This window comes from Salminus brasiliensis, chromosome 7 (genome assembly GCF_030463535.1).
Source record: "Salminus brasiliensis chromosome 7, fSalBra1.hap2, whole genome shotgun sequence".
NCBI classification, from domain to species: domain Eukaryota; kingdom Metazoa; phylum Chordata; class Actinopteri; order Characiformes; family Bryconidae; genus Salminus; species Salminus brasiliensis.
Genome location: NC_132884.1, coordinates 37113141 through 37185229, shown reverse-complemented (window position 1 = coordinate 37185229; position 72089 = coordinate 37113141). Strand labels below are relative to the sequence as shown.

Sequence of the window (72089 nt, the reverse complement as noted above, 5' to 3'; positions counted from 1 at the left end):
TACAAAGAAGATCTTCTTGGGGATGTGGATAAATGCAACAACGTGATTTTACCCAGCACAGAGCGAGCTGCATCTGTAGTTCTGCCAGGCGCCGGCCAATGCACATCCTCTTGCCGAGCCCGAAAGGTACGTAGGCAAAGGGGTTGATGGAGTTTTTGTCCTCTATCCAACGCTCTGGCCTGAACTGCTTCCCATTTTCGAAGTATTCTTCGTTAGTACTCATTGCCTGGATGTTAATCATCAACACTTTCTGTAAATCAGGCAAAAAGAGGAGAAAAGAAATTGACAGTTATTACTAAAGTTTTTCTGCAACATTAGTGTGATCATTAATTAATGATGTGTCTTAAATAATCACTTAATAATAAATAAATAAATAAAAAAACAAGATAATAAGTCCGTAAATGAGAATTCATTAAAAAAAATTAGATATGTGTTTTCTGCTCCCTAATGGATTATCCATGCACTGCATGCCCCAGAAAAATACATATATTATTTTATATTATATATATAGAGTATGAGGGGTTAAACAATTTTGTGTTTTACATTTTTTTTACACAACAAATCTAGATGTATCAAATATGATTCAAATGAAAAAATTATATTTAATTTCAAATTTTAAATAATTGGTCAGAAGGTCAAATAAATAAAGAATTATATATAATATAATAAAGGCTATGTACTGGTACTAGCAAAGCTCTGTCTATAGGGGGTAGTGTTAAAGGAACCTTAAGAGTAAGGCACTCACTCCTTTAGGCAAGGAGTAATCTCCGAGCACGGTGTCTTTGTCCAAAGTCCGGCTGGTGAAGGGCACAGAGGGCGAGAGTCTGTATATATGAAAGAAAACATACACATTAAGCTCCTTGCCGCAGTACTGGGAATTTCTTCTTTTAAGAGCGAGTGCATAAGCCGAGAAGCATGAGCCACATTATGGTATGGTGAGCCTGAATGCACATTAGTCAAGGCATGATAATCCCACAAAAACAGCATAAACATTTCCAGGATCGTGCTCCTGTATTATCCTTGCTTAACGTCCCAGAATATTTCCTCCTGTCTTGTGATGTGACTGGTAAAGCATTACCGGTGCATGATGAGTTCATGCTGGGGCCTTTCTTATGATCACAACTTTTACTCTGGCTTGATCGGGTCATCTGCTTGAGACTCCTGAAGCTAACCTAATTCATCCTAGACCAGAATTGCAGATTGATTTTAATCTATGGGAAATTAAACAGCATTGCTGTGCTGCACTCTTAGAAAAGGTGCCCCAGAGAAGTTCGTTGAACAATGCCATAGAAGAGTCACTTTTGGTTCAAAAATTAGCTATGCCTGAAAAGGTCATTTCTGGGACCCGGCCCAGCAGTCTAACACGCTACCACTACAGCCTGAGGGACGCTAGTTTAAATCCCGAGCCATGCCTCTTGGCCATCAGCATTCGGGGCCTGAGAGAGCACAATTTTCCATGCTCTCTCTGGATGGGTAGATGGCGCTCTTACCCTCACCCCTCATCTTTTTTTTAAAGGATAAAGGATAAAGGTGCACGTATTCGTCACTGTACAGTGTGGACTGTACAGCGAAATGTGTCCTCCGCATTTAACCCATCTGGTAGTGAACACACTCACACACACACACACGTGTTAGGGGCAGTGAGTACACACACACACCCAGAGCGGTGGGCAGCCAACTCCAGCGCCCGGGGAGCAGAGAGGGTAAAGGGCCTTGCTCAAGGGCCCAACAGTGGCAGCTTGCCGAGCCCGGGAATCGAACCCACAACCCTGTTATCGATATCCCGGCGCTCTAACCGCTGAGCCACCACTGCCCCACCACGTTGTTGAGAGGCCCAGGCCATTGTTACGTGATTTGGTGATTTGCACTATGACTATTTGCACACCTGTACAGATGTCCTTTTCTTTTCTGTAAATATATTTTTCAGCTCTTTATTACCTTTATTACCTTTAGTACTTTCTACTTTTTTTAATTTATCCCCTACCCTATTTATTGTTTAGTGTCATTTTCCTTTAGTTTAAGACTGTGTTCTGTGTTTCTTTGTTACTTGTCATGCGTGTTGCTCTCACCAAGACAAATTCCTTGTATGGGTAACATACTTGGTGAAATAAAGAGATTCTGATTCTGATTCTGATTCTGGTGGAGCTGGGGACCCAACGCTTTTTCTCTGAGCATGTTGGCTGTCTGGAAATTAGAAAAGAGGTGGTATCTGGCTTCTCATGTATCAGAGGAGACATGTGTTAAGGCCTCACTCTCATAGTGTCGAGCAGATGAACAACTGGTTTAATTGGGAGCAACTGGCAAATTGGTAGAAAAGGGAAAAATAGAAAAATCTATTTCTTTAAGGAACCTTTTAAATGTTTAAATAACCTTCACACATTGTAAGAGTGCTCCACCAACTTAAGGGTTCTTCTTAGGACCTTTATATTATATGTAGGGTCCTCAAACCTAACAAATATTCTTCACACTCACACATTGCAAAAGGTTTCTCTATAGAACCATCTACTATCCATTCGAAGGGCATGTGTGCAGACGTTATCCATGGCATTAAGATAACTGCTTAATTAGAGTTTAGCAATGCTGTCAGTGTTTGTTTGAGTCCACATTGAGTCCAACTCCAGAGAGTTAAAGCGTCCTCAAATGAACTCCAAAAGAGTAACCTAACCTCTACATTGACTTTCCTGTGGATTGACTAAGAGCAAGAGTCTTCATCTTTATCTAAACTCCACTGTTGAGCCCCTTCCTGGCAATGACGATAATAATGATGATGCTGAACCTCAGTCTTACCTCATGGACTCCTTCAGACAAGCTTTGAGATAGGGCATGTTCTTGATGTGCTCAGCACTTGGTGTCTCTCCAGCGGGCACCACCTCAGTGATCTCCTTCAGCAGCTTGTCCTGAGCTTGGGGGTTCCGTGAGAGGTTGAAAATGGCCCACAGTGTGCTGTTGGCGGTCTGAATAGGGAAAGGAAGAGGATTTGCTTTGTCATTCTGGACCACTGGTCACCAAAGGTTTGTGATTCAATGGCTGTCACATTTCATAAATGGCCAGACAGGCAGGCGACATTGTTCTTGGGTTGTTGTGTACTGTATGTGATGAACCTCATGCTACTGACTTAACTGCTTGAATGAGCTAATCTTTAAAGCAGTGGGCTCGAGTTGGGTCACATAAGGTCTTTAGTTCATTGTTGTGGAGCTGCAAAACAAGCTAAAGGGTGGGCCCTCAGTCATGGCTGGCTGGGGTTCTTGTTTTCCAGTGTGTGCTCATACTCACTGTCTCCACCCCCCCGATCTGGAGCTCGGCTATTGCGGCGTAAAGGTCCTTTATGGTGAGGGCATTGTTATGGTAGATGTTGTTGAGGAATGTATCAGACTGTCCGCTTGAGTGGCTCTTCAGATTTTTGTCGATGTAGATTTTGACTGAGGAGAAACAAAGGAGAAAAGACTGCTGTTTTACAGACTTGTTTGTAGAACCTGAAAATCCTACTTGTGCTTCAACTTGACCTCTCTACGAATCTCACAATGCTCAGGTTTGTGCACATTACCTATCGTTTAATGGGCTTGGCTTACATAGCAGACCAGCATGTGCTACTGCTGCTGTTTGCTGTTGCAATAGCGTTATCTGAATGCATGACAGGTGCTTGCCAGCCAGCCAGCCAGCCAGCCAGCCAGCCAGCCAGCCAGCCAGACAGTTAGCCAGCCAGCAGCCAGAGAACAACTATGGGTACACAGCCTTGTATCAACATTCCTCCACTGCCCCCCCCCCTCCCTTTACTCTGTGTTCCCACTACTCCAAATATTTGGCTGCATTCTCTGTGCACTTAGGTCACCCAGTTTACTACAACTCACTCTCTCTCTCCCCTCCCACTGAGTGAGGAGCAGAGAGAGCGTGCACTAAGGAGGGGGAAAGTGGGTGGCTTGGTGGGACGTTTGGGTTGGTGGAGGGCAGGGCAGTAAGTTCACCCGTGATTTGTGGGTCACACGTCATGCGAGAAAGGCACTTTGCCGTACCTAAGCTAAAAATGCGGTCCCATGCCACCGTGTGTTCCTGCCACAACCTTGTCTTCAGCCTCTCGTGCATTCCCACCGGTGACACCATCATGTTGCCAAACGTTCTCATTATCTGTGGGGCACAATAAAAGAAAAGTACGGCTTAGTCATCAGGTTGCCTTACCCTGATCCTGGGGTTCCCCCTCGCTCCACACATTTCTGATAATTGATTTAGGAAGTTGCCACAGGCAGTGAGTGTTAATGAGTGGACCCGCGAGAACAGTCTGGATCTGTTCCTGTTTATATCGTTATTCTGAAATCATTAACTGAACGTTAAACTTCATGATGAATGATCATGTTGGGATTGTTCTGTTTGACAGCAGAACCAGACTCATTTTACAAAATAAAATTATTTTCACTGGCAAGGCAAAAACTCATATCTCCAAAATATCCACTTTGCAGGAGAATGAAAAAACTCTCCTGGAAGTTAATGTAAAAATGGCTGTATGTCATTTTGGAGCATTTCTATTGTTCCATTCATCATGATATGTTGACAAAATTGTGAAGACAAGCTGCCAGATTTACACACACACACACACACACACACACACATATATATATATATATATATATATATATATATATATATATATATATATATATATATATTCTGTCTTTGTATATTCAGTATATTTTGTGTGTATTTTGTATTTATTTAATATATTATATTTTTTTATATAACTTTATTTTTTATATTTTTAGTATGTATACAGTTTGTCCTCCTGTAGAGCATCAACCTGAGCCTCACCACAAGCATTTCAATGCATAAATGTCCTGATGTCATGTTGTGCAGATGACAAATAAACTTGAAACTTAACATGATAACATAGTTTATTTATTTAATATGTAATTTATTTAACTGTAATTATTGGAAGAGTTATCCCCCCCCCCCACACACACACACATTCTTCTTGGCAATGATGTATATGCCAATAATTATAGATACAAGTGAATAAATCATCAAATCAAATCAAATCACATACACTATTTTCATTTTACATGCTATACTGATAAAAGCCCATCTATTGGTGGTATACCACCGCTGATATGCTATTTAGTAGAGTATATATGTAGTTTTGGCCACAGCCAAGGATTTATGAATGACCCTGAAGGGGCAGGACTAATGTGTTGTGGGCGTCGATTATGCAAATTTACTATTACCGTGATCTCACTCTTTTACGCAAGTGTGGGAGGAGCCCCAGACCCCCAGAACAACCCAACCCAACCAAACCCAGCAGCACTCAAAAGAACATTCAGAAGGGTCCGCTGTAGACTGCCTCCAAGCAGCTCGAGAGTGCCCCCTGTGGCAGCCTGGGCAGGCTAACGAGCGTTGCCGAGGCTCCACAAGTGTCTGAGAAGCTGTGGCAAATGACGAGACTAGAGAAGGGCGTGCTTACCGTTTTGATCGCGCTGATGAATTCCATGGAGTCCTTATCCACGGTTTCTTCCAGAAGGCCAAACCGTTCGTCGTAGAGCACTAGGCCGATGGCTGGGGGAGAGGAAAACAGCTCACATGTAGGATACACAGTATTTGGAATGAGGTCCATGCACGATGTCTTTTAACCAAATCGGACATCATGTCTTATATAAAAATATAAAAATAAAGGTTCTCAAATGGTTTTTTGCTTGGTCTCGTAAAAGTCTAGTCATTATTTAATGCGCATAGGACCTTTAACCTTATGCTGATGTTCTTCAGACAAAAATCCAACCAAGAACAATTTAAGAACCTATATTTTTGGGGTTTTGAGTTTTTGAGATGTTAGGTTTGATAGAGCTTATTAACAGATAACCAAATAAAACAAAAGACTAGTAAAATTAGGAGGCTTACTTTCAAACGACCACCTGTTCAACTCAAAGTACAAGTCGTTGATCCTCCCGTTGACATTTATAGCCCCAACTCTGTCAACGAAGTCTGCTAAAACCTTCACAGGAGGAAAACACACAGTTTTAGAGTCACGTTTGAACAGATCGTCGCTTTTACGCAAAAAAACGCCAAACTCCAATTTTAGCGATTTTCACTTTTTTACAAAAAAATGATCTGGCTGTTGTTCTTTATATCATATACAAATTTCACGGTGAATGGAGCAATAAAAATGCTCCAAAATGACTTGGAATGCAATCGTTTTACATTGACTTCCATTGAAACGGTTTTTTCCGTCTCCTGTAAAGTTGCCATTTGCCGTTTTTTACGCAACCACAAACACGCGCTGTCTCGGTCTGCTGTAGCTCGCTCGGATACTACGCTTTTACACACAGGCTACGAACCTCGTTAATCTTCCCTTCGAATTTCACCACCTCGCTCGGCTTCATGAGCTTCTTCTGAAACGCGCTCCTCATCCTCTGCCAGTCCTTCCCCTCCCTGCAGAGCAGAGCAGTTCACACACACAGACACAAATCAGCCCGCAGACCCCAAACAGAGCCCAAGCAGAGCGCAACGTGCTGGATGAGGGCATGCTTACAGGACGAGGAGTCCGTACGCCTCGTCCCGCAGGTCTCTGTAGGCTTTCCACGGTTTGATCTCCAGCCTCTGGGGGTAGCTGCCCTCCGTCCTGTAGAGTGCCTCCAGTAAGCAGGGAGAGCCGATGTTGAGGGCCTCGAAGTTGCCCACCTTCATCCGGAAGATCTTACCGAACTTCTTGTGGTAGTCGATCTGCACACACACACACACACACACACACACACACACACACACACGCAGGCGTTTATTAGGCGCCCAACCAGTTTACAAAGACATTTTACGCAGCGAGATCTCCAGTTCCAAGTTAAGCGCTACGGCTCACTGCATCATTTAGAGAACGTGTAAAGCCCTGATCTCAACATTAACTGTTGATGCTAATTACTGCTGCTACTACTACTAACACTACTACTATATACTTTTACTGCTACTACTACTATTACTAACACTACTACTATAGATACTTTTACTGCTGCTACTACTACTATTACTAACACTACTACTATAGATACTTTTACTGCTGCTACTACTACTATTACTAACACTACTACTATAGATACTTTTACTACTACTACTATTACTAACACTACTACTATAGATCCTTTTACTGCTACTACTACTATTACTAACACTACTACTATAGATACTTTTACTGCTACTACTACTATTACTAACACTACTACTATAGATACTTTTACTACTACTACTATTACTAACACTACTACTATAGATCCTTTTACTGCTACTACTACTATTACTAACACTACTACTATAGATACTTTTACTGCTGCTACTACTATTACTAACACTACTACTATAGATACTTTTACTACTACTACTATTACTAACACTACTACTATAGATACTTTTACTGCTGCTACTACTATTACTAACACTACTACTATAGATACTTTTACTGCTGCTACTACTATTACTAACACTACTACTATAGATACTTTTACTACTACTACTACTACTATTACTAACACTACTACTATAGATACTTTTACTGCTGCTACTACTACTATTACTAACACTACTACTATAGATACTTTTACTGCTGCTACTACTACTATTACTAACACTACTACTATAGATACCTTTACTGCTGCTACTACTACTATTACTAACACTACTACTATAGATACTTTTACTGCTGCTACTACTACTATTACTAACACTACTACTATAGATACTTTTACTGCTGCTACTACTACTATTACTAACACTACTACTATAGATACTTTTACTGCTACTACTACTATTACTAACACTACTACTATAGATACTTTTACTGCTGCTACTACTACTACTAACACTACTACTATAGATACTTTTACTGCTACTACTACTACTATTACTAACACTACTACTATAGATACTTTTACTGCTGCTACTACTACTATTACTAACACTGCTACTATAGATACTTTTACTGCTACTACTACTACTATTACTAACACTACTACTATAGATACTTTTACTGCTACTACTACTACTATTACTAACACTACTACTATAGATACTTTTACTGCTGCTACTACTACTATTACTAACACTACTACTATAGATACTTTTACTGCTACTACTACTACTATTACTAACACTACTACTATAGATACTTTTACTGCTACTACTACTATTACTAACACTACTACTATAGATACTTTTACTGCTGCTACTACTACTACTAACACTACTACTATAGATACTTTTACTGCTGCTACTACTACTATTACTAACACTACTACTATAGATACTTTTACTGCTGCTACTACTACTATTACTAACACTACTACTATAGATACCTTTACTGCTACTACTACTACTATTACTAACACTACTACTATAGATACTTTTACTGCTACTACTACTACTATTACTAACACTACTACTATAGATACTTTTACTGCTGCTACTACTACTATTACTAACACTACTACTATAGATACTTTTACTGCTACTACTACTACTATTACTAACACTACTACTATAGATACTTTTACTGCTACTACTACTACTATTACTAACACTACTACTATAGATACTTTTACTGCTGCTACTACTACTATTACTAACACTACTACTATAGATACTTTTACTGATACTACTACTACTATTACTAACACTACTACTATAGATACTTTTACTGATACTACTACTACTATTACTAACACTACTACTATAGATACTTTTACTGATACTACTACTACTATTACTAACACTACTACTATAGATACTTTTACTGCTGCTACTACTACTATTACTAACACTACTACTATAGATACTTTTACTGCTACTACTACTACTATTACTAACACTACTACTATAGATACTTTTACTGCTGCTACTACTACTATTACTAACACTACTACTATAGATACTTTTACTGCTACTACTACTACTATTACTAACACTACTACTATAGATACTTTTACTGCTGCTACTACTATTACTAACACTACTACTATAGATACTTTTACTGCTGCTATTACTTCTACTACTAACACTACTACTATAGATAATTTTACTGCTACTACTACTACTATTACTAACACTACTACTATAGATACTTTTACTGCTACTACTACTATTACTAACACTACTACTATAGATACTTTTACTGCTACTACTACTATTACTAACACTACTACTATAGATACTTTTACTGCTACTACTACTACTATTACTAACACTACTACTATAGATACTTTTACTGCTACTACTACTACTATTACTAACACTACTACTATAGATACTTTTACTGCTACTACTACTACTATTACTAACACTACTACTATAGATACTTTTACTGCTACTACTACTACTATTACTAACACTACTACTATAGATACTTTTACTGATACTACTACTACTATTACTAACACTACTACTATAGATACTTTTACTGATACTACTACTACTATTACTAACACTACTACTATAGATACTTTTACTGCTGCTACTACTACTATTACTAACACTACTACTATAGATACTTTTACTGCTACTACTACTACTATTACTAACACTACTACTATAGATACTTTTACTGCTGCTACTACTACTATTACTAACACTACTACTATAGATACTTTTACTGCTGCTACTACTACTATTACTAACACTACTACTATAGATACTTTTACTGCTACTACTACTACTATTACTAACACTACTACTATAGATACTTTTACTGCTGCTACTACTACTATTACTAACACTACTACTATAGATACTTTTACTGCTACTACTACTACTATTACTAACACTACTACTATAGATACTTTTACTGCTGCTACTACTATTACTAACACTACTACTATAGATACTTTTACTGCTGCTACTACTTCTACTACTAACACTACTACTATAGATACTTTTACTGCTACTACTACTACTATTACTAACACTACTACTATAGATACTTTTACTGCTGCTACTACTACTATTACTAACACTACTACTATAGATACTTTTACTGCTACTACTACTACTATTACTAACACTACTACTATAGATACTTTTACTGCTGCTACTACTATTACTAACACTACTACTATAGATACTTTTACTGCTACTACTACTACTATTACTAACACTACTACTATAGATACTTTTACTGCTACTACTACTATTACTAACACTACTACTATAGATACTTTTACTGCTACTACTACTATTACTAACACTACTACTATAGATACTTTTACTGCTACTACTACTATTACTAACACTACTACTATAGATACTTTTACTGCTACTACTACTACTATTACTAACACTACTACTATAGATACTTTTACTGCTACTACTACTACTATTACTAACACTACTACTATAGATACTTTTACTGCTACTACTACTACTATTACTAACTACTACTATAGATACTTTTACTGCTGCTACTACTACTACTAACACAGCTACTAGATCTACTACTATACTATTATTATTACTAATTATTCTAATACTACTATTAATACTATTACTGCTACTACGTCTACTACAAATACCACTAGTAATGATACTATTCAACTACTGCTACTAATTCTACTACTACTAACTACTATTACTACTAATACTATTCTACTTATTTATCTAATATTACTAATTCTACTACTACTACTACTAATAATAATAATAAGAATATTAAGAAAGATAACAAGCACAGCTATAATAGTCTACAATAAAAATGCACACGGTTCTGATTATTAGTGGTAAATTAAGCCCATTAGTACTAATAATTAGGACAAAGATGACGTACCACCGACTTGTGCTGCAGCTTCAAGCCCCCTCTGCGCACGGCTTCGAATAAGCTGCCCAGCAGTGGCCAGTTGGTGGGTCCCGGGATAGAGTGGTGGTTGAAGGGGCAGCGTGGAGGGGCTGTATGAACCGCAGCATCCTTGGCGTCGAGAACGCAGGCGGAGGACGTGGGCTTGCTGTGCTGACGCCCCGCGAGCTCCTGCTGCAGCCCGGCGATGCGGGGCACTATGCGACCGTGTGCTCTTTTCATGGTCAGCTGAGCGCGCGCTCTCTCTCTCTCTGTCTCTATCTGTCTCTCTCTCTCTCTCTCTCTCTCTCTCTCTCTCTGTCTCTATCTGTCTCTCTCTATCTGTCTCTCTCTCTCTCTCTCTCGCTGCACGCTTTCTCTTGTTGGGTCAACATCCCGCCACGATATATATACCCGCGCGCGTGTTTATCACAGCCGCGCCGGTGGCCAATCAGGAACTAGAGCGCGCGGGATGTAGAGGTCGAGCCCACCGCGCGCGTATGGATCCGTTCCGCGCTGCTAGAAGGATCGCATGACCCCGCGCGCACGGAGGAAGTGCCCTCTCTACCCCCGCCAACCCCTGTAACCCCCCCTCAACCCCTCTCCAACCCCCCCCGCCACACACTGAAGCGCGCGCTGCGATTAGTCCTCGCTGTGCAAACACTGCAGCCACGCTTCACTGCTCTGCGCAAATATTTGCCAAATACTCAGCGCGCGCGCCTGGTAATCACCTGTCGTTGTGTGTGTGTGTGTGTGTGTGTGTGTGTGTGTGTGTGTGTGTAGCCTACCTGCTTCTTTAACGGACAGTTTGCTGATAGCTGCTCACATCCTATGCACCTTCACTTTCACTGAAAACAGTGTTCTTCAAAAGAACCGCTTTTGGTTCCATAAAGAACCATGTTTGTAATAGTGGGTGTGAAGAACCTTAAAATTGCTAAAGAACCCTCGCATCAAGTGGTGGTTCTTTAGACCTTAAAAAGGTTATTTGAGCATGAGGAACCTTGAAATTGGCAAATGACCTCTACATCATGTGTGGGTTCTGTTGACATGTGACTGTGAAGAACCTTTAAATTGGTAAAGAACCCTCCCAGGTGATCAGGTGAACCCTATACAGGTGTGATAAACTATCTTCAGATATAAGTGTAAAGAACCTCCACATCAAGATGCAAAGGTTCTTTGAGCATGAGGAACCTTAAAATTGGTAAAGAAACTTCCCATCAAGTGAAGGTTCTATAGACCTTTTAAAGGTTGTTCATATATGAGTTTGAAGAACCTTTAAAATGGTAAAGAACCTTCACATCTGGCAGTTCTTTAGACCTGTAAAATGTTCTTTCACATGTAAGTGTGAGGAACCTTTCAATTTGTAAAGAACCTTCACTTTATGTACGTAAACGTGAGGAACCTTTCATTTGATAAAAAAACCCTTCACATTAAGAAATGGTTCTTTAGACATAAAGGTTCTTCATATGACAGTGAAGAACCTTTAAATAGGTAAAGAACCCTCACATCAAGTTACAGTTCTTTAGACCACTAAAGCATTCTTCACAAGTGTGATAAACTTTTAAATTGGGAAAGAACCATCAGATATAAGTGTAAAGAACCTCTACATCAAGTGGTGAAGGTTCTTTGAGCATGAGGAACCTTGAAATTGGTAAAGAAACTTCCCATCAAGTGAAGGTTCTGTAAACCTTTTAAAGGTTGTTCATATATGAGTTTGAAGAACCTTTAATTTGATTATGAACCTTCATATCAAGTGATGGTTCTTTAAACCTTTAAAGGTTCTTCACATATGATTGTGAAGAACCTTTAAATTGGTGAAGAACCTTCACATCAAGTGGTGAAGGTTCTTTGAGCATGAGGAACCTTGAAATTGGTAAAGAAACTTCCCATCAAGTGAAGGTTCTATAGACCTTTTAAAGGTTGTTCACATATGCATTTGAAGAACCTTTAATTTGATTATGAACCTTCATATCAAGTGATGGTTCTTTAGACCTTTAAAGGTTCTTCACATATGGTTGTGAAGAACCTTTAAATTGGTGAAGAACCTTCACATCAAGTGGTGAAGGTTCTTTGAGCATGAGGAACCTTGAAATTGGTAAAGAAACTTCCCATCAAGTGAAGGTTCTATAGACCTTTTAAAGGTTGTTCATATATGAGTTTGAAGAACCTTTGAAATGGTAAAGAACCTTCACATCTGGCAGTTCTTTAGACCTGTAAAATGTTCATTCACATGTAAGTGTGAGGAACCTTTCAATTTGTAAAGAACCTTCACTTTATGGAATGGTTCTTTAGACATTTGAAGATTCTTCACAAGTTTGATAAATTATTGTTATAAAAATTGTTACATTGTTAAAGAACCTTCAGATATAAATGTAAAGAACATTTACATCAAGTGGGGAAGGTTCTTTGAGCATGAGGAATCTTGAAATTGGTAAATAAATGAAATGACAGTGCTCTAGACCTTTAAAAGGTTCATCATTACATTCCCATATGTCTATTACAAACACGGTTCTTCATGGAAACACAAGTGGTTCTTCTAATGCATGACTCAAAGAACCTTTTGTGGCACATTTATTGTTAAGGTGAATGCATCAGGTGGAGTGTGTAGCTACTATGTTGCTAAATGTACAGTTAGTGATGTGTTGTTGATATGGTGGTTAGAAGAACACCATTAGAAAATTGCAGCTATTCCAACACTATTCCAACTATTCCAAACATCCCTATCCCTACAGCTGTGACTTCGGGGGAGTATGGTGTTGTTGATACCTGTCTTTTCCTTGGTTGTGCTACTAGATTTTTCTGTTTTTCAGTGTTCAGTGTCAGGACGGGAGCTCAAAAACAGCATGTGATGAATTAAACGCCAGTGCTAGGCTAAAAGCTAAGCCTAGATGATCAAATTTGCCAACTCTGTAGCTCCCTAACTGCACACTGCAGGGCAGGATGTCAGCACTATCTGCTCAGACTTGGGAAATCAAAGCTATGCTATGCTAGGTGGTTTCAATGCGATCAATTGTGGTGCCATAAACCAGGCAAAATAACAGGGTGGTAAATAGGCTTGTAAAACATCAGAGCATTTTTTGCCCCAAATTCACATGTTTTCTGTTTATATAATCAAATATCATTGGTGGGTGGGAACTTGGGAACTACCGCCTCAGTCCACATGCTTATTTACCTTCAGATGCCGCTTCGGGATCTCTCAGATTGTCCACAAATGCATGTGTACGTCTGTCCATTAAGGGGGTTGCTCAAAGTGTGATTTGTTTTTACGAAAGTGGTGTAAAAGTGAGTTACACTTCCCAACACTGTAGGGGGTGCCCAAGAGCAATAATATAAATGATTGCATAGTGCTACTTTAATATATTTATTTGAATTAATTTTATTATTGATTTATTTATATTTATCTATTTAATATGTTTGTTATATTTGTTATATTTATGTTATGTGCTCTACCTACACCCATTCTGGTGAGCATAAAGGTGCACACAGGCCAGAAGACCTTTTTCCATCTACTCGTTTCATCTCATTTGGCTTTTCAGATACTTTAAGGCACTAAATGATTTTTTGAGGAATGGAGACTGATGTTTTTCGTGGTGACCAGATCAGAACCTGTTGTGCTCATCTTCAAGCTCTCTGAGTGGCCAGAGTGGAGCCTTTCACAGTCATCTGAGCTGAACAAGATGTTCTTTTGACAGTGCTGATGTAACCATACTGGTAGATGGCATCCAATGGGTTTTTTATTTAGTCATTAATAGTATTAGCCAGTTAATAATATAGCAAATATGGATAACTTTGATTAGACTACTGTATATGATTTACACATCATTTGCATAAAGGCATAATTAGGCTTTCATTAAGACTAAGACTTCCCCCACCTCACTCTCGCTCTTTTTTAGAAAAAAAACAACAACTAATAAATAAACTGAACAAACTAAACAAACAGACTTAAAATATTATAAAATTAAAATTACATTTTAAAAATCTGCCTGACTCTCCCTTTCTGACTTTTTTGATCTCTGTGTTGAATATATTTGAATATATAAAGAATATTGAGAGCTGTTGAGAAGACTTCTTTCTTACTGCCTCCACCATGCAAAAACCTTGTGTCTCCATTTTTGTTGATTTGCACTTTTGACATAATGTGAATCTGGCAGTTATTTTTTTACATAGTGTTAAAAAATGTCATGATGAATGGACCAATAGAAATGTTCCGAAATGACCTGGATTTGTTTTTTTACATTGACTTTTTGTTTTTAGAGTCTTTGATTATCACAGTGTTTTTATATAATCTTTGTTTTTTTCTGTTTTATATTTGTTGTGTTTAGAACCCAAGAAATTAAAATCCCGGCACTGGAAGCAGTGTTAGAACATAACACTTAAACATAGACTGTGTTAAAATGAGCATGTGGATGTGTTCAATTCCATCAGCAGCTCTTCTGATTTACCATTATAAAGCAGTGGTTTGTCAAACCAGGTGTTGGATGGGAGCTATAAATAATACTAGACTCCATGAGGAGAGCTTTGGCGATGTTTTAATGAAAAAGCAAAATCTAGCAGAAAGGCTTTTAGTAGAACGACAGGATAAGCAGGATAAATGCTTTTTTAATACCCTTGATTTTCAGAAGAAACAAAGAATGAGGAGGTGTCCCAAAACTTTTGTCCACATAGGACTAAGCCTTATACTACACAGATTTAATAATTAGCACGAGAAGTATGATTAGTTATGTTAGTAGTGGAGGGCAGAGAATAAAGTGACTCTGACAGGCCTTGTTCTAACAACCTTGCTCTATTATCCATTATAGTCTCCATTATATTGTAAGTAAAGAAGTCTAGAATAGATACAAATGGGGTTCTCAGTGGATCCTCTGCTTTTCTGGAGTGAACTTTAAAGTCTCCTACAGTGATTACTTCATCAGCACACTACTGAGCACAATGAAAAGTCAACAAATTCCTGTGAGATCTCAGATGGGGTCCCTTGTGGTCTGAAGAAAACCAGTTCCTATTTGTTGATGTGAAGTCAACATTACGAAAAAGAGGAGGATTTGAAACCATGCTTAGAGTATTTGTATAAATGGAAGCTAGGCCTCCACCTCTGCCCATGAGAAGATATTACACTGGTCCCCAAAGCTCCAATAATTCTGTTAAACTAAACTAATACATTTTGTAAAGCCCCTGTCAGTCACAGGCCCTCAGAATTGTCATAACTTAAACCACCCCCCACCACCCGGCCTCTAACGCTCAAATGAGGGTTGTGTATGGAACTGTAGCCGGCTGAGGTTGGTGCCTTCCATCTAATCCATGTTTCTGTGACACATACAGCTTCAAACCCCTGATCAGCAATGATGTAATTTAGCCAGTTTATCCGCTGCCTGGCCTTATCCCTGGTTTATCAGCGACTGTTTGTCCTACACTGACGTCTATCTAACTCACAACGTGCTATGCTGCAGGAAATGAGAACATGACCCTGCTGCAGGCTTGTTCTCAAACGTAACCCACTTGTTTTTCTGAGCACCACTTGAACATCCAGCAGTTTGGCAACCATAACCTGCTGTAAGTCGCATCGGGAAGGGGCCAGAGCATATTGCGGCATCGGCCATCATCTGGACCAATGTATAGACCACTTTATACATACAAATGTCATTAGAACCTAAATAAAAAAAAAAACAACAACCTATGGTTAGCTAACATTTCCGGTATCCCTCTAAAGGTCTGGCACTTTAGCCCCCTGTAAACAGTTAACTAGCGTAGCCTAGCTTAACCTAATCCAGCTCTTCTCTAATTTCTAATGTCTGGATGTATACCTCAAACTGTATAAGCTTCTCCATCCAAGAAATGACCAACCTAGACTTCCCGAAAAAATATACACTATATGTCAAAATGTTTGTGGACACAAATGAATGCATTTAGCTACTTCAAATGCATACACTCACTCAGCTTGACTAGTCCGTGTAGAGAAGTACTACCAATAGAATAGGACCTGAAATGAACCTATTGGCACCATGCTGCCTAATGCCAGGTGAGGACTAGAGGGCTATAAAGCCCCTCCAGCATTGAGCTCACTAACACTCTTGTTGCTGAATGCTATCAAATTCTCACAGCAATGCTCCAATGTTTAGTAGAAAGTCTTCTTTGGACTGTAGAGACAGCAGGATAGATTCTTTAATACTTTTAAATTCGGAAGGAACAATGAATAAGCAGGTGTCCCAATACTTTTTTCACCACATATTATACCATATGGCGGAAACATAAATGGCTCTAAATGTTTCATATTGTGCATTATTCAGGGTGTAGAAGTCATCATATCATAACCCATGTAGTTCACTACCTGGGAGGGGGGGTATAGTCATTTTGGGAACCCTCATGAATGTTAGCTAACTTAGGCTGTGAACTCTATAAACCGGGCCTTAAGCACTGACCTTGAACCCTGGCAAGAAGACGTGTGGAGAACGTTATCAGCCCTATAATCTTAGAACAGAGAAGGTTTTAGCCTATTTTTCGTGCAGAGGCTGTAAAGTAGCTTGGTGATGGCATCACCCCTCTTCTCTCCAAAATTATTCTTTTTCCACTCAGTGTGAATTTGATGTGGCTGATTTGCCCTAAAACTCACAATGGAATCAGAATGAAATGGGTGATAGTGGAGAAAGTGATACTGACTCTGATCCAAAGATAACAATGGATCTTGTGCTGTGATCCTTTCCGTAAAACAAAGCCCTGCATTGCAGAGTTCATATTGGTGTCTGCCACCCTACACCATGACTTATCGAAAGTCTTGTTTTCAGACTTCAGAAAATGTCCCCTGCTCTGGCTTTTGAATGAATGGCTACATTCTTGTTTCTCCATTTATAGTAGAATATGATACTAAGTCTATTGTCCTCCTGATGGGCAAATCCCAAAGACAAGGTCTGCAGCTTCCAAATATCTGATCTGTCATGAAATACCTGCTTATGAAATAAGGGCCATTGGTACATGGAGTCCTCCGCCGTCCCTGCACTAGGAACAGAGTGTAAAGAGTGTACAGAGATGGCCCTGATGACTTGTTGACACACTGGCATTTAGTCCATTTAGTTCATCGGTGGTTCATTCCATAAATCAACATGTTGTCAACACCTTTTTTCAAAGTGTCGCACCTCAAATTCGTGTAGCGGATTGGTGAATATAATATAGGAGCATCCGGTTTAAAAACGCTTTATGGACACTGTGATCTGAAAAATCTGTAGAAAACCTGCAAACCATACTGGCAAAGAGTTACTGGTACATTTCCCACAAAGTTAACAGACAATCCCATCACCCTTCTGCATACTGTAAAGGTTACAGTTGTAATTTGCCCTCTAGGGTCACTGAGGTAGCATGAGGAGGCAGGTTTATGAGGGCCTCAGCCTGGGACAGAGTGAGAGTGAGCGAGTGCATGCACTGGAGTACTGAACCAGTTGACTCGAGCTTGTTGCCCCTGATTGATACAGGGTCAGTGGGTTCAATAAGGAGCTGATACACATTTATTGTCCACTACATTCTGTCAGTTATTTTTTTATGGACAATTTGTGGACATTCTGTGTAAATACATGGTGATCCTGGTCAATTTTTGCAATTCACAGATTTTGCAGTTATCAGCAAATCTACTATTAACATGGTGACCATACTTAGCAACTTCTTTGGACCTTGGCAAGAACAGGACTTCAGTGACTATCACCACTTTCAAGGTTTTTATTTATTTATTTATCTATTTATTTATTTATTTTACAGCAGAACAGGCTGTACTGGTAAATTTAAATGCAGAACACCGTCATGGTGAATTTAACAAAAACATGATAATACAGCCAATACTATTTTTCCATGAAAAAATAAAATGACTGCAAAATAAAAGTAATGTTATAAAAATCTGATTAAATGTAATTCCTTCCACATGTAATAGTCAATATTAATCACTGGCTAACTCAGCTAGCTGGCTTTCATGTACCAGAACTCCTTCAATATTGTGTTTATACTATTAATTTTTCTGGGAAACTGTACCTCATTCTGACATTGATTAAGATAGTCAAGTTAATATTATATAAATGGAAATTGACATGAGATGATTCTCAAATATTTCTAACATTCTCATAAAACTACATTTACAATTAGTTATAAACAGCATTTTTAAATTCATAACCATGATGAGAGGGTCTGGCATGCTCTCTGCTGAGGAGACTTTATTGATGTTAAAACATAAAGTTGCATGTGTAAAGGTTACAGTAAAATGTAGTGAAACACTATATGGACAAAAGTATTAGGACACAGTTCTTGTTTCTTCCAAAATCAAGGATATTAAAAAAAGCTTATCCTACTTTTGTTGGCCTTTTACTAGATTTTACTAAGAGCATTGCTGTGAGAATTTGATGGCATTTATCAGCAAGAGCATTAGTGAGGTCAGGATGTTGGATACTCACCACCCCACTTTATCCCTAACACCCCAAATCATCCTAAAAGTACTGGAATGAGCAGCTCAATGCTGGGGGGCTTCGTGGTATCATGGTACCAATAGGTTCATGTTTATCTGCTCCAGAGAAACCTATTCTATTGACAATACTTCTCTACAGGGACTTGACAAGCTGTGTGTGCATTTGCACATCTATGTCAATACTTAGATGTAGCAGAATGCATTCATTAGAAGGGGTGTCCACAAACATTTAGACATATAGTGTGTGTACATTGGTTTTATTTACATCACATGTATACAACCAAGGCACTTTACAATTAATGCACAAATAATAGGAATCAAATCATTAAATACTTATTCTTCTCAGCTTCTTATTGGTCAGGGTTGCAGTGGGTCCGGAGCCTATCTGGCTTCATTAGGCATAGAAATACCCCCCCTGGACAGAGCACTAGTTGCAGTGAATAAATGCACAGCAATATGTAACAGGAACAATTTGACCACATTTTGCAGTCAGTGATGACTTAGACTATGAGAAGAGTGCAGATTTACTGTGTTGTACCTCTCTGGAGAAAACTCCAGATTCATAGTTGGATCCAAAGTAACAGGACAACATTATTTAAGAAAAAAAAATATTTGCATTGAATTCAATGCTTTGAAGACAATGATCAGAAATCTGCAGTTTCTGATTCCCATTTTAGCCACCTTGTATCCATTTAGTATTTTTTTTTACGGTAAATGATCCAGTAATTGTTTTGTAAAGGTTTAACTTTGGACCACCTCAACTTTAATGTAGAAAAGATTCCTAAAAAGTAGCAGAAAAACATCCGCTTCAAAGCCAAGACATTTGCCTTAAACTGTTCCAGAGTGCAAAGAAAAAAACAACATTGGTTTGGCAAAACCAAGCTATTTGGACGACTGACAGAATCAAAGCCACCCAAGGACTTTATGAGCTACATTTGGTCATTTGGTGGCAGTTGCACGTGGAACATTCCAGCACAAGGCCCTTTTCATGTGTTAAGTTTTGGTTTAGCCGTTTTATAACCAAGATTTAGGGATTTTTTCATTGCGCAACACAAAATCTCTCTTCAAAACAGAGAGAGAGAAAAAAACAAAGTCAAAAACATGACAGTGGAGAACAGCGCTTGCACAATCAGAGGAAAACATGGTGCAATTCAATCTACTGCACATGCTTTTCAACAGTCTCCATGTTAGAGACTTGTGTCGGGGCTCTTGTTTAATCAAGTAATTGCAAAATGAAGCAATTTAATGCTTATCAAAAAGTTTTAATAGAGTATAAAGCAGCCTCTCTCCATACTGTAAAGGTCACTGTTGTAATGTGCCCTCTCGGGTCGTTGAGGTAGCATGAGAAAGCAGGTTTATGAGGGCCTCTGCCTGGGACAGAGTGAGAGTGAGTGAGTGCATGCACTGAAGTACTGAGCCACAGTTGACATGAGCTTGCTGCCCCTGATTGACACAAGGTCAGTGGGTTCAGTAACAAGCTGACACACATGTATGTGAGCACTAACACACACACATACAGACACAGCTCTAAATACATCAAACAGGGCTTTTCATCAGTAAAGTTGTTTGCTAGTATTATCTGAGACCATTGATTAATTAACCCGCACGAAGGCAATCTTTTCCCTCATCATGGTGTTGAATGAACAGCGTCACTGCCGGAAAACCTTCTCTTTCCAAATCAGTTTACATACTTTGTTTGTTTATAGACTAGACATATGTTCTGTAACAAAGGCACATGTGTGGGCCGGGGGGTTGAGCATAGTGATGACAGTGAAAAAGTAAGCAATTAGTAATTAGATTACAGGGACATTTTCAAAATATGGTGATTATGAACGGGATTACGCACAGGGTACAATACAGCTTAACAAGGATCACTACTTTTACCATGTTTCTGATGACCGCTTTCCATATCAGTACACAGAATCAATGTGGACAAGTTGTAGATAACCAACAACAGTGTGATTAGCTGACCACTGGACACTGCATTGTCCAGTACTTGCCGTTGTTTTGTTGCTAAACAAGTGTGCAAGCTTTTCTGTTTAATGTTGTAGTACTACTAGTATAAATCTCAATTACCTGTAAGAAGAATCATATATATATATATATATATATATATATATATATATATATATATATATATATATATATATATATATAAAATACCTGCTGGCATTTTTTAAATTAGGCTTTATCCGCCACTTGCGATATGTATATCCTCAGTGGTGGACAAATCATAATTTTGAAAAGGCCAGCAGGTATTTACATTGCCCTGCTAAAAAACAAACACCAGTGTAGCTGGTCACGAGCACATTAGACCAGTATCAGACCAGCATTAGACCAGCATCAGACCAGCATAAACCAGTTTAGACCATTTTTGAATGCTGGATTTTTTTAACATTTCAGGCTGAGTGGATCAATATAAATATATATAACATAATTATTATAGTCACATTTTTCTTTACAAAAATGTTTTTACATTAACATTAAAAATTAAGATTATCTTTTTTGAGAAAGTTTACATTTTGGAGATTGTTTGGACATGTTTGCTGGTTTGTACTTTTTGACATAATGTGAATCTGGCAGGTGTTCTTTACAATTCGTCCACATTTCTTGATAAATGGACCAATAGAAATGCCCCATAATGAATTATAATAAACTCTTTCTCCATTGACTTGCATTAAAAGTTAAGAAGCTTTTTCCTCCTGTAAAGTTGCCATTTTGAAGATATAAGGTTTTTGCGCTTCAGAGACAATATAATGTAGCAGATCAGGGATTTGTTTGATGTGGACATGAGATTGTTTGGCATTTGGTGTAGAAACACTGGACTGTTTCATTTGACTTTACACATTTCCTTTCATCTTTGTGTGACTATACAGCTTTAAAAAAGACAAGTAATCCAAAAGTAACTGAAAGTAATCAGATTATGTTTGTTAAAAATAATAATCCATTGGATTATGTTACAAATACATAAAAAAAAGATAATCAGTCATCTGTTATGTCTTATATTCTTAAAAGAACTCCCAACCTAGTGTGTTAATCTATACACACAGGCCATCTGTCTTTCCGACCAACTTTTCAATCCTATTACAGAAAAACAACAAGTCTTAAGGCCAGATTGTCTGTCCTGTCTGTGAAGTGACCTGAGTTCACCTCTCTAAGAGCCACATTCCGAACGGCATAAAGGTGTCAAAATATGTTTGCCTACAATGTGGAACAAAAAAAATCATTAACCCCTCCTGCATCCCCCAACCTAAAAACATATTCCAGCACGAGTTCAGAGCACTGGTGGTAAATCATGGTTGACTCGTGGAGAAAAGATCGTTCAGAAAACCTCCGTAAACCCACTGACCCTGTGTCAGCCTGCTCCTTTACAAACAAGGGCAGAGGACGTGGAGGGCCGTGACGTCCCCTGTTTTTTAAGAGATACCACAAAGAAACCAAAAAACAATTTTGGTTCCTTAAAAAAGAGAGACATGAGAGTGTGAAGAACCTTCTAAAGGTTTAAAAGAGTGTTCACCTGAAGTGAAGGTTCTTTACCAATTGACACTCTCACTCACAAACAATCTCTTTCACAAACACAGGGCCTCATTCACCAATATGTTCTTCAGAGGTTTTTAAAATGTCCTAACAGAAAGTCTATATCAGACTCACGTGGTGTTTACAAAGGGACAAATAAGGGAATTGAGGGGATTCTTTTTAATTAAGGGCCATGGTTTCTTAAGGAACCAAAGCAGTTTGTCTATGGCATCGCTCAACGCACCTTTTTAACTGAAATACAGTGTAAATATCTGTTTGTCCATGTTTATAAAAATTGTGATATCAACAGAACTGAACCATTTCATTTGCTTTTAGATCATTGGTGTAAAAAAATGCTTAAAATGAAGTTAATGTGAAAGTAGATTTTAATGTAATATGATTCTTTTAATTAGTTTTAGACCCTTTCTGTTGGGCAATTCATCATGAAAAGGTTAATGCAAGCTAGCAATGTAAAGAGCAATGGTTGTCCAAATGGTGAAAAAAAAAACAAAATTGTACTGTAAAAATTGTATATTATGCTATGAAAATGGTGATTTTACAGGAGAGGGCAAAAATGTGCTTAACATTGAATGGAAGTCATTATCTTTTTTTTTTTTTAAGAGTGTATTTAGTGTCATTTAGAGCATTTCTATTGGTCAATTCATCCAGAATTATTCACACAGTTTACAGAAACAGCTACAGGGTTCAAACCATGGAGAAAACAAAAAAATGGACAAAAACATATATATATATATATATATATATATATATATATATATATATATATATATGAGGTACATGGAAACATTTACTGGACAGCAGCAACATAATATAATATATTATATTATAATATAATATAATATAATATAATATAATATAATTGTATTATATATAAGCAACCTGACTGTTTTTATTGAACTCAAATCAGTCGAATTTAGTTGAATTTCTGGTCAATTTTTTACTGCCTAGTTATGCGATTTTGATATAGCAGGAACAATATCTTAAGCAGGGTGCTCCAGTTGACTGTAAACATTTGAACGATAGAAAAACAAATGTCAATGTGACTGGCAAACGAGGGAGAAGGTGGGTGGTATGAACCCATAAACCTTTTCCACATAGTTTGGTAAGAGGCTTAAATGAGCCGAGTCAATAGATCAACGGGTGCAATCAATAACAGCCTGCCAAATCAGCTTCTCTTCTCTTTCTCCTGACTTCTCTTGACACACTCACTCACTCGAGACGCCTGAAGTCAGTGTTTCAACATTAGGAAGCGGTTTCTCGTCAGCAGGAGGAATTCCAGATCATTATGTTTGCCCTCACCTGACCTGTTATACATGAAAGCAAACACACCAAAAAAATTCAGAGGGTGGTTCTTCTTGCCTTTGGTCTCATTTGTACCAGAAACAGCGGCAGCAACAAAGACGTCAAAAGTGCGATTGCAGAGGTCTTCAGCCCCCATGACCCCATGCGGAGCTACTACCTGTGGCAAATTTGCTGAAGCTCTTGACCCCAGATACGGTGCATGGCTTACAATGCAGCAGTCCTATTTACTGCACAGTGCACAAACAGTTGTACCCCTGCGCCCATCATATCTTATCATTTTATTGTTAAGTAAACAGGTGCCCTGAAAACGTTAACCTGGACCTGCAGCCCTTTACTCTCTGTTCTGAACAAGATGAGTTTCTGAACTGGTCATGTGATCACTGTTTTTGACAATTTTGCCATGGTGTTGCCAGGGTGATGTTAAGTTTCCTAGGTGATTGCTATAGTGTTGCTTAGTGGTTTTATGGTACCCCAGGTGGTTGCTATGATGCTGCTAAATGATTACTAGAGAGGTTCTACAGTGTTGCTAGGTGGTTACTATGGTATTTCAAGTGATTGATATGGTATTGCTTCATGGTTGCTAGGCAGTTGCTATGGTATTCCAGATGATTGCCACAGAGTTTGCTAAGTGGTTGGGTAGGTGTTACTAGTGTATTTGTGTCATTGTAATATACGAAAGGTGCACAAACCTTTGGACCACATTCATTCCTGTCAACCAAAAAAAATTGGTTGCTACATGCAAAATGTACGTCCAATTAAAAAGCTGAATATCAACCCAAATTGCAGAAGCAGACCAAAAATCTGGACAGGTTGGATGAATTATTGAACAATTGATCTTTAGATGATGGGAATCATGTGACTCGTGAAAAAGGAGTCTCAAATGATTCTTTGAACAATCCCATAAACTAACTATGTTTGGGCACCTAAAAGCCTTCACATAATGATCCTCCTGCACCGTAAAAAAGGGGGTTCTAAATTTATTTGAATGCTTAAATGGTTCTTTGCTTAGGTAAATTGTTATGGTTCTTTAAAATGGTTCTATATAGCACAAAAGGGTTCTACTTTTGCTATGAGTCAGTAAATCCTTTTTTAAAACTAATGTTCGAGATGTTTTGCGTGGAGTATGGAAACATAACATTACGTTACTTGGAGGTTATTCCAACCCTAAAATGAGTTTTCAGAAGAACTAGTCCTTTGGGGAACCAGCTTTGACATTACACAAATTCTAGGATTCTCATTATAGATAAAATATTTTGAAGAATACAGCCATAGTCATAATTGGCCATAACATTTAGAGGAAAGCACCAGGTCCCCAGTTCCACCGCTTAAGTGGACAGACGCCCGTGCCGGCCAACATTGCTTTAAAAGCACTGCCAGTTGTGCTCTCTCTGACTCTGGCTGCTGATGGAATGACTCGGGATTCAAACTTGTGATCCCTGAGCCATAGTGGTAGCGCATTAGACCACTGGGTCTTTTGGTCATTTATGCCTTTCAGAACCAGCCTTCGATCTCCAAGTGCATCAGTGACTCTTGGGTGTCCATGACCCTGTCTGTCACTGGTTCACCGGGTTCTCTTCCGTCACTTTTGGTAGAAACCAACCACTGCATACCAGGAACCCCCAACAATACCTGCCTGGTGTTTTGAGGATGTTCTTAGCAAGTCAAGTAGCTTTTACAGTTTGGGCCTTGACAAATCGCCTCAGATTTCTACGCTTGCTTATTTTTCTTGCTTTTAACAGTTTGTGGTATCAACTTCAAGAACTGACTGTTTACTTGCTGCCTAATATTGTAAGATTTTGGATGGGCTTTTTGATTAGCTTCGTTTGGATCTACTGTTGGAATTGGCTTAACGTAGCGAAGTTAACAGCAGTCTTCTTACTGGTGTTTACATGATGCTAGTCATAATTAGGTACTAATTAGGCTCAACTGCATAGTGAGAGGTGACAGGTGATACTATGTAAAACCAGGATTGAACCTAGACTTCAGCGGAACACTATGGGTAAAAACACACCCAATTCAGACTCTTCAGTCGTGGTATCAGTGCCGACATCAAGACAGGGCACCACAGGGCAGTCAAGAAGAACCTGCATTATTCTTAAATAATCCAAACTGAATGTCGATTGTGCTGTTGATCACAGCTACATTTTAACTAGCTTGTTGTTGACAGCGAGCTACCCAACCCGTAGGGCTTTCTCAGCAGAGATTGTGCAATCTACACCACCATGATCACGCTATGCTGAGCGGTCTCATTTCGGCACCCGACAGATGTACAATGAATTACAGCTACATATCTTCCACTAGGATCATTAACCTTTAGGGAAAGCCATACCATGCAGTCCAGTATGCTTACAAATGCTTGGGAAGGACTCCCACTCCTATTCAGTGACTCTGTTATCATGACATGCCTAGGAACATTTATCATGAGGAGTGTCATACGGCTGGCGTTAACTAACAGCCTGAAAGTCCTTGTATTGTTAGATAAGCTCACATAATGTATAATGTTAGATAAGCTCACAGCATGCGCCTTGAGTTGTTATGACAGGATACTGCACTCTGTGTTAGCTAAGAACACCAGCAATTCAGGTGCAAGGCTGTCGCAGACTGCTGCGTAAACTGATTTGACCAAATAGATCTATCAGAAGGTGCACAAAAATAGGGAGACTGTTAAAAGGAAATGCTATATATGTGATACAGTAAGCCTGTGCAGAGGATTACAGTCCCCCATGGAATGAACCCATGATTTATGACTGCATGTACTGATCTTAGCACCCGTGCAATTACTCCTCCCCACATACTACAACCCGCATGGCCCCACAATGAGGGAAGTGGGCCCCTCTTGCTCTCCGCTTTCTAAAGGTCGGCTTTATTAAGAGATGGTGGCGCCTAACATAGGGCTCAACTGGTGCATGCTGGGAGCTGTGAAGGTTGTTTACCACTTTATAGTAGACAGCTGCTTGTGTGTTTACAAACCAGTTGTCCCCATACAGAACAACTGTTGCGCAGTTACCCATTAGCGCACAAAGCCTGAGATCTGTGTCGACAACTACCGCTGCCGGAGTCACTCTGTGTTTATTTGGCTTCTCGTAATGTAGAACGGCTGAGGAACATGAGGAACATTCCAGGGCAATGTATTGAAATATGTGTCAAAGGCAAAACCATAACAAACCTTTCACCCAATAGTAGTAAAAAATTATATGTTGCTGAAGCGCAGCGGAAAAAACAGCGCCCCAGGCTCCGGTTTCCCTGTGGGCTTTTACTGAGCGGAAGAATTTGCGGTTGCACAATGTGCTCGTAAATACACACGTTGAGCGCACGGACAACGTGAGGCCTACGTTGGCAGAGAAAACACAGAGAGCAGGGCAAAACAAGTGTCTCCGCAAACAGGTCCAAGCAGGTGAAGAGAGATCTCTGTTATCTCGGGAGCTGGCCTCAATGTACCAATCGGCAAACAAGCGCCTGGCAGAGCTTCTTCAGCTGGTTGGCTTCTATCGGTGCTCGTTTGGATGGAGAAACATTTGTAGTCTCTGGGGTGACTCGGTGCTGTCATTGCTTTATAAAAGCCAGCATTTCAGCCAATAGATGTGGTGCCATGGGCTCTGCCAAGGTTGTGTTGATAGAGCTAAGAGAGGTCAGAACATTAGGACATAGCAGGGTGCTACAACCACAGGTGCTATAGCAGAGGTGAGCAACGCAGTGAACCTAGAGTTCATAGCCCACTGACAGCAGGTCATTAGCCCGGCCATGTATCACAAGTAAAAACAGAGCTGGTCATTTGTGGGTCACTTTGTGGGGCTGGAAGCATGAGTGACGGAGGTGTTCCTGGTCTTATAAGAGTTCACGTTCTCTAGATGGGTCATTTTGGCCTCCTCGTTGCACCACTGAGAGATCTCTGAGAGTTTATCTCTTGTCCTGGCAAGAGATGAGAGCTAGTGGTGTATGTTGGTGTGTGTTTATGAGGAGGGAGGCCCGGTTCTCTGTGTGCTAGGAGGCTACGAGCAGGGACCATCGGGAGGTGTTTTTGTGCAAGAGTCAAAAGCAGGGTTCAAGAGGGCGGATGTGTTATGAGCTCTGAACTCCAGCATCCCTCCCCTGCACTACCACACTGGATTATCACAGGCTGAAAACATGCACTGTGTGACCTCTTCCAAGATGTAGAGTAGAGTAGCCCCTCCCACTCCACTCTCTCTCTCTCACACTCCCCTTTTCTACATTAGTTACACACACACACACACACACACCTCTCTTCATTGTCCTTGTTTATTTTTTCACCAATTCACCCATTCTTACAGGCAGTGGTGGCTCACTGGCTACAGCACTAAACTGTTAATCACAAGGTTGTGGGTTCAATACCCAGGTCTGATAAGCTGCTGCTATTAGGTTCTTAAGCAAGGCCCTTAACCCTCTCTGCTCCAGATGTCCTGTTGCACAGCTGACCCTGAGCTCTGACCTCTACAATGAAAGGCCTACAATGAAAAGTATTAGTTATAATTATGACATTCCGATATGCAAATGTACGGTGGGAAAAGCCACATGGAACATGGGCTAAGTGGGCTCCAGGTTGACTCCAGGTGATCATGGGCTCTGAGTGGGTTTCTACATGCATTTTTACTGGGACCCAGTTGGGCTTCCCAAATGGCCCCATTATTACAGCCCACTTTAACTTCACATTGGTCCCATCTAGGCCCCATATGCAGTGTACAGCCCAGACAGGGCCCATGTTTAACTCTTCCTGATGCCATCACTGACTCTGGTGGACATCCATATATGGGACCAATGTGTTTCCAGTCAGGCTACCCATACAAGCTCCACATGGACATGCTAGCTGGTACAGTACGTTTAGCAGTACAGTTCTGTATAGTACTTTGCATTTAAAGTAATTTCCAATGATTTTTCAAAAATCCTGGACAATTAAATGGTCAAGACTTTTACCACTATAAAAAAGTTTACAGTGGTGGTGAATTGAACCAGACATCTGAAGAGTTTAATACCTGTACAAAACCCCATGAACAAAGGTTATTACATTAAATAGTTATGAATACACTGTCTGAGGCCTAGACCATTGTTTAATAATATTTTCATTTTGACGTAATATGTGTTTTTTTTAAACCCATTCATGAGAGGTACATGCAATGCATTGTAAGGCAAAATAGCCTCCAAAGAATTTATTTATTTTTTAATGCCACCATAGTATCATGATCATTGACCATATATAACACTCAGAAGACACATGTCAGGTTTGCTGGGAATTTCGAAGAGTAAATAAAATATTTATATTTATTTGTGTTGTCGTCACCATATCTCCTGGTTCCATTCACAGCCATTATGAAGAAATCTAGAGTCTTGAGCTTGCTCTACAACAAACCATGTCACAGTAAAACCCTCAGAAAGGCTTTGTTTATATTTTAAAGACAGAACAGTGTAGACCTTTTAAACAGCAGTGAACTTCCCCTTTAATTTATATTCCATTTGCTATATATCCATATCTGCTCACCTTAATGTTTCCTCCCCTAAACCTAAACCACACTATAGCCTTAATTTACTTTACTCTAGATTTACAACTAAACCGCCATAGGCCTGATGTCTGCCAACTGTTCTATATTCAATCGGTTTAATTAACCACATTTAACCTGATCCAAATGAAATAAAAGAGTAAATTAAATGTAACATTAAAGAACATAATGTTTTTCTTCCAGATCATTATAAAAATTGCGAGAATGAACACACGCACATGCATACGCACATCCTGCTCTTGTTGACTCTCCAGCTATTTGTTGTCCACTATTCAGCATAACAAGTTTATAGCTACAAAGTCTAGTGTGTTCAAGAGTCCAGCCTGGCCGAGGCCTTGAGGAGGCATTTCACAGAGGGGTCAGCTTGAAACGCAGAAACAGGACCTATGAAAGCGGGGGATGAGAGCATGGCCTTGTGCAGCAGCAGTGACGCAGCACATTAGCCATCAACACACCATCCACATGTAATAGTGCAGAGTTCACTCACTCCGCTGCCCTCACTGCACTCCGCCGACATGAAGCGGACAGGTGGGGTGTCACACACACATCCATAAACTCAGACTGGCACCAGTATTCAAACACTCGTATCAGCAAATGTATACTATAGTAAATATTTCAAATAAAGGAATCAAACCGTATTTGGCAAGAAGATATGTTCTTAAAAATGGAGCAAACCAGTGATCATCAATTCAAATTTGATCCAATATTTCTCCAAACTCATTATTGTTATTAAAAAAACAGAACTTAGGTCACTTAAATGGGAGATTCTAAATATTACTATTGAAATTTGGGCTTTAATTAATAAAATTTACTTTTTTATATGAAAAAATAAATATATATGTAATTATATATAATATGTAATATATATGAATATTTTACCTTAAAATTGCAGCTTCAGAATCACATTAATGCTCCACTGACTGTTACAGGGAGAATGACGTCTCGGCCATTCCCACTCCCATGCTTCTTTATCTTCAGGGGGCATTGGTGGCTCAGCAGTTAGAGCTCCAGGCTATTGACGACAGGGTTGTGGGTTCGATACCCCGGCTCAGCAAGCTGCCACTGTTGGGCAAGGCCCTTCACCCTCTACCCTCTCTACTCCCCGGGCTGGAGTTGGGTGCCCACTGCTCCGGGTGTGTGTGTGCTCACTGCCCCTAGTGTGTTTTTACCACATTACATTTCTTTGTACATAGTACAGTGATCCCTCAGATTGTCCAGAAATGTATGTGTATGCAACATACTGTAGGGGGAGCCCCAGAGCACAACATACCAATTGCTGCTTCAGTGCCACTGTCAGGTAAACTGACTAAACACAGCATAGAAGTAATGCACTTATACACCCAACGGCCATAACATTAGCACCACTGACAGGTAAAGTAATTATACTCACACATTGATTATCCTCATCTACAGTGGCATTCAGAAGGAGAGCAGAGCAGTCAGTTTACTGGAGACAGTTAAAGCAGCATTCTGTGAGAATTGGTATTTTCAGCTCCCGGGCTCCCCCTACAGTTGGAGGAGTGTAATTCACTTTGACTCCATTGCTGTAAATACACTCTTTTAGCAAATTAAACAATGGTGGTACTTCAGGTCCAGAAATTAGATTTTTAATTTGCTAAATTATGCTAATTGGCTAATTTAGCTGTGCAGTTTAATTGTGTTGGTTGTCATAACTATTCTTAACACTCTGCTTGATACAGGCCAGTATTACCAGTACCCACCCAACACCTACATACTAATACTACATACTAATACTATACTATGCCAGCATACATCACTGCAAGTTCAGCCACCGCATTTTATCCATCCTTTTTTCTTATTTATCCAGAAGTGTTTGGCTCCTTCTTTCCATTTTGCAGTGCATTGTGGGACAATAGTGTCAATTCTCAAAACTCAAACAATGTAGAGTTTTACTATGTATTGTGGATATTTGAGTATACTTTCACCTTCTGTTCTACATACTGCATGCCAGAGCCGGCCCAAGGTATACTCGAATCACGTGGCTGCTTAGGGCCCCTTGGTCACCAGGAGGCCCCCAAGAGCACCAAGATATAATGATGAAAATATATATTTTAAAAATAACATTGGATAATAAAATTAAATGGCATTACACAGGTAAAAGTGAGGATTATATTAATTATTTTTAACGATTAACCGATACTAGGTTAATCAATTTCCGCTGTTGGCTGCTGCCACTGTTGGGCAAGGCCCAAATGCAGATATGCGCCACTTGGATAGTCGTTAAAGACCCAGGCATTTCAGTGTATTGGTATGGTGGTCCCCAAATGAAAATCTGCTTAGGGTCCCAAAAAGTCTTGAGCCGGCCCTGCTTAATACTCAAGAACTGGTTAGTATTAGTAATTAGTTCTCAATTAAGATGCATCTCTAGTTTATCTGATCAGCCCTTCGTTAAGGTAAGTAAATTAGGTGAGCTACACCACAAACACTGACTGTATGTTCATTTTCATTTATTCTATTATTCTAGAGTTTATGTTTAGAAGTTAATGCATTTGTTTTACCCCGTGTTTCCTGGCTGCTTGAGATGTTTACCAAGTACTGTGCATGTTGTCTACTTACTTCGAGCAAAGGTTCATCATTACTGTAGAGTAGAACCTTATCAGTAAGTCTCAGCAGAACAAGAAAGCTCTTCAAAGCCTATAAATGGCATTATCTCATCACAGGAAGGGCTAGGTTCTCATCAAGGCTGAGGGCCACATATGAAATTAGGTCAGTTACACAGAGGACAATTCAGTCATATGTTAAAAAAAGGTGAGGTGGACTATGTTGTTGTTGTGCTGAGGCCTGTGAGATTTCCCGTCTCTTAAAGAGCATTCGCAGTTGCCCTGTAATTACACGTTCAGAGTGTTTAGGACAACCTCAGTGAACTCTCTCTCTCTCTCTCTCTCTCTCTCTCTTTCTCTCTCTCCAACATACATTCGAAAACAAACTCCTGTGAGATTGTGAGTCATTGACATTTGCTTTGTGGTACAGATTTACTCAAGGGCATGAAGAGAGTGTGTGCCTTAATCAGGCACACTGTGGTGGGTCGTTAAGGGCGTTGAGTACTGGCTGTCCAATGTTTTCTTTATGCGCCTCCAGTAACATCTGTCAACACAACCTGATCAAATAAGTGTTCTACACCTGGTGACTCTGATCTGGGGCGGACAGAACGTTGGTATTTAGTGGGTAACATCATATTATGTGTGTGTGTGTGAGAGAGAGAGAGAGAGTTGATTTGTGTGGCTTGCTGTTTGTCTTCTCTGAACAGAACAATCAGAACAATCTAATTTTAATGACATGTCTAGACTGCAGTCACCGCACCCCCAGCATGTGCTGTTGTCCACAAACAGCAGAACTGAAACCTATTGCCTCATGCACATGCAGGTGAGCTCATTGCACAAGAAGAAGTGATCCACCAGAGGGAGCCATTCTCCATAAAGAAAACCATTTGGGCCTGCATTTATCAAGCGTCTCTCAGTGAAGCACACCGATCTAAGGCCTAAGGTCTTATCAGTTCATAGGGTCCTGTACAAGAGCTATGTAAACGGCTATATATATATGCATACCTTGCTTTCCCCCTGTTCTTCCATGGTCAAGGGGTGTATGTATTATATACCATATACAGTCTCTATAGTGGAGCTGATGGAATGGTATATATATATATATATATATATATATATATATATATATATATATATATATATATATATATATATATATACCATTCCATCAGCTCCACTATACAGGCTGTAGTCTATCTCAGCATACCTTATTTGCCTCCTTTAACTCCTTAATTCTTCAATGGTCAGGACCCCACAGGACCACCACAGAGCAGGTAATATTTGGATGGTGGGTAGTATTCAGCACTGCAGTCACTCCACTGACATGGTGGTGGGTTAAGAGTGTGTGTTGAGCTGGTACGAGTGGATTAGTGGAGGAGTGCTGTGACCTCAGTGTCACTGCTGGACTGCAAGTAATCCACCAACCTGAAATATCCAGCCTACAGTATCTGACCTGGGGGCAGTGTCCTGTGAGCACTGATGAAGGACTAGAGGATGTCCAACACAACTGAAGAGCTTTCCTCACTGCTTGGCCTACCGTTCCTTCTCCAGCTCCCTACAAATTAGACTGTATATTTGTATTAGTTAGACTTTATATTTACATTTAGACTTTATATTTACATTTAGACTTTATTATTTACATTTAGACTTTATTATTTACATTCAAGACATTTAGCAGACACTCTTCTCCAGAGCTACTAACAAAAATGTGCCCTAATGTGCCATAATCCATTGTGTTGCTTGGTTTGAAGATTCGCACACAGCTTCTCTGAGGGATACAGCAATGAGCTGTATTAATGATGTGTCTGTTCTCTAGAATAGTGCTATAATGTAGGGGCCCAGAAAAAAGGGCCCAGATTTGGACACAGCTATGATCTGAGAAATAAAAATCTAGAGCAAAACATTAGGAACAGTATCCGAAATTAAATGAATTGATCTTTTCTGTGATTGTTTTTTCATAACAGCCCAGACAACCAATAAAACGGAGAGGGAGATCACATGAGATTCAATTAATTTATCTTTATTTTTCTATCATAACAGCCCTTAGAAACAGATCAACAATAAAACCTTATATACAAATCATAGCTAGGTGGACAGGCAGTGTAATAGGCACATGCAAGCCAAGAGACAACCATACACGTTCCGTACGGGATTGATACACATATATAAATTTCAGTAAAGCTAATATAAAGCAACGAGAAATCAAATGTACATCCAGTAACAAACAAAACAACAAGAAAACAGATCGTTGTGGCCCAGGCACATATCGGAGAGAAATGCAGGAAATCGTTTTTAGTGCTGAAGAAATCACCTCACCAAAAAAAAAAAAAAAAAAAAAAAATAGATATAAAAATTCATAAGTTAAGTAGATGATTGTCATCTCTAGCGATAGGTTTAGCTTCGGTACTTTGGCTACTTTCAGGGTTAGTCATAACAGGTTCTCTTGCACTGGCTTTTAAAACATAAGGTGTTTTTAAACTGTTTACAGTTATTTTAACTCGAAATACGATTGGCTGTCGCTGCCATGTAAAAACCTTTTATCTCCATTTTTGCCATTTTTCATGACCTAAATTTAGCACATTGTGTCAAATATAAAAATTTTTTTTCATACTGACTTCCATATCTTGTAAAGTTGTCTTCTCTGAGAAATTAGTTTTCTTGCGACAGTGATGATGTGCTTGTTCCATATTTACTGGGACACCGTAAGTGGAATTTCACAAATTTCCATTCTAGTTTTTCAAACTCATCTGAATATATGGATCAATGTTTGGATCATTAATTCATTACTGATAAAATACAACAAACTTAAAACAAACAAACAAAGAAAAACATCTCTAAAATTGACAGATCTATGCTTTTCCCGACTGATTTCAAATCATAACACTAAATCCCCCAATTGTGCTTTATATATCTAGAAGATATTACTGAATTTCACAGTTCAAAAAAGTGACACACTACTGTTAACAGAATGGACAGAAAAGACCCTTTATCCTCCCCAAACCTTGGGTTATCCAGGCCTGCTCTCTGAGCTAGGTCTCATCTATAGTAAACTACTGCAGCTTTTGGTGAATTTACAGAGAAAGAAAAGATGTAAGCATAAATATTTGAATTCTTTTCCCCCAAAATGCATTTCTAAATGTCTTTCACGTCACAAATGATGAAAACACATTTGTCTTTAATTCCCTTCGTCCCTCATATCAACAAAACCAAACTGAAACTCTTCGGTCTTTCAAAGCGCTTTGGTCTTTGATGGGTGATTGTCTTCAGTGCAACGCTCCACTGTAGAAAACGGAGGCTTGTCACAGATGAAGAAAAAGAGAGGAGGAAATGAATGTTTTTCTTGGAGTGAGTTGAAACAAACATATTTCCAGTAAGTTTGCAGCTCCCTGCTGATTGGTCCTGCAGTTCTTGGCTTGGCCATGTGATTACTGTTGACCACCTGTGTGTAATGAATAGCGAGAAGCAACCAAGTCGAAGTCAAATAGGGCGGATTCTGCCCTCTAGAGGTAGTCCAGCTCTAGTGCGTGACTCAGTGCCTCCAGGTCCGCCCTGCATGTTACCCTCCAGAAAGGCATGTTTTTCTGCAAGAAATTAGAGGTGATGATGTTTAAATAACAGCTCAGACAATAATAAAAACCTGTCAATTACTGTAAATTAATATTCAGTGTGTGTTAAATCAAAATCCTGAAATGCCCATCATCTATTTTCCCTCCACATGATATGGCAAGACAGATTTCCACAAAAAAAAAACCTTAAAACAACTCCCTAAACAGTCAAAGTATTTCAAATATTTTCCAGAGTGCTTTAAACTCCTCCACGTTTATAACCAGTGAGGTATTGGTAAATCAGTCTTGCTCAAGCTTACCTTCTTTGCCACAGTCTCCTCCTCCACTCCATCTCCAATGACCACGTACACCGCTCGCCTTCCGAACCTCTGAGCCACTCGCTCAAAGCAACTCTCCTTACCTGCCATAGTCAGACATAGAATAAAGCTCAGGTCAGCATTTGAGCCCAAATCAATCAAAACTGTAAACTGGCCTTTTGTATAAGAACAGTAAGAAGCCACACACCGGTTTTGGTGGCACTGTAAATGTTCTCGATGGGGAAGGCTCCTCCAAGACCATAGAGCAGAACTTTGGACAGAGCTGGGATGAGCTGGGTGGTGGTGACCATCACATTCACACAGTTTGGTCTGAGGAGGACAAGCGAGACAACAGTATTAGAGTAGAGTTCAACTATTAGATTCTACTATAACACATTTTAGCAGTAGATGAGGGGTGATAACTGAGAAACAGGGGTGTGAAAGTGACCCAATGCCCTATATTCTTTTCCCAAACTGGTTTTAAATTGATAAAATATAATAATTATAATTTGGACAAATTTTAATTTACGTATGAATGTCACTAATTGGACAGGTTACCTAGTTTTACCTTTAAACTAATGGTAGTAAGTAAAAAATAGCTATCTTAAAAAAAGTAAGTATAAACTTAAACACTTCAAAAATAATGGTGCTACAAAAGGTTCTTTGGTTCTTTGATGCCATAGAAGAACCAGTTTTGGTTCCCTAAAGAACCATGTTTGTAATGGAGATGTGTAAGTGTGAAGAACCTTCACTTGATACCAATTTAAAGGTTCTTCCCACATTTCTATTACAAACATGGTTCTATAGAGAACCAAAAATGATTGTTCGATGACATCCCTAAAAAAACCTTCTGAATCCTCTGACCTTGGTTGCTAAGAGCATATGGTACTTTTCAGGATCTTGACAATACTGTTCTGTGTTTACTCTGAGTACGTCTCACCTGGAGTTAATGAGAGCTAGAGCCTTCAGAGCATGTGTGAGCCACAGGTCTGTCAGAACCTCCATTTCCCTCCTCAACTGAAGCCACTCTTCCCGTTTTGGACTGCCCAACAAACCTGCCAATCAAAACACAGTCAGTTTTAGAGAGTCTATCTACTGGTGCACTTAGATGCTCATGTAAACCTCTGAATTTCCAAGCTATGGGTGATGAAAGGAGGTTTAACTCAAATGGCACTTAAATTAAATTACAATGCTGGTAGATGTCAGTCAATAGACTCTAGTAGACGGCTCTGTTTCAGTGATCTGTCTCAGTAGATTACTGGTTACTGACTGGTTACTGGTGGCCGCAGATACTTGTCCCTAAAATAGTATGTAATAGAGTTGATAAGGAGCATCTGAATGAACCACAGAAATTGACTAAATTATTAAAATGCAAAATGCTAACAATTAACTGTTGATGTTTCCACCTGCCATTCATTTATTTCTTGTTACGATTTTTATGAACTGTTGTGTTCCGTTTTCCGCAGTTCACTCACCTCCTACATTGTTTTTAAAGGTGTTGTAGATCTCTTTTACTCGTCTGTAGCGGAAAGCTAGTTTCCTCATCCAGTCAACACCACCATGAACCCCTGAGCCTAGGCACAGAGCACCTCCACCTGCTGGACTCTGGAAGCCGTCGGTTCCGAAGTTATACGTGCTGCGGAAACAGACAAGTTCAAGATCAGTGTCAGCACAAGTCTACATTCTAGCAACCCTCCAACACCTGAATCTTAACGAATAGTTATCATCAAACAGCAGTGGTTTTTCAACTACTTGATTTCAGAATTTAATGTTGATAGAAAGTGCTGTTTAAAGGCTGTTTAAATGGTACTTAAGCAGAGCTACAAAACCTTCCTCAGAGAAACTCTGAGAACAAGCTCCAACGGCAAAATACCATATTTACTTATGAAGAGTTTCAGCAAATTTGCTTTGAGGCCTTGGTGCATCTTGGTGCATTTAATACACTAATTAAAGGCCCTTGATGCAGAAAGGCTTATAACACACTACATATATTACTCAGTAACTACAGGGACTTCTGTACAAACTGGTGGGGCTATTCTCTGATGATCAATGTTTGTAATAATGTTTTCAGCATGCTGGCAGTTCATAGGCTTCTTAAAGGGTTAAACCTCATTGCTGGTAATAGCAACAGGGACCAGCTTGTGCAACTGGAGCATTCTGTGCTAACACACTTGCTATCAACTGTGTAAAAGAAGCTGCATGGTGCCTTTATTGTTGGATGTACTGTGATAGTGTGTACACAGGTTCAGAACACTAGCGTGTGCGTACGTGTGTGTGGGTGTATGTCTCTGTTGCAGGAACACTGGCGCTTTTGTTTCGCTGCTGCTCCGCTTGGGGTTTTTGTTCGTTTTGGATTGTTTGGTCGTTTGGCTGTTTGCTCGTGTTTGTTCTTAACTGTCTTTGCTTGTAACCTTCCGGGACACTTTTTGCCGAGTTCAGCTGGAGTTGAGTAAGACTTTTTTCGGCAAGGCTGGGGCTTTTTTCACCATGGAGTCTGGCTAAGCTGAGGGTTGGAAGTTGTGGCTGTGCCGTGAGCTGTTGAGCCCAACTGGGCAGTGAATCGGGACTTTTTGTATCACAATTGGGGGAATTTGTTTCGCACCAGCTGGGAATTGTGTGTGTTTGTATTCTTCTTATTATTATTATTCTTATTATTAATCGTATTATTAATAATTCAGATAGATAAACACTTATTATTGATTTGATTAATCAGATTACCAATAAAAGATCACTGAAGTGTGAAGTCTATTCCTATTAATGGTCTATAATATACTTTACCTGTCAAAATATTTTATCCCTGTCACACAAAAAAACATGTATCTCCATCTTTTGTTTTTAGATTTTTGACATAATGTGAACCTGCCAGTTTAAAATTGTATCAGTATACATTGTATCACAATTTCATGATGAACGGACCAATAGAAATGCTCCAAAATGACTTCTTTAATAAAAGAATAACATATTTGTCACTGTTTGTAACTTCCACTAAAAGCTAAGAAGTTTTTTTTTTTTTACCTTTTTTGTAAAGTTGCCTATTTTGGAGATACCATATTTCTGCACCACGGTGACGATATATAACAAATTAAACAGGCAAAACAGCCACGTTATGTGTGTTCAGGGTTAATACAGACCCTAAACATCAGCAAAGTAAGATCGCTTTCAAAGTGAAAAACAATAGGTATTAATTCCTAATATGGTAAAGGTATGCAGTGGGAAAAAAGAGAAGGCTATTTTATGAGGCCTATAGTTCACTTTAGTGGAAACCCTTATACACTCCACAGCGGTCTCCCATACACTCCCCGGGAGACTATACCAGCATTATGAGGGGAACTCCTACCATACCTCAAGTCCTGTCCGTTGTCATCTGAGGCCACATCATCGATATGAACTTGGTCACATTCCTGTGAAATTAAAGGAAAGCAGATATTTTGGAGAGGTAGATGTGTTTCAGCCAGGAAGACTGATGTACTGTGTACGGGCAGGTTTACCCTCTACTGAGCCTCAGGGAACGATAGAGTAGAGGGGTGAAATATATATATATATATATAAAAAAAAAGACAACAGAAAGGCGGAAATAAGCCAGGTCTCAAGACATTTAGGCGCCTCTGGTACTTTAGAAAAAAAAAAGGAAAACTTCCTGAAGAACTTTTGATGGATTTGTACTATCCTGGGTATCGTAAAATGATGAAACTTTGATCTACTCAAGTATTTCACACCAAAATGACCCACAAAAAACAACTTTTACGTAAAAACCTTCAATGTAAAAACTGTTTAGTTTATGCTAATAGAGACTGGATGGACTAAGAAGTTGAATCCTCAAGGTCAAGTCTACATGTACTTTCACTTGAATCATGATTTCTTAAATTACGATTCTGGTGTCCTGAAATCTGATGGCAGCACTTCTTCAAAAACTGACAGTCTTAATAACCAAAGCAGATTAGCCGTACTTCTGATCAGCTTTCCGCTCAGCACTGCCAGCACGCAGTAATTGCTGTGCGGTATTCCAGGAGAAAATTTGGTGTTAGTTGAAGTGACTCTTTAGAATAGTGACATCATACTGAAAACGTGCACATAGACAATATCCCGAACGTTCAGCATCACGAGAGCCCCTCACTTCATGTTTAGACAGTGTGCATTACAGTACTGCAGTATTTAGCAAACAACAGAGCCGTCTCTCTGCTTTTCAAACTAGACTTCCTTTCTGGTTTTCCCATCTTCTTCCCTCTTCATCCTTCTCTCTTTCCCTCTCTCTCTCTCTCAGCCACACAAGACCCTCTCTTGCTCTCTCTCTCTCTGCAGCTGCTCTCGTATTACTGTTGGGTCCGAGGGCCCGACGCTACCTCATAATGCGCTCATATCTCAGTAGACCGACTCACACACTCCTCAAACTCGCAGCACAAGACCATGTTTGCTGAGCTCACCGGACAGGCAGTCACAACAATAATCCCAGATGTGGAACTGAAGAATTGTGTTTCTTTTATGCATTACATTTTTCTGGTCCACTGGTTTTTAGAGGCTTCCTAATTTATGTTTTTCCAATACTGTATTCTGGAATCTTGAAAGGCTGTGTGTGGTTTGTTATTGCTCAGTTCAGTCCGGATTTATTGTTTTGGCCTCTTTTAAAACTCTGATTATTTACTTAACTCTTCATTGCCAATATCTGTCCCTATGCTTTTAATATGTTACATATTAGTTTTAGAGGAGTTACTGAATAAATGGCAGTCAGTAGTAGGCATTGAAATAATTGAAATCATGTTAGTTACTGAAACATTCATTCTAGGTACTGAATGGTTATTGGTATTTACAAAATCATTTATAGTAGTTACTGAATCTTGGTTACTGAAACATTCATAGTAGTTGCTGGATCAATTTTAATTGTTACTGAATATTTAGTAGTTACTGAATCGTAGGTAAATAATTTATACTGGTTACTAAATAATTGGTATGTACTGAATCTTAGGTCTTGATACATTTATAGCAGTTACTGGATACTACATACTGAATAGTTTGTAGTTACTGAATCTTATGTACTGAAAAAATCATAGTAGTTAATAAGTAATTGATAATTCATAGTAGATACTGAATAATTAGTAGAATTACTGAACCTCAGGTACTGACAAATGCATATGAGTTACTACATAATTATCAGTCAGTAGCAGGTATTGAAAAAATCATGTTAGGTACTGAAATTCTAGTTGTTACTGAATTCAAGGTACTGAATGGTTATTGGTATTTACAGAATAATTAATAGTAATTATTGAATCTTGGGTACTGAATCATTCATAGTAGTTGTTGGATAAGTTTTAATTGTTACTGAATATTTAGTAGTTACAGAATCTTAGGTACTAAATGTTTCATACTAGTTACTGAATAATTGGTAGCAGTTGAATCTTAGGTACTGAGAAATTTATAGTGGTTACTGGGTATTTACAGTAGATACTGAATAATTTGTAGTTACTGAATCCTATGTACTGAAAAAAAACATGGTAGTAATTAATTAACGGATAATTCATAGTAGATACTGAATAATTGGTAGTTACTGAATCTCAGGTACTGACAAATGCATATTAGTTACTGAAAAATTAGTAGTCATTAAAACATAATATTTAACTAAAAAAGTATAGGTCTTAAAATAGCTTAATTGGCAAAATAGTTGAAAGATAATTTATTACTAATATAATCTCTAGTAATAGTTCTAATCCTGATTTATGAATGGAGTGGAATACTGTCTAAACCAGGAGTTCATTACTTCAACAGTACAGAATGCACTTTTCAGACCGAGAGAGAGAGAGAGAGAGAGAGAGAGAGAGAGAGAGAGAGAGAGAGAGAGCTTAGCCATCAATCACAAGGCCAGCCTCTGAACTTTTCAAAACTCTTACCCTACTATAATCTAGCTGTTATTTCGCCCACGGCAACTCTCCATTCCCAGGCTGCCAAGGGTGAATAGAGATTAGATAAATCAGCCAGGGAGGCTGAACAGTGAAAAATGCCTGTGACTATATGTGAGGGCGATTACAGGGACAAACCAGAAAAAAAGGAAGAAAGAGGAGGGCGGGGTGTCATTAAAACCTGTTGAAGAAATAATTGTGTGCTCTCCACCCCCCAACCCCCCCCCCCCCCCCCACACACACACACACACATACACCCCACCCCCCAACTCCACATTGAACTGCTGTTCCTCCCCAGGACAAATTTTCCTTTCAGAGATGGCCACACACCCGTAATTAACACCTCAAAGTTTTGCCCCTCTCCAAAGCAGAATTTAATCCCCTTCTTTGTCAGAGCACGGCAGAAGAATGCTTCAGATAGAGGAATAAAAAAAGAGTCCCTTACAAGGCTCTGATTTTATTTTGATCAATGTATAGACTGTTTCAATTCAATATAAATCTACATAAATAAATAAATACTTCATTATGTATATACTTCATCACAACATTTACACAGCAGCTATGGGTAAGATACCAGTATACCCAACCCCCAGAAACCCATGATTATATAACATCGTTGCTGTCATATCAATATAAGTATCAATATATATCAATCCTTATAAGTAAATTCTCCTTTTTACACCATTTAAAAAGACAGACTGTCTTTTTTATAGTTTGCAAATTTGTGACAAATTGATGAAAAGAATCAGAATCAGAAAATAAAGCTTAGTAGATTAACATACACTACTGTTCAAAAGTTTGGGATTACGCATATTAATCATATCACACATATTTATAACTTATTTACTTTATGTTCAATAATAAATAATGCAGTTTTATAAACTAAACAGCCAATGGTACTTTTAAATGTTTCACATACAAATATGTTGTGCAGAATAAGTCATTAAGACGTTAAACACTCTTAAACATAAATGTGCTACAAAAGGTTATTTGTATAATAATCCATTTAAGAACCACTTTTGGTTCCATTAAAACCATGTCTGTAATACAGCTGTCTGACTTTGAAGAACCTTAACATCAAGAGATGGTTTAAAAATGTCTTAAAAAGTCTTAAAATTCTTGTTAAATAATGCAAGCTCAATTCTGTTAAAGTGAACCTGGAAGGGAACTGTCTGAAAATGACCTCACGGTGCTGTTTGTGTTCAGACTGTAAGTGAACTTTAAAGAGGACTGAGATGTTTTGCTGCTCCTCTTTAGCACTGGTGAGAAGGTCTCAGTTCGGTTCATAACAGGCATCTGTTAGCTGGTGTGGTGAAGCCAGGGACCTGATGCTCGGCTGGCCAAAAATGCCACATTGGCAGCAGTTGGAAAGCAGGCGGTGGCTGCCTTTGCATGTAAGAAAAGACTAATATATGTTAAGTCTTTACCCTTCTAGTGCCGCGGGCATTGCTAGTGCTAGCAATACCAAAGTACCAAAATGAGAGAAAAAGGGTCTAGTCATTAGTCAGTCTTCAGTGTAAAAACACTTTATCACCTTATCATCATTTGACGATACCCAGGATAGTACACATCTTTCAAAGATTTGATCACTTTTGAAATTGCCATGGTAACGTAATTCTTGAGGCTGTACGTCTTTGATCCTTTACATCTCCAACCATCCTTCTGAATACATCTCTGTAGATTCTTGGTTCCTTAGAAATAATTTTTTTAAATATTTAAATATTTAAATATTTTGATCTATATATATATATATATATATATATATATATATATATGCAGTCTGACTATTTTATTTTCCTGAAAAATCCTGTTTTTAAAATTCTGAAGAGTGATTCAGTGATGAACCTGCGTACAGTGGAGTTCACGAAGGCTGAGAACATTCCTCTGTCTCTGTCTATAAAGTTCCTGTTTGCGGTGATATGAGGTTGTGTTACGACAGTATGACAGGAGTTTTGCTCACCTCCAGGTCATTGAAGAAGAGTCGTGAATCTGCCAAGTTAAAGATCATCTCTTCCATCCACAGCCCCAGAGACACAGCTTTGGCAGAGTCCTAAAACATGACAAAGGCAGCATATTAGATTCTAACAGTACAGCTTCAGCTGTCCTGAATAATTTATCTGTGAAGAGAAGCGACAGTTCATTACTGTGCTCTCTCGGTGTGTAGACTTTTTTTTTTGACTGTGTTCCCATCAATCACTCAGAGGTACCAATTTGTGAGTCGCTACAGTCTCTCACTCTCTCTCCCGTTCCCTCACATACATACATAAACACATGCATACCCCCACCTGCCCCACCCCAACACGTACAGCTGCTAACATAAATTTCACAGCATGGGTCAGACTGCATGCTGACACTAGCTGAGTAATTATGAAGCTTGGTACCAGGCCAGGGCAGGTAGCTAGCTGGCGCTTTACGTTTGGCAGTTAATCAAGCTGCAGGTGTCAGCCAGAGGTAAGTGTCAGATTAGTTTGAAGAAAAAGAGACAGGATCCATCCCTTCCTGTCCACCCACTCAAGGTTTGAGTGAGGGAGGGAGTGTGTGTATATGTGTGTGTGAGGAGTTCAAGCTGGGTTTGGTTGGGGGGGTGGTGTGGAAGAGTTAGCTCTTCCTTTAATTAGAATAATTACCTGCAATCTACTGCCAGAACTGGCCGACTTTATAACAGGGAGCTATTGACTGTTTAATAAAAGATGCCCTGCTTTATAATTACAACTGGGAAACATTTCACAGAGGACTTTAACGAAGCAGGTAAAAAAAAAAAAAAAAAAGATAAAATGGCTCGGCTGAGCTTAATGTAAGGTTAACAACCGCGGTACGCCGTGTTTTTCAGCTTGAGGTGCAGAAAAGAAAGGAAAGGGTCTGGCCTCCGGCAAACATTCACACGATAAAAGACTGTACGTGCTGCTTGATGATGAATGAGATGCCAGAAGGGCTCTAATGAGAGAGTAAAAATTCTGCCGTGCTCTACGGTTCACCTCAGCTTTAAAAACACATTAAAAATAAGCGTCTTTCAACACTCAGATTGGTTTTCGGGCCTGCAGCTCTGGCCTCGCCTCGGGCCGAACTGCAGGCCAGATCGTTGTATACGGTGATGGACTTTAGGACCCTGAATTGTCATGAGAGGAAGTCAAAAAGTTTATAAAGTCGGTAAAGTAAAAAATTAAATCCAGTTCCTTTCAGAGGTAAAATCTGAGCTTAAACAAATGCGAGGCTGCTTTGCCAGTAGACGTATCAAACCTGTTCATGCACAGTTTGGGCTGTAGGTCCTTAATTACAGCTATTTTCCTTTAACCGATATCGTCTGCATAGCCTATTCTCCGTGCTGGTATATATGTCGGAAAGATGCTGCAATTGCGGAGCATAATTCTTGGACTTGAAAACCATGTTAGTCACGGTAACTCTGAAAACGGATGGTTTCTCCAACTCCCATTTGTGTGGAATACTCCAGGGATCGTGGGAACTCAAACTACTCCAAGACCAAGAGAGAAAAAATAAAATGAATAAATAAACTGAAGTTCCTTCTTTAGTTGCCTCAGCAACAGGCAAAAGTCTACGATCTGTCAATCAAATTGTATTTCTTAAAAACAATGGCTCTTTTCAATTGCTGGGACAGGTCATGGATAACATGAGCCCAATATGTCAGCAAGGGAAATGGTTTCAGCAGTGTATTTTAGTTAAGTTTTGTAGAGTTTTGATGAGACAAAAATGTGGATCATATTCAGACATATAAATATTATATTAGTCATATTTATCATATTCATACAACATCTGTTTTGACCCAAAATCACACTACACAGATTGAAGTGTTCAAACAACACTTGCCAGTGTTCAAACAACACTTAAAGTGTTAAATTAACACTGTGAGTCAGTAAATTGATAATTTAACACTGGAATATTTGCTGTGTAGCAATACAATAGTAAAAACTCAAATTCAAGATCTCTGTAATACAATTTTTACTAGTAGTCATTTCAGAGATCAGCTATGAAACGTTTACTAGTAATAATAGAAGATCTACAGATCCATAAGACCATTCTGACTAGTCAAATGTTACCACTGACTTAAATGGAATACTTCAGTTAGTTTTTTACTAGTAGAAACTGCAGTTCCAGATATCTACAATATAATTCTGACTAGTAATTCAAGGTATCCCTAATGTAGTAATGCCTACTTTTGACTAGTTGTAATGTGCATTTAGGATGTGTGCATTTTTAGATTAATAATATTATTTTAGATATATACAATTCATGTTTTGACTAGTGATACTAGTATTGATAGAAAGCTAGAGTTTTAAAACTAGTCAGAATAAATTACAGATATCTGTAACTACAGTTTCTACTTCTATTCTAAATCAAGCATATGTCATCTTGGCAATATCTTGGCAATGTTAATCTGTAGATCTAATATTATTACTAGTACACATTTCATAGCTGACCTCTGAAATGAGAGTTTTTACTAGTAAAGTCTACATTACTGAAACTTACATTTGTTAAGAATGAGTTGAGACTAGTGTGACTTTAGACTACAACAGCTTGCAATACAACAGGTATGTGTAAAGTGTATGAAAAGTGAGAGTACATTGCATGGCTGCCACAATGCTCCTAATTGCAATTAAGTTAAGTAAGTTAAGTATGTCCAACTAAGTTTAGACTGTTTCTTTTGGTTTGTTCATCATGAAATGTTCACTTGAGCTACTGGGGTGTTCTAACAGTGTTGAAAAATTAAAAACGAAAAAACCAGAGTTATTAGTTTTTGATATGACAGTGATGAATGAAGCTGCTTAAGTATTACTCATACATAATTACTAAGCACTGAGGGAACTTGCAGTACAATATGTACACAACTGTGCAGCACAACAAAACAACTAATTAGTGTCAGATAACTGAGACTGGGGCAGAAGGGACATTCCATTACTCAGGGCTAAAGTCAGAGAACAGGTTTGTACCTTGCTGAAGCGCGTGGAAAAAGACCCAGTGAGGAGTGAGTGGAAAATGATGATGGTTTCGTCCAGGTCCCAAATAAACACTCTCTGCGGGCACACACACACACACACACATCCACAACATTAAAATCATTGTCTGTCTGAACTGTGTGATTACGCCAAAACAAAAGATTTCATCTCATTGTTTTGTAGACATCAAAAATATGATGAGTCAAGCTTTTATTTCGGTCCTCACAGACAAACAGTCAAACCCAAAGCAAGCTTTCTTTGTTGAACATCACCACACAGAGACCTCACTGCTGCTGAGGAAAGCTACTTAGTCTTTTTTTGGAGTTAACTAGAGCTCTGCATGTGGGAAAACAGACCTTGGTGCAATACAAGTGTGTGTTACAGCAGTTCCAGTATGTTTTCAATGGTCTGAAAGAGACCGCTGAACAGTAGATACCTCAATGTCTGAATCCAGAGGGGGTACAGGGTCATTGGCCCGCTTCCTTCCCCGTAGCTTTCCATCTGAGCCCCGTCTGGCTGGAGCTCCTTCCTGCTCCTTCCCTGGGGTCGGGGGGCTAGGGGGTGCATGATACTCCACTGTTGCACATACACACATTCACACATTCACAAACACACCAATGCATTATTATCACAGAGGCCTACACTGCAATATACCACAATGTAATTACTGGGGCCTTTACCAGATACCCAGCATGTATTATGTACAGACACAGATCAGCCATAACATTAACACCACTGACAAGTTAAGTAAAACAAACAAACAAACAAACAAACAAAAAACACTGATTATCTTTAATCCAGCATGTGATAAATTACACAGCAAGTCTTAAAGGTGATGGGTAAGCATAAGAATCTGAGCCAGGGTGACAAGGGGCAAACTGTGATAGCTGGACAGTTGGGTCAAAACATCTCCAAAACATTAGGCAGGTCTTGTTTTTTTTTTTTTTCTGGTATGCAGTGACACCAAAATTTGTTTAAGAAAGGAACCACTGGTGAACCGGCGATCATGGGCGCCCAAGGCTCACTGATGCTCATGGTGGCCTCACCTCGCAACTTACAGGACAGATCTGCTCAGATCTGCTGTGGCAGCACAATGGGGACCTACTCAATATTAAGCAGGTGGTGCTAATGTTGTGGCTGATCGCTGCTGTACGCTGTACGCCCTCCTCTGCAATCCATGGAAATACTGAAATAACTGCCTAGCCATTGGCCTGTAGGCTGATAAACAGCTAAGCTAGCATTAGCATTTTAAACAGCCATCTTCCATCTTTGAGATATGCAATATAACAAGCTGTTTTCCTAGTCTTTAGAAAACTGGACAATCATTCTCTGGAGACTAGTGTGGCACCACTGTGGGAGTGTACTTGTAAATTATTAGCAAATTCTCATGCATTATGAGATCCTATAAAGTGTTTCTGACAAGATTACAGCTGACAGTGATGCTTTCTCTGTTTGGCTGTTTATTGAACAGAGGATGCATACCTTTGCAAGATCTTATCAGCTGCCTTTGCCTCATGATTTGCATGTAAATATTTACTGGGATTAGTGCAGAAAGCCACACACTTCCTATCTGTTGTTATATCTGTGTGAATACACACTGATTCCACACGTTGAAGCTAAAACTTTGGTCCTGTGGCTCCAGTTATGCCATATCTTAACTTTCTAAAACAGGACATTTCGCAAACAAGGATGTGACTAGAAATAATTCTAGCCACTAGTATGGTCCGTGTGTACCCCAATGAACCACATAGTTAGCTGGTTGTTGAACTATGCTAGCAACAATGTACAATTTTACCAGCATGTATGTTCTTAATAGAGCACAGCTTGGTTGGGCAGTCTCATGATGGCATGAATGTCTGGTATTTGTGCTCTTTTATGATGATACATCTACAGTATACAGTACTGTGCAAAAGCTTTAGACACCTGTAAATAATTTGAATAAAAAACTCCTTATTTGGGCGGTATGTGTTTATTTCCTTTTAATATTAGAATAAAGACCAATAATATTCATACAGAAAGTCATGATTTTATATCACAGATCTCCAAGTCTAGAGCCAAGCTTTCTTCTTCACACTAGCTCATAGGATCTCAACTACGTTCTTCAGAATGAGAAACTCTTGTTTCTTTTTACTGGATTTATGTTTACCTGCATCTGTTCTAATGGGATCTGGAGTTTCTACAGTAAATGACACTTTGCACTATATGGACAAAAGTACTAGGACACCTACACATATCTATACCTACATGAGCTTTAATGACGTCCCATTCTAAACCCATAGGCATTGATAAAGAGTTGGTCCCCCTTTGCAACTCTAACTGCAGCAGGTCTGGAGCTCAACAGTTATTGAGTCAGCAGCAGAGCATTGGAGACTTTTCTGCACTATGCTCTGAGCTCAGCACTTGGCCTTGACCCCGCTCTGTAACTTTACATGGTCTGAGCTGCTGTGGTTCCTCAACGCTTACACTTTTTATTAATACAACTCACAGCTGATGGTGGATATCTAGGAGGGAATAAGTTTCACCAGCTGACCATTACGACCCCTTCTTTTATTAATGTTTGTGCTGAATGAAATACATTAATTCAGTGTGTCCCAATACTTTTCCTCATATAGTGTGTATGCATTCGTTTGTATTATTGTACCAATGAAGACTTAAAACTTAGGACTTGTCTTTAGATCTGGCCTTAAAGCTTACCTGGGTGGGACTCTGGGCTGTGGCTTGTTGTTACAACGGGATGTTCTGGATGCTGATAGGGGATTGCTGTGGTGATGGTTGATGGGCTGATATTACTGGTTGTGAGGTAGGGGTTGTTGTAGTGTGTGTTGTAATATGGCGAGTACTGGCTTTGGCCGTAGCTGGAATATGCAGAGAAATCCTGGTGGAAACAACAAATAGGTTAAACAGGTACAGGATTCATTCAGCTCATTATTTGACACATTTGGTACAACTCAACAACTGTACAGTAAAGCTACAGTAAAGTCTAATACACAGGTGGCTATGAGGTGCTGCCATACATCCTACATGATGCTGTGTGTTGTGTTCGTCCTCACCTGCTGTGTGGGACTGAATGGTGTTGAGCCTGTGATGGAGTTGCTTCCCTGGAAAATTCCAGATGAAATACTGCCGCCTGGAAAAGGAGCACATAGTCAGCCTTTAAGAGAACACTCATAGCTGAGTGTGGCATAAGGCTCACTTCTACACATTCCCTGCGAAACCCGTCTCCAACACAAACAGGGCAACGCACCAGAACCGCAACCAGCAGCAGCAGCTTCAGAATGGCTGCAGGACTGTTAGCAAAATATAGACGTGTTTAGCACTTTGTGTCTGGAGAGAGCTTGATTGATTTATGGCTGAAAAAAAAGAACAATACAGGTGGGAAAGTGCGTAGAAAGTAGAGACCGAAAGAGAATCCATCACTGCTATCAGACATGGAGAGGGAATGCTGTGCTTCAGGCTCCCTCCCTCGCCGCTCCCTCACTTTCCTTTGGCCTGTGCATTCCCTTTTTCAGACCTGCCTTAGATGAATGAGTGTGCCAAAGCGTAGAGAAATCTCAGAGGAAGCAAACAAAAGGGCTTCAAAAAGGGGAAAGAGAAGGGGAGGAGGAGGGGTTTGGGCTATGTTTCTGATTTTCTCCACAGCGGTGAAACGCAGAGACCTTTGACACGCAGAGACAGGTTATTTATTTTATGCTACACCAGGTCTCCTGTTGAAATTTCTCAATAAATCACGCAAAAACTAGCAAGATACAGCTCGAGGCATAATAGCCACATTTTCCCAGACCTATTAGAAAGACATCTTTTACACTGGAGTACAGTATATTACAGTAAATGAGCACCCTTACAAATTACAGTAAAACTCCTTGTGCAATAAATCATATTAAATGGCTCCAGTACCTGAATAATTAAACAGCAATCACTATTTAAAAGGCTGTCCTCTTGTCCTCATCCCGGGACCAGTCAATCTGAGTAGCTCTTAAAAGAATGAAAACATCCTAATACCTCATCAACTCTGACCTTGGCAGGGAGAGGTCAATTTCACGGTGTGATATCTGCCATAAAACTTTAAGAAAGCCGTGCTGAGGTCAGCGGTGGGCGCCTTTGGACTGGCTGGTCTGAGGGGTTGGGGGCGTCAGGGTTTTGGAGTTTTGGGGCGTTGGGGTGATGCTAAACCATGTGCCACTCACACCCACACAAACACACTGCACCAATGGGGCGCGTGTTGTGTGGGGAGCCACAGAAGGGCTTGACCCCTTGAGAGAGGAGAGAGAGACGGCTGACGCCAGGGCCCCAGACCGCAGCTAATGGGGAACAGGTGTGGTGGGGGGGAGGGAGCGAGAACGAGAGAGAGGGGGAAAGAGAAAGAGTGGCCAGGATGGGCCGTAGCCAGCACCTGGAAATGTGTGTGTGGTGGTGGGAGGTAGGGGAGGTGGGCTCGGACCTCACAAACCACCTACCAAACAGCTTTTATTACTGCCAAGAAGTACAAAGTGTATATACTGTGTGTGTGCACACATGCGTGTGCACATGTGAGTGTATTGCTGCTTATACGAGTGTGCATATATATATGGGGAGAGTGGCTAGAGGCCTCGTTAAGTACGCCGAGGCACCATGTAGAGATCAGACACACACATACACACGGAGGTTAAGGAAAGTGAGTCGACTGTAAGACTGACCATGTGTGGAGTAACTGTAAAGGGCCTGGCTGGGAGGCGTACTGCTGAAGTTGGAGGTGTAGCCGAGCAGGCTGCTCTGTCCTGGTGAATGACTCAAGCCATCTTCTGTTTTGATATCTACATAACAGGAGGGAGGAAAAGTTAAATGTAAGCCTATTATGTAAGCCTGTAAGTCTATTCATATAAAGCCAAGGGCACATTATCAACAATCTTCCAGAGGAGCAAACAGTTTCCTAAACAGCCCCTATTGATAAAATGCAACAGTACTTCTCAGTCAGTCGTGTTTGGAAACAAAACACAAAGGAACGTTTTCCAAATATCCAGTAGTACATAACATCTACCACTTTGGTATATATACCAGGCTAAGAAAATAGATTCTGCTCTCTTCTAGTATATATAGTTTATATATTTAGAATAGTATTACTGTATAGATTTAGATACTGTAGCTATATTCAGTATAGACACTATAGATATATAATGTATTATACTAGTATCTATATTTATATCTATCCATAGTGCCTATATCTATACATATATACACATGTATATGCACATCTACATTTTTGCTATGATTAAAAATAAATAAATAAATAAAATAAAATAAAAAATTTTTGGAGATACATTATTTTGGAGATACAATATTATATGTTTATAATATATAACATCACAAAAGGGCAAACATGTCCCTAAAAGACAAAACCAGGTGGAAAAGTTCATTTCCGACACTGGTATGCAGGACAAAAATACTACATCTTGGAGCCATGTGAAAAACAGAGCACTCACTGTAGGAAGGCATGCTGTAGCCCTGGGTGTGATGTGTGTACGGTGCATAGGGGCCTGCGGGCTGGATGGCAGGGCTGTACTGTGTCTGTCCGTAAGCAGCCATCACTTGCACTTGGCACAGCTGTGCTAGAAAACAGAAAAGAATGTTAAAGAATCTGCAATTCATGTCAATTCCACTTTAATCCACTTTTACTTTTCAGTTTACTCTACAAATGAATTCTGTTCATCCAGAAAAAGTATAAAAAAATAACAGCAGAAGCATGAAATACTCACATGCTGTAATATGCTGAATCTGTTATATAGCGCCCCTGGGAACAAAACGTACGAGAAGAAAGATGAAAAATAACTTCTGGAACATTTGGTGATAATAAAGAGCAAATGTGTCGGAACAGAAGAAAATGACAGGCGCCACGTGCAGCGATAAATCTAACCTGGCACTGAAGACGGGTTGTCGTTTTCTTTCCTCTTCCTCTCTTCTACTCTCAGCTCCTGGCCTTCAGCTTTCCTGAGGAAACACCACCAGGCCATCAGTGAAAAACCACAAGGCAAACGGACATTGAATCATAATCCCTCACACACGCAGATGTGGAAAATAATAAACTATGACTACAGTAATTACAGTAATTATAGCACTTAAGTACATGTGCAATCATAGTAATTTTGCCTTTGCTTGAGTTTATTTCGGTTTTAACACAACGTTCGGCTTAAGAAAGAAATTAGCTGGCAGGCAAAAACTGACTTTGTTCATTCATGTGTCTGATTATAATAACAGTGATTTATCACGCTATAACACTGACAATGCGATGAATCTAGCTGTTTCCAAACTGTCTCTGATTAACCAATATATAATAATAATTATAATGTAAGCCTCCCAGGACCATCACCCACGTCCCTAGCATCCTTGAGTAAAAACACTCTACTTAGCTCAGAACTACTCCCTGACACCACCTGATACTGTGTTTCACATAATACACTACATGTCCAAATGTTTGTGGACACCCCTTTATTGAATGCATTCAACTGCTTTAAGTTGTACCCACTGTTGACACAGATGTGCACATACACACACACACAGCTTGTCATGTCCCTGTAGAGAAGTATAAGGACAGCAAAGCACATAAACAGGAACCTACTGGCACCATGTCTTATGCATGTCGAAGTGTGAGCTAGAGGTGTGAAAAGACCCGCAGCATTGAGCTGTGGAGTAGTGGAATTATGTTCTCTGGAATGGTGGATTGTGCTCTATCCAACACTTTTGAGATAGCAATCAAATCTTTACAGCAATGCTCCAAAATATAGTGGGAAGATTTCCTAGAGAAAGTTACTCCAGGTTTTTTGTCATACCCTTGGTTTCGGAAGAAACAGTGAATGAGTAGGTGTCCCAATACTTTTGTCTGTACAGTGGACATCTTAAAATGGAAGAATACTTTGTAATGATTTATGCGTCATGTTGATATTTTGTATTATTTTAAGTTGAATAAACAACTACACTTATATTATACTGAATTGAAGTTATTATATATTTTTGCTTATAAGTTTTATTAGTTTATTTAGTGTTGGATAGCTACCTTCCTTACCTATGACGAAGAAGGTATGTTTAAACTACTTTCTGAGAGGCAAGTTTATTTGTGTCACACATTTAGTACATAAAAGTGCTTCAAAACTGCATGTTTTGCATAGATAAAAGCAAAAATATAATAAAATACAGAATAAAAGGCATTAAACAGTACAGAGTCACTGGCATGTAAACAAGCTTGTATGTCTAAAATGTCAAATTTACAGAAGGGAAAAACCCATCCAACTTTCAATGGAAGTGAATGTAGAAAGAGTTTCTACCAAATTATTTTAGGCTGTTTCTGTTAAGCCACTCATCATGATTTTGACACAATGTATAGAACAGCTGCCAGATTTCCATGTGAAAAGGGCAATTTGTCATTTTGGAGGTTTTGCAAGACCAAGTGATTATATACATGGTAACCTATGAGCAATGGCATATATATATGCTATATGGTATCTGCATGGCAACAAACTCACTCCTGAAAGTGCTGGAGCCCAGAACCTTTGTAGGTTCATGACCTTCTTTACCTGTTACAGAGAATTACAGTAACAAAAACGGCAACAGGCAGTGTTGCTCAAGGCACCTGAGGTTTACATAATTAGAATTCTGTCACATAGACAACAATGGCTGTTTGCATAAACCTGCTGGGTGAGATTATGTTCCTGGAAGAGAACAATGTGTTGACCTGCTTTTCTAACCTGGCATAATTTGGCAGGAAACCACAAGCACCCTGACATGCCAGCAGCTCGATGAACAATGATGGACAGGGACAAGTCACTACACTGCTGTTCTTAGACCTGAAACACAGCCACCCCTATGTTGTGTGCAACTGCAAGTGGGAGAGTTGTACGCCCTGTGACAAAGCAAACTGTCAGTGGAAAATATTAAAGAGTGTGTGTGGTGGGGGAGGCCGTCTTAGAAGTGCTAAACTGATCCTGTCCTACCTTTGCCGACCTCTCTCTCTTGCCTTGTCAAGAGCTGATTCAGTATTTCCATTGTAGTGTTTGCAGTTTTGAGGCAGCTCTGCTTGATCTTGCTCTCTACTCTTAAAGTCTTAAAGATGTCTAAAAAGCTTTGGAACGATTCCATGGAAGAAACACTTTGAGTTTCTTAAAGAACAGGGAAGTAAAGATTTTAGATAACCTGCCCACGCACTGGGCTTGCTAGTTTCACCCCGTAGTATATTTAATTTAATTAAATATAATCAGTATTAAAATGAGATTAAATGAATAAACACACCTTTTAATCAACTGAAAGTTCTTTAAACCTATAAATGTTTTTCACACTTTCACATGAATTTAATAAACATGTTTTTTTAGTAAAAATGGTTCATCAATGGCATCGACTGAAGAACGCTTTGAAGCACTATTATTTTTAACAGTGTATCACACTGTATTCATCATTACAAGCCTCTCAGTTCTGGACTCTCCAGCTTTGAACAATCAACAGTCAACAGACTGGAACATTGTAATTAAAGGCTCCTGACACTCACACATCTCTTTTACAAACATGCTTCTTTATGAAACCAAAAGCTTTAAGGAACCATTTGAAACACCTTTATTTTTAATAGTGAAACTAACAATGGTAATCTTTCCTTTTGATAAAACTTCTTATACTGAAAGTTTTAGTTCTCAAATTTTCTCCTGGTTTAATTATTACAAAATGTTCGCACAACATAAAGGAGAACTGACCTTTTTTAAATGTTCAAGTTTAGAGTAATAGAGTAACACGGTACAAGCCCTCGCTTAATTGGAAAGCTGATGGACTCAAATGAAGATCAAATCTGAAACAGCCTACGTTCTGAACTGTAAACACTTATTTTTCACTTACCTTTACATTTCTACTACAGAACCTTTCAAAGAGTAGCTCTAAAAATAACCATTTTTATAAATAAAATGTAAAAGTGAGGAAAGGTTCAAAACTCGAGAACTTCCATATATTGTACAGAATCCTAGAATTTTACAAAAACGTCATGAACTATTTAACATAGGTAACTTTACATGTCATAGAAATAATCAAATTAGTAATTTCTCCCCATAGTTTTACTTTTTACATTTACATTTATGGCATTTAGCAGACGCTCTTACTCAGAGCGACATACAAGGTTACCTGTATTACACATGTGGGCCAATGTAGTGTTAGGAGTCTTGCCCAAGAACTCTTATTGGTGTAGCGCAGTATAGTCACCCAGACCGGGAATCGAACCCTGGTCTCCCACATGGCGTTGTAATTCAGTGGCAGGTAGGGGTGTTATCTGTTGCACCACACCAACCTTTTTGGGACAGACATTTCTACTGTATGTGTAAGAGCATTTCAAGGCAAATTGATCAGCAGAAAATGTGAAAACCAGAACCTTCTGTTTTTAAAGTTTCGTTAAATGACAAGGTTACCTTTGTTACTGTTTTGGAGATACGAGGTCAGTGACCGCAAATGAATTTCCTTAGAGAAACTTACTTTTACATTACTATTTTACGTCCAAAAATCTTAAAAAAAAAGATACTACAAATGGTTCTTTAAATGATGCCATAGAGGAACCATTCCCACTGTAAAATGGTTAAAATAACCTTTTGAAGGTTTAAAGAAGTTGATGTCAAAATGGAGAAACCTTTTGTAGGGCCGTTATTATTAAGAGTGTAAAGTAACATCCAACTGCCCCTATCTATTTCTAATTCTCTACCAACTCTGGCAGGCTTAATGGAAAAGTCAGACCAAGAGTCCATCAAACTAGACGAATCAATCAAAGACGGACAGAATGCAGCACTATCAGGTGTTTGAAGTCATCAGAAGTGATTGGCTTTGAGGTCTGTCTTGAACACAAGCAGAAGACTGTTCTTCTCACCATGTCCCACTCAAGCTCCCCCTCCCTCAGGGCTAATCAATCTGGCCAGGTCAAGCCACAGTGCCCTCTGATCTGACAGCAGAGTCCCACAGACCGAGGTTCTAGCCACAAGCAATGTAAGCGACAGCAGGGCCAAAAAGCATCAGGGAGAGTCTCGTCTTGGTTGGTCTTGGTCTGAGGGAGTTTTTCATGCCACTTTTCATGTCCCTACTGAATTGCTCAAAAAGGGCTTGTACCTGGATCTCTTTAAAGCTACTTTGTGACAGTTCCTGTGGGGAAACGAGCTATACAAATAAACTGGCTTACCAAAGCACAGCAGCAGAAAGAGTAATGAGGACAGGGATGAGGTGGGAGAGAGGAGACTGAGATATAAGAGTGAGAAGAGATCCCACATGCTGAGATTCCTATTTTGCTGTGTGTGAAACCCTTCATTTAGTTTATTCTCTGGTTGAATGTTCACACACAAGTTTGAGCATGCACGTAAACTACTGAGACCTTCATCACATTTGAGAAGCCAGATACTCTCATTTTCATCTGCCTTTTTTTTGCATTTGGGCTTCTTCATCCTGCTTTGACACAAATCATGCAAATGAGGTAAGTAATATGTTTCAGCAAGACTGGATACTGAGGCCTCCCACATATGTTTTCATAAAATGAGTGTGACTCCCATTTACTTGACTTGTCTATGTAACTTCTGTGCAGCAGTATTTAATCTAGCGGCCAGTAAGGGACTACTTTAATGAGCGTGAGCAGAGCATGCATAATACAGCCTTCAGTGTTACTGGCACTAAGAGAGGGAGTTTGGGTTTGAGTAATATCATCCGTGAAGAAAAGATTACACGCGTAAATCTTCACGGAAACTGCAAAGTGATACAGATTCACTGTGTTCCACTTCTAATCTCAACATACTCAACATAGATCCTAAAGTCTTCCAAGGAATTCATTCAGCTACTTTAGGTTGCACCCATTGCTAACACAGGTGTGCAAATGCACACACACAGCTTGGCTAGTCCCTGTAGAGAAGTACTGGCAATAAGGACTCTCTGGAGCAGATAGTTACAGGGGTATAAAGCCTTCCAGCATTGAGCTGTGGAGCAGTGGAAGAACTATGTTCTCTGGAATTAGATGTGGAGTTGGGGATGAGGTGGGGTAGGGTGGTGATCACCTTACATCTTGACCTCACTAATGCTCTTGTCGCTGAGTGCAATCAAATCCTCACAGCAATGCTCGATAATGTAGCAGTAAGCGTTCTGTGGACAGTAGAGACAGTTACTCCAACAAAAGCAGGATAAGCTTTTTTTTTTTTTTAACACCCTTGATTTCAGCAGAAACAATGAATGAGCAGGTGTCCCAATACTTTTGTCCATGTCATGTACCCTAACCATACTTTTAAGCTGAACCACAGTGTCCAAAAAAATACTAGGAATCAAAATGTACAGTTTTAATAAATAAAATAAAATAAAATAAAATAAAATAAAATAAAAAATAATAAAATAAGATACATAATAAAATAAAATAATAATAAATAAATAATAAAAATAATAATAAAATCAATCAAAAATTAAAATAATAATAATAATAATAATAATAATAATAATAATAAAAACAAATAATAAAAGAATAATAATAATAAAAATTAAATTCTTTTAAAAGCACTTGGTAGTATAATTTGGTTTGTCCTGACATTTTTGCATCCCCTTGTTCTTTCCTACAAAGTCAGGACACGTTTGTCCTGAAAATGTACAAAAACACACGCACACACATGCACAGCTTCAAACTGCTGGGTTATCAACACAGAAGATCTGCTCTTCTCCGGGTCGAGGATGCAGGGGGTTCACACTCTGACCCTTTTACAACAATATGACACCTGCTGACTCACCAGAGAGAATGAGTGAGAGAGGAGGGCAAGGCCTCAAGAAAGAGCCAAAAACGGTAGATAAAGGGAACACGAGTCAGCATGGATGGGAAAAGGGAGTGAGGGACACTCAGTGGAATCCTCACTTCCTCCCAGAGTTCCCGCCATGCTCAGCGTGTTTCCTGGTAAGCGCTGGTCCCGGAGTGACGGGGCATGGGAAAGATCAGGCTACCAGCTCTGGACGCTGGTAAGCTGAGCTAAAACAAACCCTGTATGGGGCAAGGCCAGTCCAAAGCGCTTCACCTGGCCTTAGCCCTGTTCTGCTGGAGCAGCCTTTTTTCACGGGTATCACCTTCCACACACACACAGCCTCGCTGCATCGTACATCACCGCCGCCTGTCACGTCCCCAAGCCCAGTTTGTCAAGAATTAGCCGCAGTCAAAATCGGCTACATATTAATAAGATAAATGTGGGACAGTTGTCATGAAACCACTGAACAAACATTTTCAGTCAATCGGTCAATTAGTCAGAAACCACTCCAACTCAATGCTGTTCAATGTTAGGACTTTATGTACGTAAGTGTCTACTCAAATACATTTAGGAGGAGAGATTCGTGAATGCATCTCACTTTGAATTCCTTTATTATATGATGTTGCTGAAGGTCTGCACTGCTTTGAGATTGGTCACACTACAACTTCTCAAGCTATTTTCTTTGTTTTAGACCGAACATATCCTAAAAAAAAATTCTGAAAAACTCTGATACTGCTGCCACTTCTACTACAAATGTTCTACTCAAGGTAATTTTACTTTTAATTAATCATTATTTATTATTTCACCAAACGATACTTTTTACTATTTAATGGGTTCAGGCTATGGCTGCACGATATTTGAAAAAACTGACATTGCTAAAAAGTACATACGATTTTTTGAAGGACCTGGAATTTTACCACATTTTTACAAGATTTTAACAAATCTTACCAGACTATACCAGAAGTCAATGATCCAACATGTCATGTTATTAATAATGCACTCAGATTTAGAGAAAAAAAAAATACTGGTCTATAATATGCGTCTAGTAGATATGCCATGCAAAATGAGAACAGTGTGAATTTACCTTTTGTATGAAGCCACAAAAAGCTGTAGCATGATGTTTTTATGGGACATCGCTCAACCTACGATGTTACTGTTGTGCATGTACACATTGCGATGGCGGTACTGGAACGATATACTGTGCAGCCCTAGTTTTGGCTACACTCTTAAAAACAATAGAGCTTTACAATGGCATAGAGGAAGCACCTTTGGTTCCATTAGGAACTTGGCTTGTAATAGAGATATTTAGAACCCTCACAGTTCAAGAGCAAAATAAAGAACATGAAATGGATCCTTAATGATAGCCCCTTTCAGTGTTGTTCCTCAGTGAGATCTCTGTAAAAGACCAATCATTTTTAGAGCGCATGGATATTAAATAAAGGATTATGGATAAGAATGTGGTTCTTTAATAGCATCTCTCAAAGAGACATTCGAACCAGCATTAGATTTAATAATGTAGCTTAATTTTGCCTGTAGCTTTCAAAATAATAAGAATATTAGGATAAATAATTAGGATATGGAACCTTCATTAGATCTAATTAAGATCATTTGTTCTACTCAAGGATTGCTGGCTTGAATGCCAGATCATGCTGCCTGCCATCGGCAGCCGGAGCCTGAGAGGGTGCAATTGGCCTTGCTTCTAGCCGATGCATCAGAGCTGAGTATCTGGCGCTTTCCTCTGAGTGCAATAATCGCTCGGTTGGGAAAAGAGGTGGTGGACGGTTGTGCATGTGTCAGTCCTTACCCTTGCGGTGTCAGGAGCATTACATGTGATAGGGAGAGAGTACTATCAAGTGGGTTAGGTCATTAAAAAATGGGAAGGAAATTTTGTTCCTTTGTTGTTAAGGTTGCTTGTCCTTTTTATGTTAGTTTTGCATAATAATCTTCTATAAGCTGCTGTGATAAACCAATTTCCCTCTGGGATCAATAAAGTAACGCTCTAAATTACAGGTTTTTTTTGTGTGTGTGTATTTATGAAAATGAATGTACTCCTGTTGGATCGTCCCACTTTTGTAAGAGCCAAACAAGATGTCACTCTGACAATTACTCTGAAAGAGTGCTGTGCTGACAGGAGAATTATGAGGCAGGTTAAAAGGGCAGGCTGGATAGCTCTGAGGTGAATCAGCAGCCGTGACTTTACCATATGGTGCTCTATAGAGCGACCCTTATGTGCTGGTCTAAAACCATCTCTCTCTCTCTCTATCTAAACCTCAATCTGAACATTTACACAAAAAAGCACATATGGCAATCTCCTCTGGCACAGGGTGAGCAGGGGTCTGTCACATTTCTTAAAAGGTTATAGACTAGGGCACGGTGACCCTACTCTAACAATGCCAGTCCCATGTGTCCACACACTCCAGACAGAGCCAGAGGAGCCATCTGGTATTAATGCAAACACATAGCTCATACAGTGCACTGCAGAATGTTTCCATTTAATCCCTATCAAAAGACGAGGCACTGTCATTTGTTCTTCAAGATAAGAAAAAGAAGTCCTATTTCTAAAATATGGACTTATATGGACTTGTACTCCATATACAGTTTTACTGAAGCTGATTCACTTCTTTGGTAATATGTATTCAGCCACAGATTTATTTTCAGTACAATATACAATGCGTAGTAATCAGTCCATAAACAACAGTAATTTGTGTATTGCAGTCTATTGTAGCTATTGTGTAATAAATGGACATAAAGACATTTCACGATGGGCGAGATGTCCCTTGGTATTTTAACACAGATAAAATGCACTATTGCTACCATATTTTAAAAACTTCTATAAAAAAGTCTTAATTTACTATAGTGATCTTTATTTAAAATATGCGGCACTATATCCAATTAAACTGACTAAATAATGAAACACCCAATTAAAATTATAAATATATAACTTAATCATTTATTAAATTATAAATAATCAGTTAATCCTCAAAAGTAGAATTATCAATATGATGATATCCATGATATGCTCCGCATTTTGTGCATCACAATAACAAAATTGATCATGATATCGATGAAATATCATCATACTGCCCACCTCTAGTCCGATTGTGTACATTTCAGGTGGACACCCATAACATGTGTGTCCTTTTGTCCATATGCCAGATCCGCTTTCTGTTTATGGTGACTATAGAGACTGTCTTATCCGAACAGCACTGTAAGAAAACACTGCACTGTGGATCTGCTTCGGTCTCATAGTTTTTCACTGTAAAGAGTACACTTATGGACATGAGAGCTCTATATAGTACTGACATAGAGTTTTTCAAATCATACTATAAAAATACTATATTGACAAATGTATTGAGACACTGCTCATTCACTGTTTCTTCTGAAATCAAGGGTATTAAACAAAATGAGTTTACCCGTTTAGCTTTTGTTGGAGTCTCTACTGTCCAGAGAAAGCTTTTTACTAGATTCTGGTGCACTGTATTCAGCAACAATAGAGTTAGTGAGGTCAGGATGTTGGATGATCACCACTCCCCAACTCCCCAACTCATCCCAAAAGTATTGGATGGAGCACCAAACATCAATCCAGAGACCACACCAGTTCCACTGCTCCACAGCATCAATGCTGGGGGTTTTATACCCTTCTAGCCCACACCTTATATTAGAAATCGTGCTTACAGGCTCATGTTGATCTGCTCTGGAAAGTCAGCAATGGGTGCTACTTAAAGTAGCTGAATGCATTCATTAGAAGAGTTGTCCACAAATATTTGGACATATAATGTTTAACCTGAACTTGTACTATACATTCTTTATAGAACCTTTTACAACAAGGTCTTCATCTTATCTTATAGAAGAACCATTTTACCAGGAAAAGAACTATTAAAGAATTCACATGGTTTTTCATATTAAACCACTGTCTTAACTAAATAACTCTTAAAGAAAATATTGTACCCAATGACATTTGTATTTATTTACATGTATAATGTTTATCTTTCATTTGTTTTATATTTGATGTACTACAGGGATCTAACCGCACTCGCTGTAATTTGTGGAAGTATTCATACTGTGTAATTTTGTTAAGCCACTGGTGGGTAGTTTCCAGTTCCACTTATTCAAGTAAAATCTGGATTGGTTTGTACTTGGATTATTTTCAAGTCTTAATACCTTTCATTTAAGAAAATGAATCTGATTGAACTCATTTTGAGGCACTAATTCTTCATTTGTGTACAATTGATTTATGTACTGCTTTGTGTTTGTCATTTTCAAGTTTATCATTTTTAATCATATTTTGGGCCAAAGAAATCTCAAACAGAGAAGAACTGGCCCCAAACACCCTATTGCCCATGCTGATGGGTGCTGGATATATTACAAAATTCCACTATGGTGCTATAGGTAACTAAGCACATAGGTATTTCTGAGCTGTTCTTCTGCTCAGGTTGTGTTTTTGGAAGGTACTTTTAAAAACTTAAAAACTTTTAGTCATGTCTTCATTATGTACTTTTACTAAAGGATGGGTTTAGGCTACTCTTACAGTATCAAGCTTTCTCTAAAGCCAGTTCAGCCTTGGTCCGTCTAATGTTTTAAATGAAAAGGTATATGCAGACTACATACCAACACAAATAAGATCATTACTGTACAGCGCTCATGATCTAGAGGCTACTTAGAGGCGTGACTCTATCACTCTATCACTGTCTATTTCTGTCTGCATATTTGACCTTGTTTATTGAAAGTTTATCACTGACTAATACTAATAATAATTTCAGTTACATTTCACTTCCTACTCTGTTATGAACTGGAACCTAATATACACAGGGTATGCAAAGAACGACACACACACACATACATACACATCCACACACATGCACACACAGGCCGCCTGGCTGCACAGCGCCTCTGGGCTTTTGCTCGTCTGCAGCCTTTGAACCCAGACTCCCATAAATAAAGAGACCATGCCGCACACGTCCGCTCTTTAGGCGGCTAATGGGAGCAGATGTGGGAGGCGATAACGGCCCAGTAATGGCCTCCTGAGATGACTTATACACCACGCTTACCTCACCGCCGGGGGATTTCATTAACACTAGAGGACAGCGGAGCATGGGAACTCTCTCTCACTGTGACAATGAAGACGTACACACAAGCGCCTGACTGCCGCATGGATGGCCAGTTGCTTACTGTTGCTCTGACTAAACTGCTACTGTTATAGAAGATGATAATATATCACAGTCAACACAGCATTATAGCATATGTTTATATGTTAATAGCATATATTTATTTTAATATTTAGCATAGGATTAAAATAACATGTCGCTGTCGTGCAAAAACCTGTATCTCTATTTTTGCCATTTTTCACTTTTTGACAGGATGTAAATCTGGCAGGTGTCATTTATTTTGTTTCAGAATTTAATGATTAATGGACCAATAGAAATGCATAGAAAGTACTTGGAATAACATCTTTCTACCTTGACTTCCTCTGAAAGTTAAGAATTTTGCCCTTTTTATGTAAAGTACAACAGAACAGGCTCACTCTAATGGACACCAGAGTGGATAACACTACAGAAGATTGGAGGTTTGATTCCTTGCTTAGGCATTAAATGGACTGTCAATGATTCCCTCACCTCAGAATAATGTAAATGCTTATAATAAATGTCAAGGCTAAGTAAAATTAACAGGTTATCCATTTTCCCTTTACTTGTTACTGGTTATCGGTATCAGTCACAATACATCAGTATTGTTATCATCCAAGGCATTTTTCTACTATCTATTCCTTCTATCCCGTCGTCAGGATCTGACCACAGAAACAGGTAAATAGCAGAAATTACGCACATTATCAGAAAAGCCATGCTTTTAAAAAACACCTCCCATCTCTCATGACTCACAACAAGCTATCACTTTTCTTTCCTGAACAGCCTATAAATTTATTGGCTCCTGTTATTGAAAATGCACAGCCTTGGCTGCCACCCTCCCTGGCCGTGTGGTGTGTATGTGTGAGTGTGTCTGAGTGTGTAACACTAGCCGGCTGCCATGGTGGGCTCCCTTTTCCACATGACGGCTTCCAAAAGCAGAAAGCCCTGCTTTCATGCCAGCTTTGGTGGACGAGCACCCCCTCTACTTGCATCTCAGGACTAACTCAGCCTGTGTCTGTAATCGACCCCTTTGCATTCAACCCTCTTAGTGTCCCATCAGCCTCTGGCCCTTCACTAGGACAGACCCCCCCACCCCAACCCCCAAGACTGGCGGACCGCTCTCCCTCAGAGCAATGCCCCGAGACGTGGGTCAGAAGACAGGGACAGCTGGCAGACCTCCCAGAAGCCATCTTATTTGAGCAGAGGGGTGGGGGTGACCTGTTCGGTCAGCCGGTGGTCCTGTTCCCAGGTAACACATCTGGTGCGCTCTGAGCCAGAGAGCCAGAGATACAATCAATTACTTAAGGATATGCGTGCTACTAAGGGGCGGGTAATTAGACAATACATTATTGTTATTATTTTACATTGTAAAACTATATGGTTTTCTATACTGAATTTGGGCGAATATTTGACACATTTGGTAGATTTTTTAAGTGAAAATAGGTCGATATTAATAACAACAACAAAAACATCAATAATAATAAAAATAATAATAATAATAAATAAGACTTAGAGCACAATTTCTATTTATTTACCATATTTAACTAAAACATTACTGCTAAAAAATAATGTATTTAATGTGCCATCATTTTAGGCAATATGCAAATATAAAGATGTGATTTTTTTACTACAACATTTGTAATTTGTCTTTTTTGTACAAACCTTGTATCTCCAAAGTGGCAACTACTGAGAAGGAAAAAAAACTTTTAACTTTTAATTGAAGTCAATGTAATTTCTTTTTTTTTTGTATTTTTGGAGCATTTCTATTGGTCCATTCATCAATACTTTTTCATACGAAGTGAAGAACAGCAATTGGCAAAAATTAAAAACTAAAAAAAATTGAAGACTGAAACATTTTGCATGGCAGTGATGTGTTACTTTAATTCTATGCTCAGGTCTATGTCAATTCTACTACATATATACTTACTTATATATGCTATATAACTATACTTACTATACTTACTTATATATGCTATATAAAAATATGCTATATTGCCATACACACATTTTGCTGATGAACTAATGTATATTGTGTTACATTTTGTACTGCTTTTTATGAATGAAAGCTGATACAGAAAGATAAAATATTCTGTATAAAAATAAAGTTTGAGTTCTCATTGGAAATGATTTTAGCATCTTTCATCAAAAAGACAGATCTAGATTTATATAATAATATAGAGCCTGTGAACAACAGAAACTAGTGTAGAGTTAAGACATAAACTGAACGACGACAAATAGTTGACTGGATGTTTATTTAATTTCATTTTTTTACCTTTATCCTGTTTCTTACTTACAGATTTATTTATTTATTTATTTTGCATTTTACATTCACAAACCTCACCAACACAAAAACGTCTTTGAGTATCGTGATTTCGTATTTTCGCTATACTGCCCCCCCCCCTCCATGCTACCAATCATATTGAGAGTCTCTCCTCAGATGTGTGTTTACTTTGGTTCAGAGGTCACACAGACACTGCGCTATACTTCCAGAAGTGAACTACCACTCCGCTCCATCTAGTCTGTGCTGTATTTCCTGACGGAAACTAACGTGCTGTAAGAAACAAAGAGCTTAGTGCAAATCCTTATCTGGAAACCATGGTAAGCTGCCATTACCGTGTTAGGCTTGGACAGCAACCCTTCAATTCAAACTGAAATGAAGGCCTGAAGCCACTCTGCTTGTTAACACAAAGGACCACAGTGCTCAGCCTACCAAACAGCTTTTTCACCGATGTCATGCAAAAGCCTTCAATCTCCATATTTGCCATTTTTGACTTTTTTGACATAATGTGAATCTAGCAGCTGTTCTTTAAATTCATAGAATGTTTTGTCTCGTTTGTATAGTTGCCTTTTTGGAGATAGGAGGTTTTTGTGTAACTAATGTTCAGGCATGCATCGTACAATGCTGAAAGCAGGAAAAAACAGTATTACAATTACAAAAGTAGTTTCCTCGGTGAGCAAAATTGAACTCGACTGGCCTTAAGACAAGACAAGCAATTCCTCTGACACACTCGCTCTCGCTCTGGGCTGGCGAACCTTGGCTTGCACTCTAATCTGCCAGAGACAGTGAGTGAGTGATTTATTACTTTATCAGACAAGAGCCGTTGAAAAATGGCCTGCTTATTTTGCCCTCGGGGAGGTGCCTGTGTGTACACTTGCTGAGAAGCCAGGAAAGTGGGGTGGGGGAAAAGAAGCTTACTCAGGCAAACTAATTTGTTTAGATTGTATAGGAACCAAGCTTTTCAGTCATCGCCTTCACAACTGAAGTAAAAGAGAGTGAAAGAGAGGCAGAGTGAAAGAATAAATCACAATCTCATTAGCTGGTACATGAGGTGGTCATTTTTGTAGCATTTGGGACACATTGAAATAGAAAAAAATATTGTTTTATAATGGCAATAATGTGATATAATAAAGTGATTTTAATATTAAATGATATATGCATCAGTGTTGGATCCACATGGGAAATAAATTAAAGCACTAAAATAGGATATTTTCAGTGTCACAGAAAAAAACCTGTATCTCTGGCTCTTGTTCTTTAGACTGTGTCAAAATTTAATGAACAATTGACCAATAGAAATGCTCCAAATGCCTTGCAATGAAGTCTTTCTTTTTACACTGACTTCCAATGCTTTTTTTTTATTTTGAAGATACAAGGTTTGCGTGCCAATTATGATACACTTCATTATACTCTGCCGTAGAGATGTTATATTTATACAGCTGCCTTGTGCTGAAACACTGCGATGGGGACTATAGGAAGAGGGGGTTAGATTAGGATTATAGAAGGGGCTTTTTTTGCTTTGTGTGTGTGTGTGTTTGTAAACTGGGGAATCACATCAGACCCCCCAGGCAGATCCTGAGGGAACGGAAGAGCTGAGAAACGTAAAGAGAAAGACAGGAAGAGAGAGAAATAGAGGTATACTGTGTAAGTGGCCATAATTCAGGAGTCAGAGTTTGCGTTATCTGCTGCTCTTAAGTGAAAACAGTGAAATCTGGGTTTAAAAAAGAGCCGGAACCTCATCAAGTCTGATGGTTTATCTGAAAATAATTCAAAGAACAATTTATCACCAGCCAGCTCAGACCGCTGGTGTATAACAGAGGTGGAGGCATAATTTGATTCACAGAGAGGTATAGCTTTAGGACACTACTGCAGCTTCAAACAGTGTTCTGATCAAAGAGGGAGGTTTACACAAAGTTCAGTTCTCTGAGGTCGGGCTTTTTTGTTTTACTGTAGATTTGCTCAGATTTGCCTTCGAGGAAACGACAGAACACTCGTAGACAAGCTTCTTTTGGGTGGCAAAAAGCTATATTTCTATCCAGTCAAGAAATCCAGGATGAATATCTGCTGTACAAGCCGTACAAATTTCGCTGGTCTTTCTCATAGCTTTATCCTCCTCACACCCCGTTTACTAACCACAACAGAAGCAGGAAATTCAGAAGCATATAAAAGTTACAACTGTCTGGCGATGTGGCACAAAGATAGCTCAAAACAACGGCCTCTCGCAACGCATCAAATTCCCTTGGTCAATTCTCACTGGACACCCAGTACACCTCGCAGGGGCACCAGCTAAATATTTTGCTCATTACCACTGAGGTTATCTTCCATCTGGGGTCTGGAAGCAGTGGATCGGTTGACTATTCAAAGCAAAGCTGGAGTTCAAGGCCTTCAGCCTCACCCTGAAAGCGAGGGGTTAAAGCCGGCCGCCCAATAATGAAACGAGCTCCGATAAAGTCAGGAAGAGCCGTGCTTCCTATGAAAATATTTATCATTCCAGGAACCTTTGGCTACAGAGGACTTTAGGAATTAATTTGTGTTTTCATAAGAGGGGGGCGCTGGGGCCGCTCAGGATGAAGCATTCTCCACACTCGCCGATTCCACATCCAGAACTTGTGCAGCTTATTCACAATTTATTAGGGTTGGTAATAAGAACCATGACTGGAAGAAGGGTTCGAAAAAGGGAAAACAGGCCGCAATGTGAGAAATGAGCGAAACACCCCAGCACACGTGGCCGTCAAGGTAGCAGGTACTTTGGCCATTTGTCCAAAAAAGTTAGGACATCAAGACAAATGAAAATTAAGCGTCAGCTGATTTTATGGCTGAGCAATAGGACAGTATTTATAGCCGAACTGCGTCACAGTGTCATAACGTCCTTTTCTAAACACATAAGGGATCCTGTTTGTGCTTGTAAAAATGCAAAAACCTCAAAAAGTTCCTTCACTTTTTGACTTTTTGTAAATTTGGCAGTTGTTCTTTACATTGTGTCAAAATTTTATCATAATTAAACCAATAGAAATGCTCCAAAATGACCTGGAATAATATATATTTTTATTCTGACCTTCATTTAAAGTTAAGATTTTTTCCTTTCCTGGTAAAATTGCCATTTTTGAGATTTTTAGATTTTTTTTTAAATAATAGCAATGAAATGTTTCTTTACAGAAATATCCTAATTAGTCACGTTTAACTAGATTAAGTATTTAATACATACTAAAATACTTTCTGTTACATTCTGTTTTAACAGTATTTATCAAATTATTTATGCATGTTTCTATTAAATATTTATTAAATCACTAGTTCTAAGATCAGACACATATCATGGCAAATTTCTTGAAGTATTGTGATATTTTCGGTAGTCATTGTGATATTGCTGTAGTTGATTTCTGTGTTTTTGACATAAAAGCAGCAAGAATAAAAGAAAAAAACACAAAATATGCCTGGTTTCCTATACTGGCACTTTTGTAATAATAGTAGATTTTAATATTATGATTATATACAATATTAAAAATATAACCTGAGAAACATGGCATGCATTTGCACAGTATTTTTCAGGCTTAAATGTTTGTTAAATAAACAATTATGTAACTGATGAAACACGTCCGAGTTGGAATGACGTTTTCCATGCGTGACAGGCATGCAGAGCTGGAGTGATGAAAGCAGCCAAATACTCAAGAAGAGAAGCAGGAAACCTAAAAGCACCTTAGTCTCTGCTTTATGTCTGAATCCAGACCAGAAGAAAGAGCTGGCTTTTCGTTTGATTGTTTCTGAAGCTTTCTGTCCTGCTGAAACGCAGCGTTCTGGATATGGACTGGTGGTGGACGGGGGTGGGTGTAATTGTGCAAAAGTGATTTGAGTGCTGGCCAGAGGAGGGTGAACTGCGTTTAAATGGGGGTTGTGAGAAGACCTTGAGGAGTATGAATGGTGCTCTTTGAAAAATGCTTAGCAAGGCACCCTAAAATTACCTTATTAGCTTCCTGGCTTCAAACATCGCTTCAGTGATTTCGGGGTAATCTTCTGCCTGAATTCAAGCTTAAGTAAAATACTTCCAACAGCACAAACACTGAAGTTTGGGACGGAAATGAAAAAAAGGTAAAAACCATGTATCCACACGCGCTCTGAGATTTGGCTTCACTTTGAAGAGTCTGGAGAAAAATACAGTGTCTTTGGTTTTGGTATCTTTCAGTTCAGAAAATAGTGAAGATCATTGAATTGACCCGAATAAAAATATAAAGGAGGAAGATTATACCTATTTATCTCTCTCTCTCTCTCTCTCTCTCTCTCTCTCTCTATATATATATATATATATATATATATATATATATATATATATATGATTTATTTATTTATTCATTTTAAGATCGCATTGCTGTCATGCAAAAAAACTGGATCTCCAAAATTGCAACTTTACAGGAGAAAACACCTTCTTAACTTTAAATGGAAGTCATTATATTTATGTAAAAAGATTTTACATAACAGAATTTTGACATGATGTATAAAACAACTGCCAGATTCACATTATACATTGTGTATATATATATATATATATATATATATATATATATATATATATATATATATGTATATATATATATATTCAATTTGGCAGTTGTTTTGCACATCTAGTCAAAATGTATTGCTGATATATATATATATATATATATATATATATATATATATATATATATATATATATATATATATATATAATGTATCTAGCTGATGTCTTTTAATGACTACTGTATTTTAAACAGTTAAAACACTGTATTATTTGCTAAAATCATAAAAGAGGTTAAACATCAGGTCATGGATTTTCCTCTGTATTTAAGATTAGACTGGATGGATGTATATTAGCATTTCAGTGGCTCTTTCTTTACAGTTTAACAGACAATAGATCTTATCTGGTTGTATTTAACTTCAACTTTACCTTGAATCTTATCAGATAATCCTCATAAGTCAATCAATCCTCTCATTTAAATTTCAATTCCTCCATCAACATCGCAGGACTGGCCTTCAGGCACAAATCAGCATCTACAAATCTGCAGGAGCTTGATGTTATATTAGTCAAATAAGAGAATACGGTGACACGGGTAATGGAAGCTATATTTTAAAGCAAAAATAAAAATAAAATAATAATTAAGAACAAGATAAAAGTGGGGGAGGTTTTATTATTTAATAGTTTGGCCGTATTTGAAACTAAAAAGGAAGATTAAAACGAAATGGGATATAAATACAGCTCAGTAGAGTCGTAAAGTGCTGTTCGAGCGCACTGGCAGTGATATTAATTATTAAAAAGTGAAAGTTTGTTCAGATGTTGAGGTTTATAGACTAGCCTCCAGCCGCGCTCCGGCTCACACTGACAGCAGCGGCTCAACAACCGCAGGTAAGGTTATTCCCCCAGCCTGCGCCTTCCTAACAAAGACCACAGAAAACACACACTCACACACACTCACACTCACTCACACACTCACTCAGGACCGACAGGACTCACCATACTTGCAGACCTGTCTCTTCAGAGTAGAGTCTCCATTCCGGCTGTGTCTCAGTTTGTCAGAGGAGCAGTAAACCCTCCGCTCGCCGACCAGAGTAAAGAAGCCGCGCGCTGGCTGGCGCAGAGAGGACGGTGTGCGCCAACGTCACCGAAGCCACCAGAACACAGCTCCAACAGCTTGGTGGTCGTACTGAGGGGCTATAGTGTGTGTTCAGCCAGACCAGCCTGACCAGCCTGAGGACTGATTGAGCTCTGTCCGTCCCTCCTCTGAGCAGCGGTGTGTGTGTGTGTGTGTGTGTAAGTGCGCATGTGAGAGTGTGTGTGCTCAGTGTCAGTGTGAGGAGAGAGCTGGTGAGAAGAAATGCTAAATAAATGAAGGACCTGTGGTCCCTCCTCCTCCGCGCGTCCTCACCGCGCCAGCCTGAGAACACAATGCGAGGGCTCTCTCTCTCTCTCTCTCTCTCTCTCTCTCTCTCTCAGTCTCTCTCTCTCTCTCTCTCTCTCTCTCTCTCTCTGTGTGTGTGTGTGTGGGCGGGGTGCAGGTCAGGCTTGAGTGTTTGTAAGCTTTGTCTTGGAATCAGCGTGACACTAAATTAAGCCAGCTACCAAACAAAGGCTATTTCATACATGTTAAGTATGTTTGGGGTTCTAGCTAAT

At 39.1% G+C, this 72089-nt stretch overlaps 2 protein-coding genes across 3 annotated transcripts in view; both read right to left on the bottom strand.

Annotated features, from left to right (window-relative positions):
* cyp24a1 (cytochrome P450, family 24, subfamily A, polypeptide 1) overlaps nt 1–11278 on the bottom strand; it is a 12463-nt gene extending 1185 nt beyond the window's left edge. The window contains exons 1-10 of the mRNA XM_072684817.1: nt 10772–11278; nt 6509–6699; nt 6315–6408; nt 5878–5971; nt 5447–5538; nt 4011–4122; nt 3274–3419; nt 2788–2954; nt 746–824; nt 53–250 (exon numbers count right to left, since the gene is read on the bottom strand). Coding sequence (XP_072540918.1) covers nt 53–250; nt 746–824; nt 2788–2954; nt 3274–3419; nt 4011–4122; nt 5447–5538; nt 5878–5971; nt 6315–6408; nt 6509–6699; nt 10772–11020 — 1422 coding nt within the window. The 5' untranslated portion in view covers nt 11021–11278. The remainder of the gene's footprint in view (nt 1–52; nt 251–745; nt 825–2787; nt 2955–3273; nt 3420–4010; nt 4123–5446; nt 5539–5877; nt 5972–6314; nt 6409–6508; nt 6700–10771) is intronic.
* A 22839-nt stretch (nt 11279–34117) lies between these two features.
* Nucleotides 34118–71831, bottom strand: eya2 (EYA transcriptional coactivator and phosphatase 2). Of its 2 annotated transcripts, none has more exons than XM_072683160.1 (16): nt 71433–71831; nt 52705–52778; nt 52547–52581; nt 52274–52399; nt 51491–51607; nt 49868–49944; nt 49512–49692; nt 47254–47393; nt 46812–46895; nt 43829–43918; nt 39323–39381; nt 37456–37616; nt 36921–37035; nt 36189–36310; nt 35984–36084; nt 34118–35699 (listed from the first exon to the last, which is right to left on the bottom strand). In XM_072683160.1, exons 4-16 carry the CDS (start codon nt 52374–52376, stop codon nt 35619–35621), a joined length of 1431 nt encoding a protein of 476 aa, XP_072539261.1. In that variant the 5' UTR covers nt 52377–52399; nt 52547–52581; nt 52705–52778; nt 71433–71831; the 3' UTR covers nt 34118–35618. The 2 variants fall into 2 exon arrangements, with proteins under 2 accessions (XP_072539261.1, XP_072539262.1); XM_072683161.1 differs by having other exon boundaries at nt 52274–52394.
* Nucleotides 71832–72089: the final 258 nt, after the last annotated feature.

Coding starts and splice junctions, on each gene's coding strand:
- eya2 (XM_072683160.1), bottom strand. CDS start 52,376: ATGGCTGCTTACGGACAGACACAGTACAGCCCTGCCATCCAGCCCGCA. Junction 49,693..49,867: donor CATTCAGTCCCACACAGCAG/GTGAGGACGAAC, acceptor TGTTTCCACCAG/GATTTCTCTGCATATTCCAG. Junction 36,085..36,188: donor TTACAGTGCCACCAAAACCG/GTGTGTGGCTTC, acceptor TGACTATGGCAG/GTAAGGAGAGTTGCTTTGAG.